The sequence below is a fragment of the Elaeis guineensis genome, chromosome 13 (assembly GCF_000442705.2).
Source record: "Elaeis guineensis isolate ETL-2024a chromosome 13, EG11, whole genome shotgun sequence".
NCBI lineage: Eukaryota > Viridiplantae > Streptophyta > Magnoliopsida > Arecales > Arecaceae > Elaeis > Elaeis guineensis.
This window is the reverse complement of record NC_026005.2, coordinates 14,684,229-14,755,493: the sequence shown is the minus strand read 5'-3', so window position 1 is coordinate 14,755,493 and position 71,265 is coordinate 14,684,229. Positions and strand designations below refer to the sequence as shown.

Sequence of the window (71,265 nt, the reverse complement as noted above, 5' to 3'; positions counted from 1 at the left end):
TTTTGGGAATCACGACCTCTCGAATGTACATGTTGTTAGCTATTCCTCCTACCTTAATCTCCTACCTCTCAAGAATTTGTAGATAGATTCCTGCCTTTTGTAGCCTATTTTCACTCAGATTTATGCCTTTAGTCTCTTTTATCAATAGTAGTTATCTTTCTCCCACTCTTAACAATCTCCCCAGGGGTTATTATAAGACTCTCAACTCATGATTATCATTCAATGTTGGAATGTACAAGAATTGGGTCGATCTTCAAAAAGATGCATCGTCAAATTTTTGATCCAACAATCAACATGCTTCCTTGTTTGCTTGCAAGAAATAAAGCTTTGAACTTTCAACGATAAGCTACTCAAATCAACGTATGGGCAAAAATTTGATCAATGGGATATTGAGGAAGCAGAGGTTCATGTGAAGGCATTATCACCTACTGGAAAAGCTCGATGATCTCTAGTACTCACTTTCACAAAGATGCATTCTTCTTAACATCTCAGTTCTGGAAGCCTAACTCTAATCTTCATTGGATGGTGACAAATATTTATGACCCTTGCGACAATCGAGATTGATTCCAATGCTTCTCCGAACTCAAGCATTTAAAATATTGTACTCAGATACCATGGATCATCCTGGGTGATTTTAATGCCACTTGTCAACCTAAAGACAGACTTGGTTGTGCAAGTAGTTTGTTATCTTCTCATCTTTTCAACATACTGTCGAACGAACTGAAAGTTATAGAAATCAACTTGATTCACAGAACATACACCTAGTCGAATGTCAGAGAAAAATTTTACTTGGCTAATCTTGACAGGCGATTAGAAATTTACTGTGGCATAATTTTTTTTCTCTAATAAAATGCTCCTCACTGATAAGAACCACATCTGATCATGTGCGTTTAAAGATCTCTCTCACTCCCTTAGCATCTTCATCAAGCAGAAGATTAAAATCTTTCCACTTTAAAGATTTTTGGTATGCCCACAAAATTGATGACTTGAGACATCTCAAGAAAATGCTTAGGATGTGGAGCCAAAGTATTGTGGTAGATATCTTTAGGAAGAAGAGCGAGCTAATCCATAAAATTGATGCCTTTGACAAGCAGGATGAAGACGTGAGACTCACAAATAAAAAAGGATTCCTAAGAACAAAACTCAGATCACATCTTGAAAAAATCTCAGTTCCAGAAAAATGCTATTAGAGATAGCATTCGATAGATCAATGGATTAAAAAAGATAGGAATACAAGATATTTTCATATAATTGATCGCAATTGAAAGAGGAAGAATGGGATCCAAGAGATACATGAGAATGGAAACTCCCTTTCAAATTAGGTTGACATTCATTAAGCCTTCTTCTCTTATTACTCTACCTTATTAGGTTCTTCTACTTCCAAAAATGTTGAAGTAGACTGAGAAAAGCTCTTCCCAGAGGGGCTGATGGATCTACAAATCTAGAGTCCAAATTCATTAAGGAAGAAATTAGAAATGCAGTCTTTTTCCTTGCTAAGGACAAAGCTCCCAGCTCGGAGGGTTTTCCTATTTCATTCTATTAATAGTACTAGGACATCATCAAGGATAATATTCTATAGCTCTTCAGAGATTTATTTACTGGGACAATAGATCTTTCGGGATTAAAGTTTACTTTCATCACTCTTATTCCTAAAAAAATTGATAGTCCATCAGTTAGAGACTTTAGACCTATTGCCTTGAAAATAGAATAATCAAAATTATTTTTAAGATTCTATCGATCAGATTAAGCAATGTTATTGACACCCTGATAAGCTACTCTCAATCCGCATATATCAAAGAAAGAAATATTTTTGACAACTATGCCTCGTCATCGAAAATTCTCAATCATTTCAGGACATCAAAAACTAAAGGCACTCTTATTAAAATTGACTTTGAAAAAGCTTTCAATAGTGTCTCATGGAGCTCTCTCTTTAAACTACTTCAAAAATGGAGATTTAGACCAAAATTCATCTCATGGATTTGCAAAATTCTCACAACTTCGAGATCGGCTATCATCCTCAACAGGAAACCAGGCAGATGGTTTTTAAGCAAGAAAGATCTCAAACAAGGCAACCCACTATCTCCTCTCTTGTTCATTTTGATAACTGACATTCTTCATCAGATGTTGGAACTAGCAAACACAAAGAAGCTCTTGAATTTTATCGGACTAAAGCACCTTCCAAGCAACTTGCACTCTATTCAATATGCTGATGATATCATAATTTTTTGTCATGCAGAAATATCTCAACTCAACACTATAAATTTCATCCTATATGCTTTCGAACTTTTATCAGGTCTAAAAATTAACTTCTACAAATCGCAGCTGGCTGGGTTTGGGATTGAACAAAAAGGAATCAAAGGGCTGTTCAACAATCTTGGGATGTAGAAAGTCTGAATTCCTAATTCAATACTTAGGAACACCTCTTCATTGTAAGTCGTTAACTGGAAAATTAATAGAATTTTATAGTGGAGAAGATCATACGAAAGCTCTCTAGCTGGAAAAAAAAGATAATGTCTACTATTGGTTGACTCGTCCTTATAAACTTAGTTTTAAAGATGATCCCAATATACTAGATGTCGATAGCTCACATGCCTACTGCTATCGTTAGAAAAATCGATATAATTTATCAAAATTTTCTATGGAACGGAAGGGAACAACAGTCTAACTTTAAGACCTTGGCAAAATGGTCTCAGATTTGTCGCCCTAAAGTATTAGGAGGTCTTAGAATAATAAACCTCAAAGTTTTCAACCAAGCTTTGCTTACCAAATGGTGGGATAAACTCTATTCGGATCACTGAGAAACTTGAAAATTAATGGTTAAGCACAACTACTATCCAAGGGATACGTTTATATCTCTAACTTCGTACCTCAGACAGAAAGCTTCTAGCTTCTGAAGATCTGTTATAGATGTTTGTAAAATCACAACTATACTTACTTTTGTATTGGTTGGAAATTGACAATATATATTATTTTGGGATGATGCATAAATTTTCAATCTTACTCTTAGATCCATCTTTCCTTCCTTTTATTGGCCTGCATTAGATAAAAACTGCACTGTCGCAGCCTCCTTAAACAATCAACGGTGGTCTGATAATTTCAGAAGCCCCATACATCTAGCAGCCCATTTAGAACTTCAACTGTTGACAAAAATTCTGAGAAATATCGAATTATCGAACCAAGAGGATAAAAGGCTTTGAAAATGTTTTCCAAAACAATGCTTCTCAGTCTCAACCTGTCATAAATTCTTGATGCATGGCAGCATGGTATCTCATTTCGAAAAAATCATATGGAAACTCCTAATCTCAAAAAAATACAAATTATTCAACCGGCCATGCTACAACTGGAAGATCCTCATGGCTGAGACATTGGAAAGAGAAGGGTTCAATGGACCTAGTAGATGCTCCTTATGTTATAACAACAATGAATCAATCGATCATATTATGCTTCGTTGCAACTACTCTACAGGAGTATGAAAAAGACTGCTACATAAGTACCAAATTTTTGACCTTGCACAGGATATAGAAGATCTATGGCACTGGTGGTGATAGAAGTATAGGAATATCACAAAATCCAAAGCCTTGGATATTCTCATTTCGGTGACATTAAGGTCCTTATGGAAAGAAAGAAATGGTAGGCTGTTTCATTCTGAGGTGAGAACCTATTTCAAGACTGCTCGATCGATGGTTTACTTAATGTGGGATTGGACAAAAAATGTGAAAGGAGAAGATCTTAATATCTTCCTCTCACAGCTTCTCTCCAACGGGCGCATAACCTAAGGAACTCTTACATCTTATCTTATTCACTTAAATCTATAGATATCAGACATGATGGCTGCATGGAGTACCTAACTCTGCATTTTTTTAAAGCAAACTCGCAAGTCCCATCGACCTGTACAATCTTCCTCTAGTTCTATTTCTTGCAAACTTAGAAGAATCTATACTCATTATGCTTACCATTGTGACTCTGAACTCTTACTATAAATAATATAATACTAACATGGGGAAAGTGGCTCACTAACCTCATTATGTTTCAAAAAAATAAAAATAAAAGAATGTTTTTTGGGAGCAAAATTCTGACCTATTCTGTGCTTTAAGCACTTATACTTTATAACTTAGAATATGAAGGTTACAGTTTAACCTCTCACTTAATCTCTGTGCCACCATCAAATTACATTGATGGTTGGGATGGATAGAATTATGCTTCAATTTTTCAAAAAAGGAAGCAATATATTCATGTGTAGATAAACATATCAAGGATTTCCCCAATGCCAATATTTTTCCCTCCCAATTATGAGTTTATTTTAGTGCATCTAGTGCAGTTGCACTAAAATTGCATATAGTGGTGGCAATCATATTGGATCGAATTGTATATAGGTTGACTCAGATACTGATCGTATCAAAAAAATTCTAAACTTGGACATATCATGTCTAATAAATAGATCAAGATTTGAATTCGAAATATGAACATATCATGTTTAATAAATATGTAATCCAACCTGATTTGTTTAACATGCTTGATAAATAGGTCATATTAGTTAACTTATATAACCTTCCAACCTACACAACCTGTTACCTGATAACTTGTGTAACCTACTTAGCATGTTTAACTTGTATAACTCATTTACATAAGACATTTTTAACCACAAAACTGGTTACCTATTTAACATAGATAATGATGATTCTTCACATCGATTTAAAACTACAAAAGTAAATATTTGCTTTAGTAAATAAAACTGAAATACATTATTCCCAAGCATAATCCTATGTCAACTATTCTCAGAATAGATTGCTGCAGCAGGAAATTGAGAACATTTGCCCTAATCCAATTAGGTTATGAAACCAAAAAAATACCAAGGAATCAATGCATTACAAACAAGTAGACAACTACTATTACGATATAATTGAACACTACTACGAAAAAGAGTTATGGCAGTACTTATATGGCAGCGATCATCAGTTTCTAAAACCGCTGCTATAGAATCTACGACAGCAGTTATTCATAACCGCTACTATAAGTCTAACCTACAGTAGCAGTTATTTATAACTACTACGGTAGGCATAACCTACGGTAGCAGTTACAGATAACCACTGTGGTAGGTCCGACCTACGACGTTGGTTAACCGCTGCCGTAGGTCGAACTGCTACCATAGATCCGACCTACTGCAGTGGTTATAGATAACCACCATTGTAGGTCGGATCTACTGTAGTGGTTAGGATAACCGCCATCATAGGTGCTATGATAGCGGTTACTGTAACCGTTGACGTAGATAAAAATTTTGTCATTCCATAACTTTTGATCTAGAGGTCAGATTTTAGTTTTCTTTTGATTTTATATAACTTTTCGAGATCTATATGACTGCGATGATGATTTTGTGAAAAAATATTATTTTATCCCTCAAGTTGAAGTTTTAAAAAAATTTAGTTGATACTTGCAAACAATTTTGGATGATTACGTGAACCTATAATAGTGAAATCGAATTTCAAGCACATCTTCACTGTTTATTATCTAAATAATTATTGTTAGAATATCTTCACAAAAGATCACCTCGATTCGATAGCCCTAGCTTTGTCGATCATTAAGATTCAATTTTGATGGCCACAAATGATCGTACGATGATCTGATAGATAGAGACTACCGATAGATCTAAAAATTTATGATAATAATTTTGATGATATTTGTAGCATACTATCAAAATTTCATTTCAACCGGACATCATTAGCATGGTCAATTTAGCATAGGATGATTTTGATCATTAAATAAAAAATGAGTGATCACAAAGCCAATCGACGTTTGATTGCAGTAATTTTTTGGAAAAATGATCTTTGTTAGTACTTTAATCATTTGTACGGTGACGATCATAAAATTCAAACCATACGTATATGTTGAAATTTATTTGAGTACATCTTACAAAAGCATAAATATAATTACTTAAGGAATTTAAGAATGAGTAGCAAGCGACATATAGTTTTAGATTGTTCATATGCGCATGATTTGAATTTTACGATCATTATCGTACAGACGATCAAAGTAGTAGCAAAGATCATTTATTTAAAAAATTATCTTATAATCGGATGCCATTTGGCCTTTTCATCACTTATTTTTCATTTAACAATCTAAATCATCTTGTACTAAATTGACCATGATAATGATATTCGATTAAAGTAAAATTTTGATAATGTAATACAAATATCACTGAAATCATCATTGTAAGTTTTTGAATCCATCAATGGTCTCTATCTATCAGATCATCACGGAGTCATTCGTGATCATCAAAATCAAATTTTATTGATCGACTAACTAGAGCTATCGGATCGAGGCGATCTTTTATGATGATACTCTAACGATAATTATTTAGATAATGAATGATGAAGATAAATTTTAAATTTTAAAATTATATCATATTTAGATAAAAATAAAAAAAAAATATATTCTGCCTCTATAGCAGCGGTTGCTAATAACCACTGCTATAGGTCTATGGCAGCTGTTTGCTAACCATTGCCATATCTACTTATGGCAGCGGTTAGGTATAACTACTACAATATCTCTATCTATGGCAGCGGTTATCACCAACTGCTATCATAGACTAGACCTACGACAGTAGTTACCACTGGCACCGACCGTCGCCGCTATCGCCCCCGACCATCGCCGTCTCCACCCCTAGCCACCTACTGTTGCCGCCGACCCATCGGCCACCCCCTCTCGTCGGTCGGCCACCGTCCGTTATCTACCGACCTTTTTAACCGGTGAAAGGTTACGGTAGTGATTTGCCAACTGTTGTCGTAGTATTTATGGTAGCAATTGGTATAATCGCTAAAGTAGCTTAGCTACGGCAGTAGTTGGACAATCACTGCCATAGGTGTACGGCAGCGGTTGGCAAATCACTGCCATAGCCTCTATGGTAACTGTTGATATAGCAGCAGTTACAAAACTACTGTCATACCTTTCTATGCAGTGGTTGACATAACTGCCTGCTGTATCCCAAAGAATCGCTATCATAGGCCCATGGCGATGGACACAGTGACAGCGGTTATCTAACCACTGTCATAGATTATGATAGTGATTTTTGAACTACGATAGTAGTTTTCAACCGCAATCGTTGTCCTATTTTGTAGCAGTGGAATATGAATGTAGAAACTCAAGATTCAAAAAAATTGTAACGATGTCTAACCAGAATGACTGTGAAACTCTTTTAATATTGTGAAAAAGCAAGGAGCAACAAAATAGAACCACATGGAGGCAAAAGTTTGGATTTCTTCTAAATTAACAAAATAAAAAAAACTTGGAGACAACTTGGAGGCAACAGGAAGTTAGCATTGCAAGTCCACCATTCTCTTCCAAGACTTTTGGGTGATATAAGTGAACTCTCAACAATGTCAAAAGGTGCCGGTCCACAAAGAAGGCAAAATGGAGGAAATAAATTTTACTAATTCTTAAACATATCTTCCTAAGAAAGGTTGTGAGTATCTTGTATATTGACTTCATAAAATATAACTAATTATGAGCGATCCACTAATCGTATCAGTCTCCATTGAAATTGTATCATTGCTTAGTCCCTTGATTTGTTTCAACCCATCCTAAAAATTCAAACTAATATTGGCAAAAGAGTAAATGCTCCTGAACAACTTAACATTATGCAAAATGTAAGATTCCTTACTGTGAAGATAAGCTGCTAAACATAGCAAAACAATAACTTTGAATTTATACATGGAAGGCACAAAAACCTTTCATCGAACAAACTAGACCTGAGAACAAAGCTAGTTGAAAGTTAGTGATAGAAATATATTTATAACCTACAAAAAAAATCATCTTTTTGATGTTGCTAGTAAAATTTCCAAGCAATTCTTCAATTTTGTAAATAAAGATTAAAAAAAGAATAAAGGGGATACCTTTGTGTGGAATAGAATTTTTGAAATATTTTCTTTAGATACTTAAGCCACTAGGAGCCCGATGACTAGGGTGGACAACAAAGCATAACTAAGTTACCACATGCCCTATAAACATCAAAACTACTCCCATCAACAGAATAATTCTCTCCCTCTCACAAAGTATAACCATTCAGGATTTTTAAAAAGGTTAGCTAGAAGATATTATTTGAATTTTTTGTCCCTGTATAGGTACTCAAGGTTTATTTAATATATAGCCAATATGGGACTACACACATACCCACATAAGTCTTTACATACTCCTTTTATTTGAGCCTTAATATCCTTATCAAGCTAAAGATTCAAATTCATGCAAATCTATTCACAAGTACTATAAATCTAAACATAAATACTATAATTGGCTCATGGTTGGCCCTAATGGGCTTGTGTTACAATGTCTCCTTATCTACATAGGTTATGTACTTAGTCTACTTTAATACTATTTATAATAATTCAGTCTCTAAAAAAGCTAGCAGAAGATATTATTTAGATTTTTCAGTCCTATATAAGTATCTAAGATCTATTTAATATATAGCTGATATGGGATTAAACACAGATCTTCACACAAAGAGATCCAAATATATTTTAAAATCTAAGAGCAATCAAGCTCAAACATACTAATTATGTGAAGCTCCGTCGATACTTAAATACCCATCCATTGATAGCATCATATTCAAACATATAATATGTGCAACAAGACCCTAGAAGAAACAAGCAAGAGCTAAGAAAAAAATGAATGGAAGAAAAATCACATCGTTGATAAATGAAGCAACTCAAAATAATATTTCTAAAACAAAACAATCTAACAAATGAGTGAATCATCACATTTAGTAACAAGAAACATGCAAGCAGAGATAAATCCTCTAAAATTGGAAGTGTTTTTGGAGCAAAACCTAGTAAAAATCAAGCATTGAAGATCACACCTTTATAGATGTTGATTCAAAAGGAAAATGCTACGATCTAAGGTTAAAGTGGGAAATACGTACACACAAACAACAAGAAAAGAAGGGAAATGCAAGCTCATTCTATTCGATTTCTAACATGACATTGAGCATTTTATAATAAAATATACCATTTCTAGATCATATAAATATAGATTTGGAGCCAAAAAAAATGATAGAAGGAAACAGGTTGGGGAGAGCTTGACTTCCTAAGAGGGTGGAGAAAGGCTGTAATCAAACCCTAACTTGGAGAGCCCGAGTATCTTAGGGAGAGCTTTTTCTTTTGTCAAGAGGAGGTGCTTTTCATTTTGTAAAGGACACTATTCCTTTCATCGAGAACCACAACCCTAATTACGAAGAGCAATAGAAAGGCTTGGTCTCGATTGCTCCAAAAGATTGAAACTTTCTAGAACTTGAAAGCCATGCTAGGGTAAAACTAGTGGTGTAGCGGGCACAAGCAAAGGACTTAATCGATCTATTTAGTTAGATAAATAGATTGGTTAACATGTATGATTAAACCTAACCTGATTAATTAAATAGTTTAAATGAGTTATGATTCTAGAACTCCAACCAGAACCATTTAATAAATAAGTCAAAATGAGTAAACTTATTTACGATTTTTCGAATCTATTTAGCCTAAACCCAAATTTGATTATTACATGTCAGATATGAGATGGATCAGAATTTGCTATCCTAATTGCAATTGATAATATTCCATGACTGATTTCTTACAGGCACCAACAACATGCACCTAGCAGGGAGGTGGGTGTAGCGTACTATGCCTCGGCAATATGGAACGTGCACTAGAAGCAAGAAGTCTTTTATTAGTTTTGAATTGTAAATAACATGCTTTTGGATTATGGCTATTATTTAGCTATCATCCTATTCTAAAATCAATGACTATTATCCAAATCAAGGCTAGCTCAAGGGTAAGACCATCAAAGCTCTTGCTTTAGACCCCCAGCCCCCCACTAGTAGCCTATAGCCATTCGTCTCTATCGCATCCACCCGCGAGAAGACGAACGACGCCCCAGAGGCCGAAATCTGAATCATAGCATAGGCCACGGGATTAGCGAAGGCGGCGTGTGAGGTGATGGAGAGACAACCTGATGATAGCCCTCCCTCACAACCTCAACCTTGATGAGGAAGTCCTTAAGCATCATCTTCTCGAGGGTGAGCTGGTGAGGGACTACGTCGTCGCTGGTCAGTCCCATGCTCCTGTGGATGGTCGACTTTCCAACTCCGATGGATCTCCATCCAAACCTCGCCACCATCTTCCTACACAGCAGTGCCGAAATGGTGATCGACCCTTGTCGCTGCAGAGGCACCGACGGCGGCACCCCTCCACCATTGGGCTGCACCTCCGATCCAACTGCATGGACGATCTGACCCTCTTTGACGTTCCAGATGTTGGCGAGGAACTCATCCATGTTCATGGATCCAAAGGTATTGTCGGGCTTGACGGCTAGCACATCGTGTTCTAGATCTCGTCCAGGGTCAACGAGTAGATGGATGACTGCCTCATCATAGGGACGTCCATGTCCTACTCCCTCTCCACCTTCTCTTCTCCCTTTTGCCAATCCTCTGACGTCATCTTTCTTCTCTCCGACATCGACGGCATTGATTCTTTTACTATTCTTCCACTCCAGAGCTGAAGATTAAAGAGAGACGGGAGAAAAAAAAGTAGTAGAAAGATGCGTTGGAAGAAATAAAGATGCTTTGTCATGGTTTTAGTAAAATATTTACATAAATTTTAATAAAAAAAAAATCTCATTATAATATTTAGCTTTAGGCCTCCATATACGTTGAGCCATCTTTGATCCAAATTGGATGATTATGTCGCCGAGGTTGCTATCCCACAAGCATGCGCAAACATCTCATGCCCTAGCAAGAGAAAATCCATACACAAAAATCATGAAGTCTATAAATTATGGGCATTTAGATCATAGTCATCATCCAGCTATTATCATATGATGACAATTAACAACTATTGTATAAATGGGATGGCAAGTGTTATTTTGCATTGTATAAAGTAATAGAATGATACTACTTTTCTGCTAGGTCGTTAAACCCACTCCTTTCTTGGTTTTGCATTTTACTGTTACATGTGTTTCATGGTGTCGTGCATTGACCAATGCAAGCTCATTGCACCGGTAATGTACTCTAATAATTCAAATTGACGTTGTGCATGCCATAATGAGATAGGAAATAATGCTTTAATCTATATTAAGAGTTGAAAGCTTTTTATTAATTTATAAGATCTATATGTAGAAAGCAAGCTTTAATGCAACCACAAGATTGTTGTATTATGACCTGTATGTTAGAGGTTTAAAACAGAAAAATAATCAATCCACATGCAAGGATAAGATTGTATACATTTAAAGTTTCGAGATTTTGTAACGGTGGGAGCTTCATGTCTATCTTATTGTAATGATTAATGGCCACTATATAAATGAATTGGTAATGGTAATTTTACAGATTTACTATTATTTTTAGTTTTATATATATAGCTTATGCATGCAACGGGATAAGGTTGTATATGCTTTAATTTTTTAGATCTCATAACAGTGGGAGTCTCGAGCCTATCTTATTGTAACGATTAATGACCAATGTATAAATGAATTGATAACTATAATTTTACATATTAATCATTTGGTCTTAGTCTATTTATGTATGAGGATAAAATCAAGCTTTTAAATTCTATACAGCAGAACATCCCGATTTTCTCATAAAACAATATGTGCTATAGGGGATGTTTTGATCGAGATGTTGAAATGATGACGGGATAGTCTTGTCTTGATATATAAAATGATATTCCATCTATTCTATGGAATATCTCATCGAGACTTGAATCCATAGTTAAGGTTGTATACATCTGAACTATCCACATCTAGTAAAAGCATATGTCGTATGTCTATCTTGTTATAAAGATCAACGGCTGCTATACAAAGTCAAATTTACTCTCCAACCATAGAAAAAAAATTCATATTATCCTTTTACTTGCCAATCATAGAAAAAGAAAATTCCTCTTCTGTTAGTGTCGGCAACCAACATAACACAAGAGCCATTATATTTCTAGAAATAATCCAAAGTCACACTTACACTTAACATGGCAATAAACAGTCGTTTCATCCCTTAAAACCTGACTCTAACGTTGCCGAAGTGTTCCACGTTGGGATGGAAATCGGCATTGCTTTTGGAACGTTGCTTCATGCCTTAAAAGTCGCGACCAAATTCCCCAAGTTACCAAATAAAAAGAAAAAAATTAAAAAAAATAAAAAACTCAAATTTGAATCATGCGGGGGGGATCCCGCCTGTTATGAGCCAACCCTTCGCCAAAACGCCAAAAGTCTGTCAGCCCGAAATGCCGGACTCCAACGTGAAAATTTAATTTCGTTAAACCCCGTCTAAAATTTCCGTTTTCCCGCCCATCCGATCCCTGTCGCTAACCCTTTCAAAAACCACCGACCCATCTCTGATCCCCCAATCCCCTCTCTCCAAATTTCAAAACCCTAGAAACCCTTCTTCCCCCTTCCCCTACCGCCTTTGCCCTCGCCAGAGGTCGCTCTCCCCCGCCGATCTCTACCTCTACCTTTCTCTACGCCCCCCTAAACCCCCGCCGGCGATGAGGACGGCCGCGGCGGAGAAGCGCGTGCGCCGCATCAAGCGGGCTGCGGAGCAGGAGGCGGAGCATACGGCCCCTGCCAAGGCGTCCATTTCCAAGAGAAAGCGAGCCCCCTCCTCCTCCTCCGCCGCCGCCGCCGTCGGATCTTCGTCGGACAAGCCTTTGCTATTAGATGACAGGGAGGCAGTCGAGGAGCAGGCGGAACAGGTCGGACGGAGCCGATCGGCTCAGAAGAAGCCGATCCTTGCTTTGGGAAACGACGAGACTGTTGGTGTTGATGAAGGAGAGGAGGATGCAGGAGGGAAGCAGAGCCTGTTGCCTCAGAAAAGGGCGGCGCCGGCTAAGAAATCCAAGAAAAAGGGGAATGAGAACGAGGTGGAGCACTGCTTTGTCGGCGAGCCGGTTCCTGATGATGAAGCTAAGAAGCGATGGCCTGAAAGATACCAGAGGAAGGTACGTTCGGAAAAAAAGAGAAGAGTTCGGAAAAAAAGAGTCTTCTCTTTTTTCAGCTTCTTTCCCTCCATTTCCATTTGGGTCTTAGTTGTAATAATGTTCAAGCACTTGTTGGACTAAAGATACGATCTTCTAATGTTTGCTGACTTCGTATTGCTGCCGTTTTTAAATTTGCATTGATAGAATGCCGGGAAGCGGGCACTGGCTTCTGCGAGCAGTAAAAAGTGAGTCTGTGAGATAACTGACTCAGATATTGCTAGTTGTATCTTCACATTTATATTATTTTCCATTATCTGCTGATTTTTGAAACCTTATACTGTTAATTTAGGAGTGATGAAGAGGAGGTACTGAAAGCAAGGCGCCACTACTGGCAAGCAATGGTAGACAATGTCATTTACAATCTAAATGATGACGCCTACATAAAAGTGAGTTTTGTTGCAGCACTGGATTTTTTTTTGTTCTGTTGCTTGTAGTTGATACCCCTTCCATATGAGTTCACTAGTTTTCTAGCAATATAATCACTCAAAAATTTTGATGTGTTATGAGTTGCAACTGACATATCTGTCAAGATCAGCATCTCTAACATCTGATGCTCAAATGGTGTCCCATTACAATCCCTCATGCTCTACCTATAGTTTCTGGACAATATCCATCTTCAAATTCACCAACAATGTTTTCTTAACATAAGTTTCAATACAAATTTAAAAATCCATTTACTGACAATAACGGAAAGCTGAATGTGGCTGGGTGTTCTTCCTTGGACTTGAAATGAATCACTTTTATGATTGGGTAGTCTAGGAAGAGCAGAAATGTTAACCCTCACGCTTGAATAATTTTAAAATCTTTACCTCATTGAATTTTTAATTGATTATAATATACTATTATCTATTCAACCAGAAAATACAGATCATATTCTATAACAATGGCAATTATATTTAACAATATCCTATGGAACTTGTTTGCATTTTTCGTTAATTATCGCTTCAATGCATTCAGAATAAAGGGCGCTGCCTATAGTGTAACTGTTACTTTGTTATAACTGTGACACTGTTGGAGTGTGGCACGTACGAATCATGCATCTTTTTTTGTTAAAAAAGAACAATAAATGAAAGGAAAAAGGCTTGGGCTTTCGTCCATAGGTTAATAGCTACATGCTTCAACTAACTAAGATGTGGGATCGAGGATCAGAAGGCACAAGAAGTGCATGTAAAGTGTGGAAACATGAGTTGCAAGAGTGGATTTGCATGGAAATGCAGGCATCATGCCTTGGCTCGTGTGTGGGCACATTAATGGAGTTGGCATTATATGTTAGGAAAAATCTATGTCAAGATTTAAAGTTTCTAGGAGAAATAGGAACTTTCACTTGTGTAGTTGATCAAATTTAGTTTGATCCATATTTGGTGGATTTAATTCAAATTGACAAACATCTCTCTTTGTACATATTTTGAAGTTTCCTAGAATAAATTTATGTCAAGATTTAAAGTTTTTTTGCAGAAATAGGAACTTTCACTTATGTAGTTACACATCTCTCTCTGACATATTTTGAAGTCTTTAAGTATTAAATTTGTGTGAACCCATCTAGACATTGCAATCTTTATCTCAAATGGATGGTGCAATGCATGAGACTCCTACCTTTGTGGGATTTCCGGTGGGTCAGATATATGCAACCTTCTCCATGTGGGTTGAGATATTGTGTTTTGAGCTTGTGATCTCTTTGTCACAATTGAGCAACCTCACCATTGCACCAAGGCTTACCCTCATTCTACATCTCATAAATAATTATCTATATTTCATAAATTATTGACATCATAAGTTATAAATTATAATATGTGTAATAATGTAATGTAAGAAAACTATAATCAAAGGTTGCCATCTTAGTACCAGACATTGTACAAGTATAATTTTATTACAATGTTGATATGCCCAATATGGGGGCTGGGTAGGCGTATCAAGTATTGGTGCACCTCTTGTTCCATGTATTGGTTCACTATTTGTACGGTACACTATGGTCGGTATGCACCAATATCGACCAATATGGTAAATCGTGCTATAATCCATCAGCATGATTGCACAAAATTAGTTCATGACAATAATATGAAATAAGAAGTATCCCATGACATAATTAATAGATGTAAACTAATTCTATGGGCCTCTTGTTATATGTTTGCAAACAACTTGTGGGATTTGTTGCCAAAAAAGGAGGAGATTGGTTGATTGTAGAGTTGTCTATGACCTAAAAAAGATTGTGGAGTTGCCATATCAGCTAATGGTCGGCCTGGTGAACTACTCCTGATCACATAGTAGGTGCTTCAATCCATTTTGCATAGATGCATAGCTATGTGACATGTGGTCATAGAAATTAGCTTCCCTATTGTACGAATGAAACATGTCCTTTATTATAATTTTGGATTTATGAACTATTTTGAATTTATGGCAGTTGATGTGACACATACATTATATGATGTTGTTTTCCCTTTTCCTTTTTAGTACTTTTATACTTCTTTAGATGCTTCTATGGGTTCAATTCACTGGATTTTTGTGTGTCATTTGGATTTATTCATTTTTCTCTAGGATTTGTTTATTTCATGAGCTTCTTTATGACAATGCTTGCTAGTGTCAAATATCAGTTTGTATTGGAGTATGTGATTTGGACTGTTGTAATGATAGTATTCTTGCTAAGGCAGATTCAATAATGTGAATATGGAATCTTTTTCTATATGTCTATCTTTTCTTTGCTTTTTATTTTCAGTGTAAATGTAGAAAATATTATCTACCCACATTTTGATACATTTATGCAGATGCTAGGTTTACTTCTTGCTACTTAATAGCAATTCTACTTATAGTTCTTATCAATTGATTGCCAACCATGAACTTGGTTTATAATGTATGCTCGGTTGAGGGTTGGATAAGAGGAATAGGCTATTGCATGTTGTATAGCCAAAATAATATTATGGGTTTAATTGTTGAAACAAAAGATCTTTAGTTGCATCTATTCTTGTCAGTTTTACCATCACATGCCTTCTTGCTAACTTAGTCAGCAATTGTTCAGGCTGGTGATGGGGAGCCGGATTACATTGGCCGAATTGTTGAATTTTTTGAAACAACTGATGGGCAATTATATTTTGCAGCTCAATGGTTTTTTAGGGCGGAAGATACTGTAAGTAATTTTGATATTTTTAATTCCTTACTATTTTAATTATTCAATATTATAAGAAATGCACATTAATTATTTCATTACATTTTTTTGGCTTTTAGGTTATTAAGGAGATTGCTCATGATCCTAAAACAGTTCATGACCCTAGAAGAGTTTTTCTGTCAGAGGAGAAAAATGACAATGTATTGGATTGCATTGTATCCAAGATTAGAATTGTTCGAGTGGAATCAAATGTAATTATAGAATGCTCATGATTTTCTTCTTGAAATAACTTCTCTCTCTCTCTCTCTCTCTCTCTCTCTCTCTCTCTCTCTCTTTTGTTTTTTGTTTTCAAGATTGACATACTAAGTGGTGTGTGATTTGAAATCGTCTTAGATTGATCTTAAGGCAAAAGAGGATAGCATCCCACCTTGTGATCTTTATTATGATATGTCTTATTCCCTATCCTATTCAACCTTTGGAAATTTACCACCAGGTAATGTTTAATATCTTTTACTTTCTGTTATTTCGTATGCTGGCTTTTTTGTTGTTTGCATTCTCATGGTGATCTGTGTTATTGTTTTTAGAAAGCTTAAGGGCTGGCAGTGAGACATCGTCAACGATATCTTCAGAAGATGCATCAAATGTGTGCAAAGGCAAATGTCAGTCTGATTCAGAGGCCTCATCCTCTGGGGAAAAGCGTGTACTGTCACTTCTGGACCTATATTCTGGTTGTGGTGCCATGTCAACAGGGTTATGTCTTGGTGCAAATCTCTCTGGTTTAAAACTTGAAACAGTGAGCATATTTGGTCTACATATAAGTATATTTTCTTGTGTTCTACTATTGCTTTGGTTATTCTTGTAGCTTATTTATGGTGGTTTCATGCAGCGCTGGGCTGTTGATATAAACCCATATGCATGTGAAAGTCTGAAATTAAATCATCCTCACACAGAGGTAATGCTGTACTTGTGACTTTTTCTTATTTTGTACCCGTACTTGAATTCAGATCTTGTGTTTGATTAGGTTATTGTTTGATTACTAAAATTTGATTTGATCCATTCTTTTGGTTTTCCCTTTATTGTTTGAATTCTCTAAATGCTTTATATAATATGCCATATTATATGTATGGAACCTCTTTAGGTAAGAAATGAGAAGGCGGAAGACTTTTTGGCTCTTCTAAGAGAGTGGGAGAAGTTGTGCGCAAAGTTCAATCTTATTGGGATGGAGAGTTCTTTTGCCCAAGGATCTGAATCCAGTGGTTCAGATGATGAAGACGAGTCTCGCATTTCTACAGAAGTTCCTAGAGGAGAATTTGAGGTTGGAAAACTAGTTGGGATATGCTATGGTGATCCCAGCAACATAGGCAAAGTTGGACTAAAGTTTAAGGTAATTAAGTGTTGAAGTTGGATAGTGCCGTCCTAGCTTATTTTCATGTCATGCCTATTCAAACTTGAATATGTCTGTATCTATTGCTATTTCAATGCCAACAAAAATTTCCTTTATTATGAAAGCAGATGGGGACATGGTCTGTTTAAAATAGCATCTTTAACTGCGGTATGTGCTAACATTAATTGATCCTTCTATTCTTTTGTTTAGGTTCGATGGAAGGGCTATGGTCCAAGTGAGGACACATGGGAACCTATAGATGGTTTAAGGTACTGATGTTGCATATGTGCTTCTGCCTAAGTTTTGCCAGTGCATTTCTAATTTCTAAAATTATTACGCTTCAGCAAGTGTCAAGAACGTATCAAAGACTTTGTGCAGAATGGATACAAGAAAAATATCTTACCTTTGCCTGTATGTATTGCTGTCTTTGTCCTGCTATTAACTCATAATCAGACATACCTTTTTTTGAATGTCCTGTCAATTCTTTTTCTGATAATAATTTGCTTCATTTTGCTTCTTCAATCCTTAGGGCAAGGTTGATGTGATATGTGGAGGGCCTCCTTGCCAAGGAATAAGCGGATTTAATCGGTTTAGAAATTACAATGCTCCACTAGAAGACCCAAAAAATCAACAGATGGTTGTTTTCATGGATATTGTTGATTTTCTTAAGCCAAAATATGTTCTTATGGAGAATGTTGTGGATATCCTCAAGTTTGCTCATGGCTTTTTGCTAAGATATGCTCTGAGTAGGCTTGTTGCAATGAATTACCAAGCCAGATTGGGAATGATGGTTGCAGGCTGCTATGGACTTCCACAATTTCGGATGCGGGTTTTTCTGTGGGGTGCTTGTCCCACTGAGGTTTGTTTTCTTTCAATGCTTCTTTTTCTCCAGGGTGCTCATACCACTGTGGTTGTGTTCTTCCAGTGAATGTCTTATTGTGTTAATTTTTTTTGGATTATCAGATCCTTCCCCAGTTTCCATTACCTACCCATGATGTTGTTGTGCGTGGTGGTGCTCCTAATGAGTTTGAGGTATGACTTGAAATTATTATGCCTTTTTCATAATGTGCTTGGGGTATGATTGCAAATGAAATGCCAATATCATTATGTTATAAACTCAATGAGTTTGAGGTATGAATACAGATCAAATGCCTTTTTCATCATGTTATATGCTCTCACCAACCTTCATTGTTCTTGTAGCAAAATATAGTTGCATATGATGAAAATCAACATCGGCAGCTTGAACGTGCTTTGTTACTTGAGGATGCCATATCTGACCTTCCTCAGGTAAAAAATGTCTATATTTAAGTGTTTGGCATTAAGCGTATTTATTTCTCTGTTTATTCATTTCCAGCTTTTTTACATGTTTAGGTTGGCAATAATGAAATGAGAGATGAAATGCCATATGGACGACCTCCAAGGACAGAATTTCAACACTTTATCCGGCTTACAAGAGAAGGTCGGTTGCTGACAACCAATGGGAAAATTTGTTAGTTTTGCTATTTAGTTTCTAACAATATGTTCATGTATATAGACTATAGATGTAATTGTTTCTTAACTATGCACTAATTCTAGAGTCTGCTATAGAATGTGAAGTTATAAAGCTATATCAATTGTACCTGTAAAATGTAGTTGTGAGACAACCATAATGAATGTGAGATGTTTGAAACTTTGAATGGTGCAGTTCTGGTTACTGCAGTTGTATATTATAGATTTTCATATTTTTTGCTGTGTTTGTCCTTAAGAAACTGCTTATCTGAGGAGAAAATGTTCTGGTTATAAACTTTTTTCTTTTAGGCATTCCTCCTATCTGCCTATATGATAAATCTATATGGTAACTGCAATTGAATACTACAGTTTAGTAGTTATTCCTCCGTGTGATACAATATCTCTACACTGTATCATAGCTTGAAGTTTTTGTCTGTTATTCTATGGCACCTGTGCCCTACATCTTTGTGATAGCTTTTTTGATATCACATGCAGAACTCGTCAATTCTGCTTCTGGTGCTGGTAGGCTTTCACAGAAGGCCATTCTTTTCGATCATAGGCCCCTTCAGTTGAATGAAGATGATTACTTACGAGTTTGCCGGATTCCCAAAAAAAAGGTCAGTTATCAAATATTGTGAATCAAGTATTGCAGCTGACATGTCTTATTTATGTTCAAGATACTCCTGTGTTGGGTCTGTTAATTGTTTGCCTCCCTTGCAGGGTGCGAACTTTAGGGATTTGCCTGGGGTTAAGGTTGGGCCTGACAATGTTGTTGAATGGGATCCAGAAATTGAGAGAGTATTATTACCCTCGGGGAAACCTTTGGTAACTTTCTTATTTTTTCATGTTATTGTTCTCAAATTTCTGCATTGTGGTGTCTGAAGAATTTTCAATGCCAGGTTCCTGACTATGCTATGAGTTTCATAAAAGGGAAATCTTTGAAGTAAGTTCTCACCCTATCTTTGATTCTCTTCTTTTGCTTTGGAACTAACTTTTGAATTATGCTATAGACCTTTTGGACGTCTATGGTGGGATGAAACTGTGCCTACAGTTGTAACAAGAGCCGAACCTCACAATCAGGTACCTTAAATGAAAATGTATGTTCTATTTTCTTGCTCATGAATTATCATGCTTCTTATGCTTGAATTGTAAGTAGGCCTTACTACATCCAGAGCAAGATAGAGTACTCTCAATTCGTGAGAATGCACGGCTTCAAGGTTTTCCTGATTTTTACAGACTTCGTGGCCCTGTTAAAGAGCGGTAATTACTTTTCCATTAGATGAGTTATTTTCAACTTGTTTGATCATGAGAACTATTCCTCCCTTGTTGCTGTGTTAAAATTTCGTTAACAAGTTGTGTATATTCATCTACCATGTAGCATTCCTAGGAGGTGCGTGAGAGGTCCTTTTGGATTAGGATAACCTAGGTGTCTTGATAACCTTTGATTGCTTGGAGGCTTTTGCATAGCTTTGAGATAGAAATAAGTTAACATTTTGTACATATATATGTGCGCATGCACACACACACACACACACACACACACACGTGTTTGTGTGAGAGAGAGAGAGGGAGAGAGAGGTTGGGTTACACTTGAGTTGATCTCAGTTCAGATCTGATTGGATCAGGATTGGATAAGTTCCACATCACTGATCCAATAGAGTTCAGGCTTCACTTGAGTGGATTTTTATTCATATTCAGTTGGATTTGGATTGGACATTAGAAGTTCCATATCAATGATCTGAGCTATCGGAGGTGATTTATTATCTTCAAACTATTTACACACAAAAAATTGTAACTTGGAGATGTTTAGCATATGCATCAAATGGTTCAAAGATGGATTCTCTCAATAATGCTATATATATACATACATACATGTATGTATGTATGTATGTATGTATGTAGATCACTATCACTTGATGCTCTTTAAATTATATGATTTTTGCTATATAAGCAGTTTAGAGATGGTATATTATATTTAATGGCTTGAATCTGCAATGTGAAACTCCCATTGACTAGGATAGATTTGATTGTATTCGAGTGGAGATCTGTTCTGAGTGTAGCCAAGACTCTCTCTCTCCCTCCCCCTCCCTCCTCTCCTCTCTGTATACTAAATCTTTTAGTGCTTGTGATTTTGTTCAGAATGGTTAATGTCCCAGTAATTTGTCTTGTTTTATTATTTCAGCTATATACAAGTTGGAAATGCTGTAGCTGTACCTGTTGCTCGTGCACTTGGATACTCTATGGGATTGGCGTTTCAGGGCAAATGCAGTGAGCAGCCTGTTTTTACTCTTCCTCAAAAGTTTCCTTGTTTGGATCAATCCTCATCAGAAAGAAGAGTGGAAGCTGATGAAGTTGTAGAATAATCCTGGATGGTGTATATGTGATTATTTCCAAATACTCTTCAGTCCATGGCAATAATTGTTTGCCATGCATTGTTTTAATTGTTTTGATACATTCATATGGCACTGCAACTAGTCTCACATTAGAGTGCCTTGTTGTATCTTGTTGATCTTGTGCTATTGCGTCTTTTTGATCTTGTGCTATTGTTCGCATATTTTGAGAACATTCTTGTCCTTTGTCATCTAGAAACACTTAAATGTTTGTTGCTTACGGTGTTTCGACAGATTGCCTTTTAGGAAACTATGTTTCATCAAAATGTCTCCTCGGAAACTCTTGATTGAACTATAGAGTAGTTTGTCAACTGAAATGCTGTGCATGTTTTGTGTAGCTGGACATATCTTGAAGTTAGCACTATCTCTATTTTTATGGTGGAAGGAGATCAGTCAATTTAATATTTCTGGCAAGCTTGACTAGCTCCTGTGATTGAAATTTTTTCAAAATAAAGAACTTGGTTCCCATAACAAAAGTAGGAATTAAATTCTTTGAGCAAAGAAAGATCTTGTTTGATAAAAGGATATTTTAGTTGAATTGTTGGTGTATTTGATGTTAAATAGGTATGATGATGTTGAAAATAGGAAAAAGGACTCTTCTTGGATTAATGGATTTATGTTGGTTTCTATTAAAAATTATATTTAATTTAATTTTTTTTCAACTGTTTAATTTTTGATCATGTATAGCTTGTAGATCGCTAAATTATATGATTTTATATGTTCAAAACTAGTTTTAAAATAGTATATCACATCCAATGATTTAAGTTATTTACGTAGAATTTTTATTAAAGAATTTTGAACTGATTGCATCTGAGTTCAAATTAAACCGATTTTATACATACCGGCAATGTCACATGTGCAAGAATATTAGGGGCGAGCAAAGCGATAACGTCCACTGAGACAGCAGCGGCAGCCGCGGAGTCAGGCGGCCTCACTCTTGAGCACCATTTCTGAGACTTCTTCTTCTCCACCGCCCAGGCCCACCGCATCGTTTACCAAACTTTAAACCTCGCCCGCCTCCACCACGACTCCACTCCGTTCAAATCTGTACAGCGTCAGATGCTCATATCTGAAGCTTTTGGCGGATAAGTTCACGGCATTAACAGATGCCATTCAATGCCCAATATCTCCAAGACGCGAGAGGAACGGACCCCCAATGTCCTCGTACATTCTGCGTCACACCGGTAACGATAGCGCAGCCGAGGAAGTGGAGTATAAAAGAAACTTGGGAGAGAATAAAAGAAAAGAGAAGGGCAATTTGGTTATTTTATAGACACAGAGCAGACGATGGCAAAGGATGATACGAACATTCTTAATTTGGTTATTTTCGGAGAATAAAAAGAAGGGCAAGGATAATATAATAAACATCAAACGTTCTGATTGGATCTGGTTTTTAGTGCCGGATAATTTAGTTATTTTATAAATATCTTTAGTAATGTTCGGATCTAATGCGTTATGCTAGCATAATTACAACAAATGTTTTTTTAACACTATTATATAGAGCAGATGAGGGAAAGGATGGTATTGGATCAAATTAAAAATTAGAAAGAATTTAATTGATTTTATTTTTTAAAAGAAGAGGAGTGCCTCTGCAAATGGCTAAAAAGTTGGGGAGTAATTTTTGCCGTCTGGAAAGTGCTTACATAGTTACATGTCGTTGGAATGTCCAAATCCGGGGCACCAGAACCCGGTGGTGTCCTCGCCCACGGGAATGGAATCAGACCCACAAATGGCATTCTCGTAATTTCACCAAAATGCTCTACCCATCGGTTAAATCCCCCCACCAAAATAAAAACCCCAGCCACAAACCCTATCCTTCTTGTTCTTCCAAGATAAGACCAGATCTTCTGTGGAGAGGGGAGGGAGAGAGAGATGGGAGTAGTGGTCTTGGATGGCTCTACGGTCCGGGCGTTCGTCGGCGACGAGGCGGCCTTCCAGAAGAGCGTCGACGAGCGGTTCGCCTCCCTGGACATCAACGGCGACGGCGTGCTCTCCCGGGCGGAGCTCCGCCGGGCTCTGGAGACGTTCCGGCTCCTGGAGACTCACTTCGGGGTGGACGTGGTGACCCCCCCAGGGGAGGTCGCCGCCCTCTACGACTCCATCTTCGAGCAATTCGACTGCGACCACAGCGGCACCGTCGACCTGGAGGAGTTCCGGCAGGAGATGCGTCGGATCATGCTCGCCATTGCCGACGGCCTCGGCTCGTCTCCGATCCAGATCGCCGTCGAAGACGACGGCCAGAGCTTCCTCCAGAAGGCCGCCGACCTCGAGGCCGCCAAGATCGCCGGGGTAGCGATGTAAGTCTGGTTGCTGCCGTCTTAAACCACCACCGCGGAGTACTGGATCTTTATGGAGAGTACTGTTATATATAGTCGGTGGGACCGGGAGGGTACGCGGATGAGTTTTTTTTGTACAGGGGGTGTTTGTAATGTTTATACGGGTTTATGTATAGTGGGTGTTTGTAATGTTTATACGGTGGTCGTGGTCGGTGGGACGTGTCATTCGCCCCACTTCGTTTGTCTACTCAATGGTGTGTATGTTTATCTATCTTACAAGTTTAATTATGTTCAAATAAATAAAACAAACTTTTCTCTATTCCTTCTCGTTCGTATCTAATGGGGTTCAAATTGATGCTTCAGTAGGTCCTCCTCTTAATTGAAGTTCCTTTAAGATGTGGCATGACAACTTGCAAATCTTCCTTACTAGAGTATTGGATCTAAGATGTCAATCTCGACATGCCTTTTGTATGAGGAGCAATTTGGAGGACTACACATGTACACTGAATATTCGGTTCTTTCTCCAACTTCGGTTGATATGGATTCACAATAATATTAAATTTTTTTTATACATATATTTATATGTTTGAATCATGATTAATCGTTTGATATGTTAATATGTATAAACATATAATAGATATATGCGGCCATAATTTCGATAGAGGGTCCATCAATCCAATAGAACAAAATTATGAAAATGTGTTTGCAGGGAATGTGCTTATGATCGATGAAGAGAAGTCGTTTAAGAAGATGGCTATCTTGGGTGAAGGAAAGTGGGAAAAGAAGAAAGCAACGCCTGATAAAATGTTTCTCTTTGGATGACACTTGTGCAGCAGTCACAAGGCCCCAGGAAATATTAGAACAAAATAGTATTTGGAGCCATGTAGAAATTATTTAGACTAATAACTTAAAGAGTAAATATTAGATTAATCTAAGTAAATAAGATAATAAAGTATTAAATGTAGAAGTGGTCTGAGATATGCAGGAATATATATCGATGCTATTCTTGAAATAGTTTGAGCATCTAATGTCACATAGCATTTTTGCGTCTATCTACTCTTGACGCGCGCGCGCGCATATATATATATATATATATATATATATATATATATATATATATATATATATATATATATATGACCTGCTTAATTTGTAGGAAGAGGAGAGAGAAAAGTATAATCAATAAAACAAATAGGGTGCATTTGGTTAGTCATGAAAAAATATATATTTTTTTATATTTTAATTTTTAAAAAATAAAAATCAAAATATTTGATAACATTATAAAAAGTAAAAAGCAAAAATCAAAATAATTACTTTATATGTAAAATAAAAATTTTTTATTTTTCAAAACTTACTTTTTTATTTTTTTTGCTTCCACACATCTAAAACGTCAAACCAAAAAGTAAAAAGCCCGAATCTCTCTTCCTCGTCGAGCTCTTCACTTCCCCACTCCCTTCTCCCTCCCTTTCTGAACCATTCTTTCTCGTCGAGCTCTTCATCTACCATTCTCAAATATTACTTTTTGCTTTATAGCAACAAAATTACCAAACATACTTTTTATTTTTTTGCTTTTACTCAATAACAAAAATAAAAAAAAATAAAAAATATTTTTTAAAAATTAAAAATCAAAAAGTGTAACCAAAGGCACCCTTACAAAATGACTCATATTTGATTAGTGATTTCTTAGGGAGATGAGAAGGTTTTTTTTTTTTCCACTTAGGGAATAAGTTTTTCAACTCCTATAGTAATAGACAGTTGTGTGGCACATGTCAAACCTACTTTCCCATTAGATTGAGAATCAAGATAAAATATAATTTTTAATTCTTTTAAAAAAATGCTTTTAATTCTAGTGGATTGTATCTTTTTTTCTCCTTATAGTAAATTTATTACCGACATACAAGATATTTTATACAACTTTTTTTTAGTAAAGTAGATGTTTAGCAAAATATAAGTCAAAATATATTTTCTATGCTATTTTTTTTTTTTTTTGGTAAAGCGGTTTATTCAAACAAGTCTAATATGAATACAAACAAGAGAATCAGAAAATAAAATATTTCAAAATTATCTAGGGATGACCCCTATCCCAGTTCAAAGAGTTTCTCCATGATGCTCAGCTATAAAGGCTGCCACTCAGTCAGCTGCGATATTTGCCTTATGGAAGACATGTCTGATATCTGTACAGTCCATCCTCTTAGCAAAATCGAGACATTATGCAGAAAGAGTTGAGTGGCATCACCATGGATGCTGCTCTGAAGCCAGGATACCACTGTGGTCAAGTCACCCTCCACAACAAGTTGACTCACCCCTAATGTCTGCCTGGCAAACACAATCGCCATCTAGGATGTGTGAAGCTCTGTCTCAGGATGTTCCCATAAGTGAGTCCCCCTAGTTGCCACAATTCTGGAGTCAGGCCCATGGATTACAAAACTAGCCCCGTCATGCTTACATCTAACACTTACATCAGAGTTGACCTTCAGATATAATGGAGGGGGGGCTCCCAAGAGATAAACACCCGACGGGTCACTACGTGAGCAGGATGGGAGTTCCAGATTTCTGAAGGCTTGGACGTCATATCGATAGTCTCTTTTGCCATGATAAAGGCTTTCTAAAAAATGAGCCTCGTTGTAGACCGTCTGAAATCAAACATTAGGTTATTTCTGGCCAGCCAAATGTAAAGAGCCATATAAGCCACATAGATGCCTACCGCCCTAGGAACATCTGTTAGAAAATCGGATAGGATGCATGTGTAGATTTCAAAATTTTTTAATCGCAGTGGAAAATAATTGGATTAAATCCTTTAACCCTACATGCATTAGATCTCATCTAATCCTACCCAAGCCCAAGAATAGAGACATACATATAATCTGAAAAATAAAATAAAGATGAGATCAAATCTCAATACTTTTGCACGGGTAGAAATTCACCGCTATCGATGATCTCAGGTTCTAAGGTCCTTGAGCCGCACACTAGTCCGATTTCTGTAGATATCCATCGAAATCAATCTTGAATCTTTTTTTTTGTGTTAGATCTTTCTTCTCTAAGAAAGATCTATACTTCTTTGAACCTTGATCAGCGAATAATCTTGACTGCAACTTCAACCTTTGAATAGCAGCCTCCTCCTCATTTCTTATTGTAGAAGAAGACCTCCTCACCTCTTGGCGTGTAGAAGGATGGGACACCCAACTCTTGGATGTTGGAAAGAGAAGAAAGAGAGGATGTGACGTGGAGAGGAGAGAGAGAGAGATCTGATTTTTAATCAATAAAAGTAACTCACTATAAAATCCTGGGAGACCTCTTTATATAAGTCTTTTTCTGATCAAATCATTATCCAATCAAGATAAAAAGGTTAGATCTTATCTTATAAGGTCTCTTATCTTTTAATCTAACTTTTTTTTCAAGAAAATCAGACCTAAATGAAAATGCTATCACCTCTTTGGGCAAGTAGATAGAGCATCCCAGTCAGATAAGATAGACTGAGTGGGCGCCCATCAGCAAGAAAAGCAGGTGGTTGGGGTGCCAACCCTTAGCGCCCCATTCTAGGGTTTTTCATGCAAGAGAGAGGGCATGGCCCCTCTCTCTCTCTCTCTCCTTCCATGCCTAGTCATAAGAGGGGCGGACCTCTCTTACATTACACCCCCTCTCTTTCTCTCCTTCCATGCCTAGCCATAAGAGGGGCGGGCCTCTCTTACATTATCTAGGGGGTTGGCGCCTCTTGGTCTTGCCAAAAATGGAAAAAGGTGCCACCACATCTTTCTAAAATTTTTACACTACATTAAGAGATAATGAGAAGATAATGAGGAGATAATTTAGCCAACTCATTGACTTAATCCAATTCTCTTGGACTCACAATTAGGCGCCTAACTAAATCCAAATGGATTTAGATTAGGTTCAATGCAATGGACTTGATCCAATCGAAGTCCCGAAAAAAATTAGGTTTAACCATGTGCTAGCATGGTTCTCTTAAATCCAATAAGATTTCAATAAATCCTAATCTAATTAGAACTTCGTAAGCCCAATTAGCAAATTTAAGATTAAATCTCTTAATATGTGACCCCATAGGTTTCATTTTATCTGGTAGAGAGATATATTATGATCTTCATCACGATAGCATCGAAACTCTTTTCAATGAATTGGAACAATTCTAACTCTATCCTTCGAGGGTCATCGATCATCAAGACGACGTCCGATGAGTCCCATAATCCATTAGTGACACCTAATAGTATGTAGTGGCAATCCAGTAGAATAAAAATATGAACCCTTAGGTACAGTTATCATATGATTCAGTCTTTCTAGCGTAAGTTCCGACTTGACGGAGGCCATAAAGAACTCGTCAAACTCCATCGTCAGTCATATGTAAGATTGGCTTAACTCGAGTTCATTTGTTAATCACGTGAAATTTTTTTTTCAGTATTCACACTTGCTTTGGCCAAAGATTTTTTGAACTCAATCTCGTGAATCGCATGAGACATCTCCTTTTCTACCAAGATCGATAGATTCCATCTAGGTGCATCTTACTCTAAACAGCGAACATGAATCTATTGAAGCCAACATACACAACAAGGATCCGAATGGCTAGGGATCAACAGAATATGTAGTCAAACTCAGTACTCTCATTGCGAATAGCCAATGACACCGTAGATCAAAAGACCACTCACACCACTGCAGCATCAAGAAGATCACTGATCAGTGAGTAGACATCCATATAGTTTCTCTTATTGGTCACGCTCAGTACAAGTTATTTTCTAACAATCACCGCCTCTGAAAATATTGCAGAATATCACTGACATTCAATACATGCTTTTGAGAGGACAAGCTAGTGAAGAAGTTATTATTTGAGTAGATAAAGAAGCCACATTGCTTGATTATTGGTTTAAAAAGTTATTGCATGCTGCTGTTATATTGTGGTAATAATAGCAATAGTTATTATGATATTTTATGACATTGACAAATCTATTATTGCTAGCGTGGACTTGACAATGAGAAAAATATTAAGATTCATTGTCAAGGCCTAATTTTATTATAATTTATTTAGTTAGTCGTTAGTTCTAATAATTTAGAATTTAGATACATATTAAGTTAAGTTGAGTCTCAAGCTCAACATAATTGAGTTTATTTTCCAGTTTGGAGTAGGATAGTGATATTTTTATATTTTAATATGAGAAAATAATATTTTTGTTATTTAATATATAGGAGAGAGACCGTGGTTCTATTAAAAGAGAGAGAGAGAGTACTTGAATTGTAAGTGAGGGAAACTGCATCTGTGAAAGAGGAAAAGAAGATACACAAGAAGATATTAAGGCTTTCTTAGTAGCTTCAGAGGCGGTGATGTACTCGACTTCTATGGTCAAATATTAAGGATCGGCTGCTTGAAACTCTTCTAGCTAGCCGCACCATCATTACACAAGAAGATACACTCTGTTGTACACTTTCTATCATCGACATCAGTCATAAAGTCTGAATTGGTATATCCCTCAACTTTCAGCTTTGATCCTCCATCAAAGACAACAATAAATCTTTAATCCTTCTTAAATACTTAAAGATATTTTTAACAGCAATCCAGTATTCTTCACCTGAATTTACTTGATATCTGCTCGTGACACTCACAACAAGGACTATATCAGGACGTATACATAACATGGTGTATATGGGACTTCCTATTGCTGAAGCATAAGAGATCTTGCTCATGTGTCGAATCTCCTCAGGTGTGTCAGGACACATCTTCTTGGAGAGATAAATGCTATGTCTAAGGGGCAAAAGATCCTTCTTGAAGTTTTTCATGCTAAACTTCTTCAGTACCTTCCTATGTACATTTGCTGTGAGAGTCCTATCATCCTCTTAGATCTATCCCTATAGATCTTTATACCAAGAATGTAGGAGGCTTTTCCTAGGTCTTTCATAGCAAACTCTTTTGACAACCATACTTTGATCGATGTCAGCATGAAAATATCATTTCCAATCAGGAAGATGTCATCTACATACAATACGAGGAATGTGACAGTGCTCCCACTGATTTTTTTGTATATATAAGATTTTTTTTTTATTTTTTATGAAATCGAATATTTTGATCACATCATTAAAGTGAGTGTTCCAACTCCGAGATGCTTGCTTGAGTCCATATATAGATCTTTGCAGTTTGCAGACCTTGTGATCACTATCACTGGATGTAAAATTCAAAGGCTGCTCCATATAGATATCTTTCTCAAGATATCCATTTAGGAAGGTAGTTTTTATATCCATCTGTCAAATTTCATAATCATATAAGACTGCTATGGCAAGCAGAGTATGGATGGATTTCAGCATGACCACGGACGAAAAAGTTTCATGACTGTAACCTTTTGTAATTAGCCTTGCCTTATAGGTCTCTACCTTACCATCCGATCTAATTTTCTTTTTATAAATTCATTTACACCCAATAGGTGCAATACCTTCAGGTGGATCTACTAAAGACCAAATCTTGTTGGAATACATGGAGTCAATTTCTGATTTTATCACTTCCATTCATTTCTCGGAGTCTTTATCTAACATTGCTTTATCATAGGTCTTGGGATCATTCCTAATGTCCCTATCTTCCATAAGAAATATTTCTTCTAAATCCTCTATAAGAATATCTAAGTACCTTTCAGGAGAATGGGAGATCATACTTGATCGATGAGGTGGAGGAGGTATCACATCTATTGGCTTATTATTGGATTCAGGTTTTTGGACTCGATGCTCTTCAGAGACTTTCTCTTTGAGCTCAATCTTCTTCCCGCTGCCTCCATCTTGGATCAACTCTTTTTCTAAGAAAACGACATGACGGCTCACAATTATATTGTGATCCTCAAGAAGATAGAAGTAGTATCCCATGATTTTCTTAGGATACCCTATAAAGCGAGTCCTAAAGGACCTAGCTTTTAGCTTGTTCGCCTGTTGTCGCTTGATATGGGCCAGATATTCCCAAGTCTTGAGATACCTAAGAGTTGGCTTCTTACCATACCATAACTCAAATGGTGTAGTAGAAACGAATTTAGAAGGAACTCGATTCAAAAGATGAATCGCAGAAAGCAATGCATATCCCTAGAGAAAGATAGGATGGTCTGTGAAGCTCATCATGAATCGGACTATATCTAATAGGATCTGATTCTTCCTTTCGGATATCCTGTTGAGCTGAGGCATCTTTGGAGATGTCCATTAGGAGACTGCCATTATCCTTTAAATAGATCTAAAATTTTTTACTGAGATATTTTCCTTCTCGATCTGATCGAAAAATTTTTATGGATTTTTCAATCTATGTTGCCCAGCTATGCAACCCAAGAGGGGGGGGGGTGAATTGGGTTTCTAAAAATTTTAAGCCCAACTGATTACTTATGAAGAACAAAACAAAGACTTTAATTCAATATTAATTATCTAAAGCAGGAATGCAAGAATATAATAAAGAAATAAAGTGAAGCGATAAAGTACACCACAAACACAAGAATTTATAGTGGTTCGGTGCTAACCTTGCACCTACATCCACTCCCCAAGATCCTACTTGAGAATTTCAATCCACTATGCTTGTATTCAACCTGAATACAAAACGTCGGAAACTCCGACACTAGCTATCCCAAGCTAGATCACTTATTTTTCGGGTACAAGTAAACCCAAAATACTCCGATTTCAGGTTCGGATCAACCTTTTCTTGTTTTGAAAATCCTCCAAAAATAAGAACAATTACTTACAAGAGTAAGATAATTTAGAGCACAGATTAATACAATAACAGCTCCTTAAATGAGCGAATATAACAATAAAAACTTTACTCAAATGAAGAAACCCTTTTTGAATTTTCTCAAGATGGATGAACGCTTGAATGAACACTTGAGAAGAGGATGATCGTTAATTGAAGATCTCTTGAAAGCTTTGAACGATCTCTAGATCAAAGTTGAGACAATAGGCGTGACAAATCCTCTCTTTGAAAGCTCTTGAATCTCTTTCACAATCTCACGTGTGGATTTTTGGATCCTCTTTTCTTTTTCTCTCAAATATCTCATTGATCTCAGGCTTTTTCGTGCAGATTTTGGATCCTCTCTCTTCTTTTTCTCTCAAATATCTCGCGTTTGATCTGCTATTTAATCTACAATTTTTTTCACCATTTGAAGCATTTTATTGCATTAGAAGCAAGAGAAAATAATTTAGGCAGATAAAGAGCCGTTAGAGGATTTTTAGGAAGCATAAAAGGCAATTAAAATGGGCAAAAAAATAGCCGTTGCTGATATTTTCCGTCGCAGGGGTCGACTCATGCATCAGGAGTCGACTCATGAGTCGACTTCTGTTGCATTTACCAGAGAATGCGTTTCTAAAAATTCTTGGCTCAAATCAGCAGGGGTCGACTCATGAGTCGACTCATGCCTTGTGGGTCGACTCATGAGTCGACTCACAGGTCGTGCCAAGCCAGAAAACTAGCGTGTCAAAGAGAATTTTTGCGTGCCAATCAGCTCACAGTGCCATGAGTTGACTCATGAGTCGACTCATGCACTTCAAACCTTCATAACTTCAAAAATATAAGTCCAAACACAATGAAATTTTCACCAATAGATTTCAAATCATTTGTTCTACCAAATGGTACTATCAAATCAAGATTTTAGTGAAATTATGATTTTGCCCTTGAAGAGCATAAGGACTTTTTCATTTTAAAATTATTTGTATCCCTTCAATCTGCTTTGTAATCATCAAAATCAATCTAGGAGCAACAATCTCCCCCTTTTTGATGATGACAAAATATTTGAACAAAAAAATATTTATGTGAATCACTAATTTCAAAAGAATGCATTATAGGTGTATATGCTTGAAAAGAGTATGATTCTTTTGGCATGTGATATAAATGGTCATATGCAAAAATAGTTTGTCCATTTTCATGAAGATTTGAAAAGAGTATTAGATCATTTTGAGTTTAAGATATATCAGAGCAAGAGAAAAGAAATAAATTTTGCAATGTATCAGAGCAAGAACAATAATTTTTACAATGTTATCAGAAAAGATTTTACAATGTATCAGAGCAAATGTTATAATATATCAGAGAAAATTTCATACTGTATCAGAGCAAATATCAGAGAAACTTTCACACTGTATCAGATTAAATTTTATCATGTATCAGAGCAAGTTAAAAGAAATTTTAAGGTGTATCAGAGTAAATCAAATTTCTTAAGATGTATCAAGGTAAATTTCAAAAGATATATCAGAGCAAGTTTGAATTTTGAAATATATCAGAGCATATAAAAAATTACTTATTTGCATTGTACTTATGATTGTACTTTTGGTATTGTTCTTTAAATTCTTCAATTAATTTCTCATAATTTGTAATTTTGCTTTTGATGGGTTGCTTTTTGTTTAATTTCTCAATAATTGAATTGCTTTTTGTTTAATTTCTCCTCCTTTTTCTTTCATAATTTAGGGTTTTGCTTTTAATGAGTTGCTTGTTTTTTGTTTAATTGTTTACTTTCTCTCCCTTTTTGACATCATCAGACATGGTTAACTTTTCTTTTTTCAGAAATATTCTTTAATTTCTCCCCTTTTAGAGTATATCACAGATGTTTGCTCCCCCTTAATATAACAATTATCAATAGCAAACAACAACAAAGAGAAGATAATATTTCAACAAGGAGAATATATATAACCAAAATATGATCAATATCATTACAAAAGGTAGAAATATAGGTAAAAGATGATTCCATTAATATCATAATTGTTTCAATACATAGTTCATATTATAAAAATCAACCAGCTAATTGTCAAGACATGGCCCCAAGGTACAGATCCTAGAACAAGATACTAACACCTAGGATCTAGTAATGATCAAGATAAGTCATGGATCGGAGTCATCAGATATGGTATGAGAAGCTGATGGATCAGAAGTGCGTCCTCTACCCCGTCTGCCTCTGGCACGAGCAGGAGAACGAGATGAACTGGGAGGCTGAGAACGCTGAGATGCTAGGGCTGATACCATGAGTCTGATAGAATCAAGTACGTTCAGTGCTCTGGAAACAGATTGAAGTAGAGCAGTGAACTGAGTGGTAGCATGCTCACTCGATCCTCGAATCTCTTTCCTCAGTAATTCATATCCACCCTCTAGTGCTCCTCTGAGCCTTCCAGCCTCTGCAGTGAGGTCTGTGACCTCAATAGTAGACTCCTGTGGCTGGGGATGGGCCAAAGCAAGGACTTGCCCCTGCAAGTCTAGAACTCTGCCAGTCAATCTCCAGACTGTGTCTTCAAGTTGCTGTATCCTGATGGACTGATCTGAAATCATCTGAAATACAGTGGAGATGTGGGGAGTAATGGTCTGATCAGAAGAGGTAGCTCCAGGTGCAAAAGAAGTACTACTCCACTGGCTAGACAGCAAAGAAGCCACACGCTGTGAAATATGCTCGATCTGATCATCAGCCAGTCTGAACTCTGAATGAGGTGCTCTGCTCTCTGGCTGATACACTGGTGTGGGCATCCTAGTAAGCTCAGAAGGGCCAGCCTCTGTATCAGGAATGAACTGGGTATCTGGTGATGCTGCCCTGAAATCATGTACAGGAGAAGATGGACCTTCTTCTTCTACTCTGCCTTCAGTTCTGTCTTCAGCTCTTGTTTCAGCTCTATCCTCAGTTCTTTCTTCAGAGCCCTTAATCCAACCACCATCAGTCTTTATAATTCCCATTCTGTGCAGACTGTGTTGGTTGAAATTGTCCACATGAGATAGCTTGGTAGGTGCCTCCCCCTCACAGCTAACTCCAAACCTCCTAAATACTCTAGTAAGGGCCATACCATAAGGCAAGTGTGCCTTGGATCTGTTCAAAGTTTCTCTCATGGCCTCTATCATAAGTGCAGGGAGGTTCAGGGGGGTCTGAGTGATGACATGAAACATGACACATACATCTCTGCTGGAAAGTAAGTCATGTCTACCACTCCTAGGAAAGAAAAGCTTTGTTACTATCTGATGCAGCACCCTCATCTCAATGGACAAAATCTTTGCTTCTAACTTGTTTAAACTTCCTGAATAAGTTTCTCCTAAAATAATTCTGATCCCTTCTTCTTTAATTGGGAGTTTCATATATGAGTATCCTTCACTAGGCAACTGAAGTATTTCTCCCAATATCCTAGAATCCAAGCAGATATCAATTCTCTTTACAGTTGAAGTCACTGACCCACTTCCATAAAGTAGGTTTTGGTAGAATTCTCTAACAAGATCAACATAGGTGACTTCCTTAAGAGAGCAATAGAGTTTCCATCCTTGGTTTTTAATTTTGGTAGCAAAAGTAAAGCCCTCATCTTCAAAGAACCAAAAATCTATATTTTTCCCGGTTTCTACTTTTCTATCAGAAAGAGGATTCATACTGAGGCTCATGGAGGATTGAGAGGGACCTTGAGCAGGTACTGAAACTGGAGTGGGAGCACTGGAAGACTGACCAGCTTGCCTTTTCTTTCTGACAATTTCTTCAGGCTCACGGATTGACTTTCTTCTTTGGGGAAGCTTCATCTTTGGAGCCATATCCACTATAGTAGCAGGCAAGGAGACTTGAATTGAGTGGAGGAGGGATCACAAGAGAGTGAAGAAGGATTTTGGTGGAGAAAAGAAGTGGATTTTGGAAGTTCGGTGAAGTGCTAGGGCACGTTCCAACCGCGCCAAGCAATGCGAGAAAGCACAGAAAATCTTTTTCAAGGAGGCGATTTTTGGTGGAGAGGAGGAGGGAGAATTGCCACGAAATAAATCCTTGGATTTGGAGCAAGAAAGAGTTGGAGAAGACGGCTTTTAGAAGGAGAAGATGAGTCGTCTCACGAACAGGGTTTCCCGTTTAAAAACAATGAACCCGATGAAGTTGGTGGGATTTACAAGTTTGCCATTGAGTCGACTCATGGGGGTCGACTCATGAAGTTCAGAAAATCAGAAAAAATGTGAATAAATTCCAGAAAAATTTAAAATTTTGAGTGAAAGAATTTTGCTCAAAGATAAGTTTTTAGAATGATAAATTTGAGCTTTTGGGACCAAGATAGATGTTGAAAATTGAGCTCTAATCAATTCTTTGAAAATTGAGAAATTTTAGGCAAATGGATCTAGAATTCCTAGATTTCTCCTAATTTCACAGAATCTATCCTCACTAAGGGCCTTTGTAAAGATATCAGCTAATTGATTTTCAGTGCAAACATATTCAAGAATTATATTTTTATTTTGAACATGTTCTCTTATAAAATGATGTCTTATTTCAATATGTTTAGATCTTGAGTGTTGAATTGGATTTTTAGATAGATTTATGGCACTTGTGTTGTCACATCTTATTGGTGTTTCATTAAGTTTGATTCCAAAATCTTCGAGTTGTTGCTTAATCCATAAGATTTGAGCACAACAACTTCCAGCTGCAATGTATTCGGCCTCAGCCGTAGACAATGCTACCGAATTTTGTTTCTTGCTAAACCATGAGATTAGGTTAACTCCAAGAAATTGGCAAGTTTCACTTGTGCTTTTTCTATCTAATTTACATCCAGCAAAATCAGCATCTGAATATCCTAATAAATTAATTTATGAGTCCTTAGAGTACCATAACCCTATAGTTTGTGTACCATTTAAGTATCTAAGGATTCTTTTAACAGCATTCAAATGAGATTCTTTAGGATTAGATTGATATCTAGCACATAAGCAAATACTAAACATGATATCAGGCCTACTTGCAGTTAAATATAATAATGAGCCAATTATACCTCTGTAGTATTTTAAGTCTACACATTTACCTTCATCATCCTTGTCAAGCTTACATAAGGGACTCATTGGTTTGCCAATTGGTTTGCAGTTCTCCATTCCAAATCTTTTGAGTAGTTCCTTGGTGTACTTGCTTTGGGTGATGGAGATTCCCTCTTTTGATTGTTTGATTTGGAGTCCGAGGAAGAAGGTGAGTTCTCCCATCATGCTCATCTCGAACTCCCCCTGCATAAGCTTAGCAAAGTCTTGACAAAGGGATTCATTAGTAGACCCAAAAATTATGTCATCAACATAAATTTGTATAATTAGCATATCATTTTGATTTCTTTTAATAAATAGGGTTGTATCTATATTACCTCTTGAAAAACCATTATTCATTAGAAATTTGTTTAGCCTTTCATATCATGCTCTAGGTGCTTGTTTTAATCCATATAATGCTTTATTTAATCTAAAGACATGATTAGGAAATGCATGATTTTCAAATCCAGGGGGTTATTCTACATATACTTCTTCAGAGATATATCCATTTAAAAATGCACTTTTAACATCCATTTGAAATAATTTGAATTTCATAAAGCAAGCATATGCAAGTAGAAGTCTAATAGCTTCTAATCTAGCAACAGGTGCAAAGGTTTCATCAAAATCAATTCCTTCTTCTTGATTATATCCCTTAGCAATCAGTCTGGCTTTATTTCTAATTACATTTCCATGCTCATCTAATTTGTTTATAAAGATCCATTTTGTGCCAATTATTGAATAGTCTTTAGGTCTTGATACTAAGGTCCAAACATTATTTCTTTCAAATTGATTAAGTTCCTCTTGCATAGCATTAATCCAATTATGATCATTTTCAGCTTCTTCAAAAGTTTTAGGTTCAAGTTAAGATACAAAAGCACAATGATTAAGTATATCTCTAAGTGAAGAACGTGTTTTTACCCCATGCTTAGGATCATCAATAATTAACTCCTTAGGGTGGTTGTGAACATACCTCCATTCCTTGGGTAGGTCATTTGTACCTTGAGGTTGTTCTTGAATTTCTTCACTTCTCTCATCTTGTTTATCTTCTTGATCCTTGTCTTTTGGAGTTGCTGAATCTTTCAGAGTGATCTCCTTCATACCTTCTATTAGTGGCTCTGCATCATCAACACCCTCATTCTATCCCGATGATCTTTCCTTTGCCATTATCTCCAAAGGTGACCATCCCTCCATCCTTAGCATCAAGCGTGATGAATTGTGATTCATCACCAGTCATGTGTCTCGAGCATCCACTGTCAAGATACCATTTTCTGTTTCCTTCTTGGGATGCTAGACACACCTGCAAGCAAAGGTCAAGTTTCTGTCTTAGGTACCCAAGCTTTCTTGGGTCCTTTTGGGTTAGTCAAAATGGTTCCTTTTGGAACCCATATTTTCTTTATAGTTGTATTTGTAGATTTGAGGCATGTGTATGATTTATGTCCTATTCTACCACATTTGAAACAAGTAATATTTGTAGACTTGTTGCTTGAATAATTTACATAAATATCCTTCAGAAACTTTTGTTTCTTCAGAGGTTTATACCCAAGTCCAGCCTTATCATATATAGCTTTCTGATTTTCAAGGATCATATTTAGTTTGTTTGAACTTAAGGTGAACTTATCTACTATAGATTTCAGCTTGTTAATTTCATCCTTTAAGTTTTGATTTTCTTGACTCAAGGTGAATTTTTCAATTGAAAGAATTTCAGCTTGTTTCACTAAGGACTGATTTTTCAATTTCAGTTCTTTATTTTTTTTCCTAGTTTCTTTAATTCATCAATTGAATCATAGAATACTTCATGCAATTCTTCAAAAGTAAATTCACTAGTGGATTCAGAAGTTACCTCATTTTCATGTGCCATCAGGCACAGATTGGCTTGTTCTGTTGAGGTTTCCTCGTCGGAGCTTGAGTCATCACTCGCACTCCAAGTCGCCATCATTGCCTTCTTTTTGAACTTTTTGGGACCTTTCTTCAGTTGTGGATATTCGGATCTGAAATGTCCTGGCTTCTTGCACTCGTAGCATGTAAGGGGTTGATCTTTCTCTTTTTCTTTGCTTTGTTCCCCTTTTGTGAATTTCTTTCTCATCCCCTGTTTCCTTTTTCTTAGAAACTTCTTAAATTTCCGGGTGATGAGTGCCATCTCTTCATCCTGTTCTTCATCTTCAGAGTCATCCGTTTCATAATCAGGCGAAGTTGTGGATTTGAGGGCAATGGTTCTTTTCTTTTTGACTTCATCCTCTTGATGTTGCTTCATGCTAAGTTCATGAGTCATCAAGGATCCAAGAAGCTCTTCCAGAGGTAGAGTGTTCAAGTCCTTTGCTTCTTGGATGGCAGTCACCTTGGCTTCTCAAGTTCTTGGCAGTGACCTGAGAATCTTCCTTACAAGTTCACTGTTAGTATAAGATTTGCCAAGACTCTTTAAACCATTGATTATATCAGTAAAATGAGTAAACATAGCAGTTATGGACTCATCATGCTCTATTTTGAACAATTCATATTTATGTACAAGCATGTTTATTTTAGACTCTTTTACTTGATTTGTTTCCTCATGGGTTACTTCTAACCTATCCCATATTTCTTTAGCAGATGCACAAGTAGAAATGCGATTAAATTCACTTGCATCTAGTGCACAATAAAGAACATTCATGGCTTTGGTATTTAATTGTGCCAATTTCTTGTCAACCTCATCCCATTCTTTTTCGGGTTTGGTTGACTCCTCACCATCTATAATCTTGGTGGGTGTGTGAGGACCGTTCACTATGATACTCCACATATCATAGTCGAGTGCTTGTATGAATATCTTCATCCGAGCTTTCCAATAGGTGTAATTAGACCCATTGAAAAGTGAAGGTCGGTTTGTTGATTGCCCCTCGGCTAGAGAAGTACCAACATGGGTTGCCATAGATCTTTGACTCTTTGATTGTTAGATCAAAGAAGGGCTAGAGCACCGGACTCTGATACCACTTGTTGCCCAGCTATGCAACCCAAGAGGGGGGGTGAATTGGGTTTCTAAAAATTTTAAGCCCAACTGATTACTTATGAAGAACAAAACAAAGACTTTAATTCAATATTAATTATCTAAAGCAGGAATGCAAGAATATAATAAAGAAATAAAGTGAAGCGATAAAGCACACCACAAACACAATGATTTATAGTGGTTCGGTGCTAACCTTGCACCTACATCCACTCCCCAAGATCCTACTTGGAAATTTCAATCCACTATGCTTGTATTCAACCTGAATACAAAACGTCGGAAACTCCGACACTAGCTATCCCAAGCTAGATCACTTGTTTCCCGGGTACAAGTAAACCCAAAACACTCCGATTTCAGGTTCGGATCAACCTTTCCTTGTTTTGGAAATCCTCCAAAAACAAGAACAATTACTTACAAGAGTAAGATAATTTAGAGCACAGATTAATACAATAACAGCTCCTTAAATGAGCGAATATAACAATAAAAACTTTACTCAAATGAAGAAACCCTTTTTGAATTTTCTCAAGGTGGATGAACGCTTGAATGAACACTTGAGAAGAGGATGATCGTTGATTGAAGATCTCTTGAAAGCTTTGAACGATCTCTAGATCAAAGTTGAAACAATAGGCGTGACAAATCCTCTCTTTGAAAGCTCTTGAATCTCTTTCACAATCTCACGTGTGGATTTTTGGATCCTCTTTTCTTTTTCTCTCAAATATCTCGTTGATCTCAGGCTTTTTCGTGCAGATTTCGGATCCTCTCTCTTCTTTTTCTCTCAAATATCTCGCGTTTGATCTGCTATTTAATCTGCAATTTCTTTCACCATTTGAAGTATTTTATTGCATTAGAAGCAAGAAAAAACAATTTAGGCAGATAAAGAGCCGTTAGAGGATTTTTAGGAAGCATAAAAGGCAATTAAAACGGGCAAAAAAATAGCCGTTGCTGACATTTTCCGTCGCAGGGGTCGACTCATGCATCAGGAGTCGACTCATGAGTCGACTTCTGTTGCATTTACCAGAGAATGCGTTTCTGGAAATTCTTGGCTCAAATCAGCAGGGGTCGACTCATGAGTCGACTCATGCCTTGTGGGTCGACTCATGAGTCGACTCACAGGTCGTGCCAAGCCAGAAAACTAGCATGCCAAGGAGAATTTTTGCGTGCCAATCAGCTCACAGTGCCATGAGTGGACTCATGAGTCGACTCATGCACTTCAAACCTTCATAACTTCAAAAATATAAGTCCAAACACAATGAAATTTTCACCAATAGATTTCAAATCATTTGTTCTACCAAATGATACTATCAAATCAGAATTTTAGTGAAATTACGATTTTGCCCTTGAAGAGCATAAGGACTTTTTCATTTTAAAATTATTTGTATCCCTTCAATCTGCTTTGTAATCATCAAAATCAATCTTGGAGCAACAATCTATTTTTCTACTTCATGTTTGAATTTTATGAACTTTTCAAAGACTTCAGACTTTCGATGCATCAAATACATAAATCCATACTATGAATAATCATCGATAAAAATTATGAAGTAGACATAGCCATCCCTGCCTTGTACATCGAATGGACCACACACGTCAGTGTGTACTAGAGCTAATATCTCAGTGGCCCTTTCCTCTTGTCCCATAAAGGACAGTTTGGTCATTTTTTTTAAAGACATGATTCACAAACCGGATAAGACTCGAAAGTCAATGGTCCAAGAAGACTATCTTTCTTCAGTTTGTTGAGTTTGTCCTCTCCAATATGGCCTAGCCTAAGGTGCCATAGATACTTTTGGCTAATCCTATCTCTAAGTCTCTTAAATCTTATGGCATTTACAATTTGCTCGTTAATATTTACACTCGCATCTATATGCAAATGATAAAGATCGTTAATCAAGAAAGCACGTACGATAATTTTATTTTCGAAATAAATCAAACATATATCTTTATTGAAATAAAAATTATAATTATCCTGTGCCAGCACAAATATGAAAAATAAATTTCTACTGGCTACAGGTACATAATAACAGTCTTTAAGAATTAAATTAACTCCTAATAGTAATCGTAGAGGATAGGTCCCGACGGCTACAGCAGTAACCCTTGCTCCATTGCTGATCCGAAGAGTGATTTTGCCTTCCCTCAGCCCTCTCACTTCTTCAAGACCTTGCATAGAAATGCACAAATGAGCACTTGATCCAGATTCTAGAACCCAACTAGAAAAAAAAATCGTTAGATTAGTTTCAATAGCGAGCATTTCAGATGTACCTTCAGAAGGCCCATCCTTCTTCCTGCTCATGACAGTCGCCAGATAGGCTGGACAGTTCTTTCTCCAGTGGCCTTCGATATTGTAATGAAAATACTTTCCCTTGTCGTCTGCCTTCTTTGGAACCTGCTTCTTGGACTTGACCTCATTCTTTTGCTTGTTTATAGACTTCTTCTTCTTCTTGAAAGAAGACTTTCTTTTGGAGGAAGTCTGCTCCACAGCTAGAACTATACCTCTTAAACTCTTCAAGGTGCCCTCTGCTGTTACCAGCATATTCAGTAACTCAGACAAAGTGCTATCAATTTTATTCATATGATAGTTCATGATGAACTGCCCATACGAATCAGGAAGAGACTGAAAGATCAGATTCATCTGTAATTCCTCATCCATATTCATGCCGAGCTTCTGAAGCTTCTCGATGTCCTTGATTATTATCGAACAATGATCATTGACGGACTATCCATCATATATTTTTGCTCTGAATAGTCTTCAAGAGATCTCAAAGCGAGCTGTGTGACTTTGCTCATCGTACAACTCTTGTAGGTGAGTCAGCATCCCTTTGGCAGTCCTCATGTCTTCATGCTGTTGCTGAAGATCATTAGACATGGATGCTAAAATATAACACTTTATCTTGTTATCTTTATCCATTCACTTCTCAAGTGTGGCTTGTTGATCAGGGGATGGACAAGCAGGTAACACAGACGCATCTTGATCAAGAACATGGATAAGTTTCTCAAAATTGAGAACAATTCTCAAATTTTAGAGCCAGTCTTTATAGTTCAACCTATTGGTATTGAAGATATGAGCTAAGGGGTTAGAACTCGATATAGTTATTTGCAGAGAGAATATTTTCTAATTAGATATTTGTACCTATAAAAATATTTGTTCTAGAAACTTTAAAAATAAGCAAAAGCTCCCATATTTTTTCGAATCTTTCGCACTCCTCGGATGGAGAAACGGAAATCTATATACGATCGATTTCAAGTGGGTACTGCAGTCCCATTAGTCTATACACACCTCATCTAACAGTTATTGATGAGCACAAACTAATGAGTAGATAATACTTTGTCCATTGCTTTACTAAGCAAGATGCAGTGGGCTTAGTCTTTAAGCCCTATGGCCTCACCTAATAGTTATTGGCATATTTTTTAGTTAAGTCAGACCTATCGTTCATCAGCGAGCGCAAAGTCGTCATTGAGACCCTCACCTAATAGTTATTGGGCCCAACCTTATCTCTACCCTAGGATATCAAATATCAATAGAGTGGTTATATCTTCTCGATGCAACCGAATCACTATAACCAGCCGAGAACGATCAACACCAGTAAGGCACCCGCATTTTTACAATGATGGAAGACCTCTAGACTTAATATTTAGTGAGAAGATTTAGGTTTAAGTCTCTTTTAAATCAGCAGATTTGACATCCGACTGATCAAATTCAGGTCAGCACATCAACAAGTCTAACCAATTTAGTCGACATGGGTGAACTCGAGTCAATAAGTAACCTAACATGAAACTGAATCTCCCAAGATGGCCAGATAAGTTAAGATGAGTGAGGGTCTCCCCGTTGCTTTTCTTATACACCAATCAAAATTGATCAGGTTAGGCAACGGAACCAATAAAATAACCGCCATCTAAATACTTACCTTAGACGCTAAATTGGTCGATTAGAATCGATCAGGTTAACCTATTGAAACAGACTCGAACCACTGAGCCAAATTTGATCTTGAGTCAATTAACTCATATCAAAATATGAATCGATGAAATCAACTACAAATAAATTTGACTTTGAGCTCTTTTGACCTAATCCTAATCAACCATTGATTAGGTTCAATCAACTGCTCAAAATCGATAATGGGTTCTAGCCTGATCTAATCAATTTGATCCTAATTGTAGTTTGATCACTAGACCTAATTTGTTCAATCCATACCCATATACAATAATATAATTTTAGATCTAAAAAAAATTTAGATTATATTTCATTGCATCCATTAGTGATTTATAATCTTGAAACTGTTTTAGATCTAAAGTTAATGTCATATATCACATATATATGTAGTTTCAGATCTAAACTAAGACATGTATCACATATACATCAAATTTCAGATCTAAAATTAAAAATATATATATCAAATACGTGTATAATTAGATCTAAAATAATGATTAAAATATTTTAAAAATATTTTTTAAAAAATTGATTCACATCAAACTAAGACAATCTTTTCAATATAGGGGTAAATCCTATATCAGGCAAACCTTATACCAGTTTGATGTAAATATTTAATCATTCTAACTTCAGATCTAAACATGAAATAAGACATATCACATATGTTAATTTTTAGATCTAAAAGATTGATTTAATTACTTTAAAAATAATTTTCAAAATTGATCAATCTTGTGTTAGGATTATCTTTTTAATATAGGAGATAAATCCTATACCAGGACAATCTTATACCAGCACAAGATCAATTTTAAATCATTAAAATTTTAAAATCTAAAATAAAAAATCAGATCATATATATCTTTAAAAATCAGTAGCTCTGATACCACTGTTAGAAAATCAGATAGGATTCATGTGTAGATTTCAAAACTTTTAATCGTCGTAGAAAAATAATCGGATTAAACTCTTTAAACCCACATACATTAAATCTCATCGAATCCTATCCAAGCCTAGGAGTAGGACATACATATAATCTAAAAAATAAAATAAGGATGAGATCAAATCTCAATACCTTTGTACGGATAGAAATTCACTGCTACCGATGATCTCAGGTTCTAAGGTCCTTGAGCCGCACACTTATCCGATCTCTATAGGTATCTATCAGGATCAATCTTGAATCTTTCTTCTCATGTTAGATCCTTCTTCTCCAAGATAAATCTATGCTTTTTTGAATCTTGATCAGCGAATAATCTCGACTGTAACTTCAACCTTTGAACTGCAGCCTCCTTCTCCTCATTTCTTACTGTAGAAGAAGACCTCCTCACCTCTTGGCGTGTAGAAGGATGGGATGCCCAACTCTTGGATATTGAAAAGAGAAGAGAGAGAGGGTGTGGCATGGAGAGAAGAGAGGGAGAAAGATCTGATTTTTAGTCAATAAAAATAACTCACTATAAAATCCTAGGAGACCTTCTCTTTATATAGGCTTTTTCCTGATTCAAATCATTATTCAATCAGACAAAAAAGGTTAGATCTTATCTTATAAGGTCTCTTATCTTTTAATCTAATTTTCTTTCTAAGAAAATCAGACCTAAATGGAAAGGCTATCACCTCTTTTGGGAAGTAGATGGGGCACCCCAGTCAGATAAGGCAGACTGAGTGGGTGCCCATCAGCAAGAAAAGCAAGTGGTTGGGGCACCAACCCTTGATGCCCCATTCTAGAATTTTTCATGCAAGAGAGGGGGCATGGCTCCTCTCTCTCTCTCCTTCCATGCCTAGCCACAAAAGGGGTGGGCCCCTCTTACATTATTCAGGAGATTGGCGCCCCTTGGTCTTGCCAAAAATAGAGGAAGGTGCCACCACATCTTTCCAAAATTTTCATACTATATTAGGAGATAATGAGAAGATAATTTAGCCAATTCATTGACTTAATCCAATCCTCTTTGGCTCATAATTAGGTGCCTAACTAAACCTAAATGGATTTAGGTTAGGTTCAATACAATGGACTTGATCCAATCGAAGTTCCGAGAAGAATTAGGTTTAACCATGTGCTAGCATGATTCTCTTAAATCTAATAGGATTTCAATAAACTCTAACCCAATTAAAACTTCATAAGCCCAATTGGCAAATTCAAGATTAAATCCCTTAATGTGTGATCCCATAGGTTCCATTCTATCTGATAGTGAGATATATTGTGATCTCCATCATGATATCATCAAAATTTTTTTTAATAGATTGAAACAATTCCAACTCTACCCTTCAAGGATCATTGATCATTAAGACGACGTCCGATGAGTTCCACAATCCACCAGTGACACCTAACAGTATGTAGTGGCAACCCAATAGAATGAAAGTATGAACTTCTAGGTACAGTTATCGTATGATTCAGTCCTTCTATTGTAAATCCCGACTTGACGGAGGTCATGGAGAACTCGTTAGACTCCATCGTCAGTTATATGAAAGATTGGCTCGACTCGAGTTCATTTATGAATCCCGTAAATTTTTTTTCAGTATGCACACTTGCTTTGGCCAAAGACTTTCTGAACTCAGTATCACGAATCACATAGGAATTCTTCTTTTCTACAAAGATTGATAGATTCAATCTAAGTGTATCCCACTTCAAACAGTGAATCTGAATCTATTGAAGCCAACATACACAATATACCACTCCGAGCGCACACTGAGCGCCGCCTTCTTCCTTCTTCTTTCGTGGTTTGGGTTCGGGGCTGTGAAACAGGGAAAGGTCAGCCCTTCCCTATTTAGCTGTTTCTTTTTTAGCTATTTTCTTTTTTTTCTTTCTTAAAAAAAATCAAAAAAAAACAAAAAAAAGGGAGATGAAAATCATCCAGTAGTTTTCATCGAGTAGTTTTTTTTTTGAGCATATTTGAAAGTGCCAGGTGGTGTTATTGAAGCCAATCAGTGAGATGGTCCGCACTTCTGACTCTTAGTCCGTGATGGACAATCCTTCTCTCTTGATTAGCTCTGTTCGACTCGACGGACCTCTCACTTATCTTATGTGGCCTCAGAATATTCGGCTATATATCAAAGCTCACGAATTTGAAGGATTTCTCACTGAAACTGTTGTTAAGCAGCAATCCAAAGATACAAAAATTTTAAAATGAGAATTGAAGAATTCTCTTGTAATGGCTTGGCTTCTCAACTCTTTGGTGCCTTCTGTTGCTCAAGTTATATCATTTTTTGAAATCATTCGAGAAATTTGGGAGGCTGCTACCCAAACCTATTCACAACAGGGTAATACTGCTCAAGCTTTTGAGCTCAAACATAAGGTGCGTGCTCTTCGACAATGGGATCTCTGTATCACACTTATATGGCAGAACTCCAGCGTATATGGTCTGAGCTGGATTTTTATCACCCTTTCAAAGCTTGTTGTTCTGAAGATTTTATTATGTTCAAGAAATTCATCGATGAAGAGCGAATCTTTGATTTTCTTAGTGGACTCAATGATGAATTTGACCTAATCAGGGTTCAGATTCTGGATCGGAGTACAGATCTGCCTCCCCTTGAGCAAGTCTTCTCTCTGATTCTGAGTGAAGAGACTCACCGTCGTGTGATGGTTGTTCTGGATACTATCTGCTCTACAATGGTTGTCCAACCCCAGTTACAATCTCAACAATCTCGTGGATGTGGAGATATGCGGATATGCTCCTATTGCAATAAAATGAGACATGTTTGTGATACTTGCTGGCAGCTACATGGCCGTCCCTCTGGTTATAGTAGAGGTGGTCATCAAGGAAGAGGACGTTCTGGTGCAACTATTAATAATCATCAGGCCAACCTTTCTGAGCACACAGAGAAAGATGTTTCATCTACAAAGGCATCAACTCCCCCTCCTCCACCCATTAATACTAGAACTTCATTATCTACTGATGAGATGCTCCGATGAATTATGGATAGATTTAATATTCTTTCTGGCAGTGCTCTTTCCACTAACAATTTGCCTAGCAAATCCTCCAGTTCTTCTTCAATTTTTTTCTCTCATTTCGCACAATCCAATCTTTCTCATATTAAATCTAGTGCATTAACTCTTGATATTTTTACCTCTTCCATTAATACTGATAAGATGTGTGTTATAGACTCTGGTGCCACTATGTATATGATTAGTAATTCTGATAACTTTACGTCTTACTCATTCTGTTATAATAAAGTTAGTATAGCTGATGGTTCTTTTCAACCTGTGTCTGGAAAAAGATTCATCACCTGTACACCAACCATAAAACTATCTTCTGCTTTGCATGTCCCTAGTTTTTTCACTAATTTATTGTCTATCCATTCTATTACAAATGATTTGAATTGCAAAGTTACATTCTTCCCTACTTATTGTATTTTTCAGAAGCTGATAATGGGGCAGATGATTGGGCATGATAAAATGCACAATGGGCTCTACTACCTGGATGACTGAAAGTTACAAAACTATCAGGAAGCTGATATGGTTGTTTCATCATCTATTGATACCATGAATGAACTTCGGTTACAACACCATCGACTTGGACATATCTCTTTTTCTGTGTTATCAAAACTATTTTTCAGTTTATATAATTCTTGTGCTAAAGAACAATTAGTTTGTGATACATATGAATATGCTAAGCACAGTCAAAATACCTATCTGCCCTCAGGAACTCATAGTACTTAACCATTTGATGTTATTCACTCAGATGTGTGGGGACCTTGTAGTACTGTCTCTACTTCTGGATATCGTTATTTTGTGACTTTTATTGACTGCTACAGTAGAGTAACTTGGGTATATCTTCTAAAGGCTAAAGATGAGGTTATACGCTGTTTCAAAGAATTTCATAAATTAGTTGATATCCAGTTTAGTGCCAAAATTAAAGTATTGAGATATGATAATGGCACAGAATATATGAATAAGAAATTTCATACGTATCTAACTACTCATAGAATTATCCATCAAACTACTTGTGTTGACACATCAGTCCAGAATGATGTTGCTGAATGGAAGAATCAACATCTTTTGAAGATTTCTCGATCCTTGTTATTTGCTATGCGGGTTTTTAAAATCTTATGGGGTGGGGCAGTTCTCACTGCAGCTTATCTGATTAACCAGATGCCTCTTTGTACTCTGGAATACAAGGCACCACTTGAATACCTACAGGGGGGTCTTCTTTTATTGTACCTCCTCGAATATTTGGGTGGTGTGCTTTGTTCGAAATCATTGTCCTACAGTCGGTAAGCTTGATGCAAAAGCTCTGAAGTGTGTCTTTGTAGGATATCCTGCTACTCAAAAGGATTATAAGTGCTATTATCCTCCTGAAAGATGAGTATTTATCAGCATGGACATCATTTTTCGAGAGACTGAAGCCTTCTTTGATTGTGTTTCAATAATACAGTCAGCTACTTAACTATCTTTAGTCCAACAGTTCATTTGCTCTCCTAGTATCCCTTCTAGAGCTACTGGTCGAGGGAGAGATTATAATAACAGAAGAGACTGAGCAGGAGCAAACTGATGAACAGCTAGATAGTGACTTTAATCGACAGGGGGAGTCTTCAACTGAGCCCATTATGCATTCTATCGCTACTCAATAATCTTCCTTTGACTCAGCTCCAGCATACTGATATTTCTCCTCCTGATCCTACTTTGAATCTACCTATTGCTCATAGAAAAGCTTCTCGTTCTCATATTATTCCTTCTCGATATCGTTATAATATTGCTAATTTTATTTTCTATGAGTCTATATCACTTACATATAGGTCATTTATTGCATCATTAGAAGTTATCTCTATACCAACGCACTGGAAGGATGCTATGATAAATCCTAAGTGGAGGGAAGCAATGCTTGAAGAAATGCGAGCCTTGAAAACAAATCAGACTTGGGAATTGGTTCCCTTACCTGCTGGAAAACAACCAGTAGGTTGCAAATGGGTTTATACTGTGAAACAAATTTCTGAGGATAAAGTTGATCGCTACAAAGCTCGTTTAGTTGCGAAAAGGTATACACAGACATACGGCATTGATTACGAGGAGACTTTTGCCTCTGTAGCCAAGATCAACATAGTTTGGACCCTCATTTCTTGTGCAACAAATCTCAGATGGAGTTTATGCCAACTAGATGTAAAAAATACCTTTTTACATGATGATCTTCAAGAGGAGATGTATATGGAGATTCCTCCTGGATTTACTAGTATAGAAACTGCTAGCAAGATTTGCCGACTACGTCGATCACTCTATGGACTAAAGCAGTCACCCAAAGCATGGTTTGATCGCTTCCGTCGTGCCATGCTTGAAATTGGTTACCACCAGAGTAATGCAGATCATACTATGTTCTTCTGTCATAATAAAGGGAAGGTTGCTATCCTAATTGTTTGTGTTGATGATATTATTCTTACTGGTGATGATCTCTCAGAATTGATCCATTTGAAGACTCAATTGGCACAATCTTTTGAAGTTAAAGATCTGAGTAACTTGCGGTACTTCTTTGGAATTGAAGTAACCAGATCGTTTCATGGCATTTTTCCTTCTCAACGAAAATACATCCTGGATTTATTGACTGAAACAGGAATGTTGGGATGTCGACCTGCTGTCACACCTATCGAGCAGAATCATCGTCTTACTACTGATAGTAGTGAGCCAGTTGATCGTGAGCGATATCAGCGTCTTGTTGGCAGATTGATCTATCTATCTCACACAAGACCTGACATAGCCTTTGTAGTCAGTGTTGTGAGTCAGTACATACATGATCCCCGTGAACGCCATCAGGAAGCTGTATATAGAATTCTTCGATATCTTAAGAGTTGTCCAGGGTGTGGTCTTCTTTTCTCTCATCATAAACATCTCAAAGTTGAAGTCTATTCTGATGCTGATTGGGCAGGCTCCATAGATGATCGTCGATCAACCTCAGGCTATTGTACTTTTGTTGGTGGTAATCTTGTGACTTGGCATAGTAAGAAACAAGATGTTGTTGCTCGATTTAGTGCGGAGGCTGAGTACCAAGCTAGGGCTCAAGGTATCTGTGAGGTCTTATGGTTGAAAAACTATTTACCGAGTTACGTCTTTTTCAGTCATCTTCTCTATTTCTATACTATGATAATAAGACGGCCATTAACATTGCCAACAATCCTATTCAACATGACAGAACTAAGCATATAGAAATTGATCTCCATTTCATCAAAGTGAAGCTCGATCAGAAAGTTATCATTTATCATTTATTAAATCTTCAGAACAATTGGTAGACATTCTAACGAAGGGTCTCAGTGGTTATATGTTTTTTCGATTTGCAGCAAGATGAGACTTCGTGATATCTTCACCTCATCTTGAGGGGGAGTGTTGACAGCCTTGCATACTCTGTATTTCCATCCATGGCATTTCTCTGATTAGGTAATAGTTGTGAATGATTTCCTTGTTTAAGGGATAACCAAAAATAGGTTATCACCTTCCGTTAAAAAGAATGGAAATTCTTGTATAAAATGGGGAGAACCCTTAAGGCCGTAAGATGAAGAAAAATAATAAAAAAAAAGAAATTCCTCCTTTCTCAAGAATTCTTCCTCCTCTCCCATCTCTTGTTTTTTCATCAAATATGCTACTTTCATTTGGTCAACTAAATATGTTAAAACTACTTTCCCAAGTTTTATATATCTAGACACTAGCTTCTCAGGAAATGCAGTCTAGTGCAGTAATTTTTTCTCTACGAACCAAATGAGTTCATAGTTATATTAATTATCAACCAGTAGAACACTGAATTTTTGAACTGATAATTTCTTGTCACTTTGACTCTTATAGAAGTATAAAGTACAAAAGAAAATGATGTAACCATGAATGAGAGATGGAAGAAGCTATGAACCTCAAGAGAGGTAGCAAAAATTATTTTAATTGATGTTTCAGCCGAAAGAGAAAAAGAAAAAGATGCTCCATTTCCGGTGATTGAAATGGAGGACCAAGTCAGAATAGGCTGGATTAGAACTTCTTATTACAGCAATACACTGTATGTGCATGTAACTCAGCATTTTTTTATTTTTGTTCGGTGGATACGTAACAGCCATAGTTATTAAGAAATTGATTTCTCACTCTGTTGAAAGTGTTTACGGAATTGATGTTAAAAAATCATGATTTTTTTTTTTTTTTTTTTGAGAAACTTTATGTTTGATGTATGAAAGAAAGTAAACTTTAAAAAATTGTTCTCTTAACTGACGAGGAGAGGAACATGGAGGGGGGTTGACGTAAATAGCAGATTCTTTTTTTGACAACCTCGAATATGATATGACCTACCTTTCTTTAGATAAGACTGACCTTACATTACATCCTTTTATTTGACTTCCCCTGGAGGGAACTTTTTTTATAATTATATATAAATGAAAGAGGAGGAGACAGAGTATGGTTTTATAAAGAGGAGAGAATGTATGCTTTTATAAAAGGAGTAACGAAGAATTTTTTTAATATGTGAGCGTCTTTGTAAGGGAAAGTCAAATTCTTTGTTTCAATTTTTTTTGAATAATTTTTTTTCTTCTATTTTTTCTATATTTTTATTCTATTTAATTGATATTTCTTCTATATCCTAGACCGTTACGTTTGATATATTCTGAGTAGCATCCGTTCTACACTTGACTGGGACCACTCATCTCTTGATATACATGAAAAGCATCCAAATTTTGGCAAGAGGTTTTGAAACCTATAAAAACAACCTGTATATATTGAATAATTCAGCAAGAATTAAGAAATTCGAGAAACTAATAATGTCTTCAAATTATATTTGGGAAGCAATTCTGTCAAAAATATTTAAATTATCTAGCATCATTCTTGGAACTGGCAAGCATTTAGATCTTCTTCCTTAGATATCAACCCAATTTGACTAGGAATTGCACCCCTTTTTTAGGCTTAAACCAAAAGCTACAAGCTGGGTTTATTCACAGCAAAGAAAAGGTTGGATCGTGTTGGAATCCTCTATACTAATAGTAAAAAAAAAAAAAAAAAAACAAAAGAAAAAAAGAAGCAAGAATCTTCCACTCTAGAAGAAAACAGCAACAACCAATCTAGTAGCAAACCATAATGGAAGAAAACAAGATTAAAGAAGCAAGCTTTGTTAGAGATTATTAACGACAAGACTCCTACATTTTACCTTCATATATAATTACATTAAGAAGAAAAAGCAGCAGCAGCAGCAACAACCAATCTTGTAGCAAACCATAATAGAAGAAAACAAGAAGAAGCAAGCTTTGTTACAGATTATAATTAAAACGACCCAGCTACACTCTTCTTCCTTCAAACATCATCACTCTCATCATCATCCTCATCAACGGCTATGAAACGGGAACCAACGGTCATGGAAGTAGGACTGGTGGGAGATCATGAAGACGAGGACCACCAGAAGGAGCCCGACGCCCCACGGTGAGCCACCAGCTCGATGGAATGACTCCCTCTCCGGAAGCTGGATCAAGAAAGGGACCCACCTCGTATCACTGCTCGATAGCCAGTGGACGGCAAGCAGCAGAACAAGCGGCAGCACCATGATGGCGAGCCTGAGCTGGTCCACCAAGCTCTCCAAGACCGACTCATACCTCATATACCATGAGAAGCCAAGGGAGATGAATACTATGAAGAGAAAGAGCCAGAGGTGGAGTGACATGGGAGGGGCTTGGGTATGAGCATAAGGATTGTAGTGAGTGCTGGACATGGGTGCTTTAATATTAGGAGGAGGTGGGGTGGTCTTGGAGAGGCTGGAGAAGTGGCAGGGTTCTCTCTGGTTTCTAGAGGGTGGGGGAAAGTTCATGTGAGGGAGGAGGCGAGTGCACTGAGCTTTATATAGTGAGAGGTTTGTGCTTTACTTTAAGGGTAGTAACCTACATTTAGAACAAAGCTCGATCTTATTTTTAAAACAAATTCTGGTGTGGTTCAAGTCAGAATTGCAAAAGGATCTTGGAATCTTGAACCTAATAACTTTCTTCATTTGAATTGCGTATGAGTCATTTATCACTTAGGTGTGTAGCTGAGTTGTGGTTGATCAAGCTTAGCTTCAAATTTAGTAACCGGTTTGGAATTAGAGATGGGTTTACTTTTTTAAATCATGTTAGATACAAGTCTACTTTGATTGGCTTGATGATCTTAAATTGATCCAAAGTGAATTCAATTTTGTATTAAGCTGGGTCTAATTTGAATTCAGTTTTCTTTACCCTTTTTTTTTCTTGGATATATTCGCTCTTTTGATTTTATGATTTTGGTGGCCGATAACTATTAGGATAGACTTCTATTTTTTTTTTTTTTTTGTTGGCGGTGGGGAGGGCTGCTTTCTTGCCTCTATGGTTTTGTTGCCTATCACACAGCTTGCTTTATGACAGGTTTTTCCTATTCAGCATTTTGGATTTCTAGCTCCACTATTCTCCTGTAATGCCTTAGGGCCATGTTTGTGCTTTTCATATCCAATCTCTTGAGAAATTTTACTGCTGAGGTTGTGCTTATCATTTCTCTCAACATCTGTGTGCTTTCATGAAGAAAAAAAAAAAAAGAGGAAGTATAATGGTGCAAGAATCAGTTAGCATATTGATATTTCCAATTCACTTTTATTGCTCATGGATTTCTGGTTTACAAACCTAATTGCTTCTAAAAATATTTAGTACATATAATTAGAAATTTGGAATCAGGCATCTCACTGCCTGCCTTCGAGTCTCCTGTATATATCCAGGAAGGCTAACCAACCCTGGTTCGCTGGTCAAAACATGCTAGTTAATTGCACTTAGGATGATTGTTTTCAAATCCTTTAAAATTGCTTGTTGATGATCATAATCAGGTATAAATTTTTGCAAGGATTCGACTCCTTGCTTACGTCCGAAAAGCAGAAGAATACTGAAGATATTGGATTACATTAACTTGTTTTAAATGGTGGCATCTTCATGATCACAAAACATAGAAGTGATGAGGAGCATTTTGTAACACTTGTCAATAAAGATTAAAAGAATGGTAGATTTAACTACCTAAATGCTTCATGCCTTTTCAAGAACCAAAGAGCCGAAGATGCGAAAAACATTTGAGGCTACATATGTCATCCTTTGGAAGAAGTTGTGGTAGCTTTTCTTGTGCTCGGAGAAATCCTTCCAATTCCACACAGTCCATGGCCCACAGTGTTTCCATGGCTGCGATTCAAGGAATAAAAGCGACCAACCAATGACATGGTGCCACGTGCCACCGACCATGATCTTGGATGAGGAATAAAGGAGGAACAAACATATAATGTAAAGAATTTGTTGCGTAGGACTCAATGAGAAAAGTGTGATGGTTCATGTTGGGAGCTCAGTTTTAGTGCACGTCTTGGTTCCAAGTGTTGCCTTCAAATAGGCTTGGATGTGTGACATCCAATGGTTCACAAGGTCTGAATATATTGGAAAAGTATCTTATGCAAACAAACTGTTTACAAGTAAGTTTTTCTCATGCATGTATGCATGTCCAACCATTGGAAGGGCTTTTTTTCTAAACAACATTGCAGCAGATCCAGGAGAGGATTCACCAATTGGAGGAACCAAAATTCCCTGAAAGTGACTCTGGGTTACCCTAGTTGCCTGACAGTGGCTAGGTGCCAAAACCCTAGGTGATTCTAGTAGCTTTAAGAAAGCCATAGTGGAAACTAGCGCAGAATGGCAGATAACTACGTCGCCTGTTCAGCTCCATCATGAATGAGTCATGTGCTTTGTAGAAATGACATCATGATGCAAAATTTCTGGGTTTCTTAATCTATCTTGGTTGAATGACTCCTTGTAACCCAAGTCTTCTTGAATTCTGAAAGTCTTGCAAGACAATTACATGGTGAAATTTTCTCTGAGTGATGGCGCCAGTGAAGATGTTTTTTTTTTTTTTTTTTTCTTTTTCTCATTATGACTTATATTAAAAGTTCTAGATGATTCTATGAAAATTTTGAATCGACATTTTTAGGTTTCAATATTCAAGATGACAATTGATGGACACTGCTATTTCTCTTCAGAGATATCTAAATGCTGACATATCTACTGCAATTAACATAGGACATGTAACTTCTATAGCAAATCTAGATGCTAACAATTTGTTGGATTTTGGTAGTTTCTTAACAAGCCAGTCTGCTGGCCAGCAACTCTCTTTTGCGTACCTGAAAATAGCCTCAACCTTGATCTAGATATCCAAAATACGCCTTCCTTTTTTAGTGTCCAAAATAGTTGCGTTGGGTTTGATACCTTGTTCTTCTTGTTTGGGGACTCCTGGGGACTTCGCTATAAATTTCACATTTTTTATTTCAGTTTTTCTTCTTTTTTTTTGGTTCGAGCTTTATTTATTTTCCAACCAAATCTTTCGGTTCATCCATGTTGTTTCTATCCCTCTCAGCGATAAGATTCCTGCAATAATTCTTGTAGTGGCAGGAAATCAGAAAGAAATATTAAAAAAAAATAAAAAAAAAATCCCTCTATCTTATCTTATCAACAGCTTGTGCCATGTCAGATACCGCCGGTAAGAGATTCAATAGAAAAGTTACATGATCATCATGCTTTCTTTTTTTTTCTTTTCCCTTTTGTTGTTGCTACTGTCATCAGCTGGACAGTTGATTGTTGAGCCACGTCCAAGCCACTAATCACTTTTTCGTTTATAAACATTTTAATTAAACTAATTCATAACCTGGCTCTAACATCTCGTTTGTCTCTTAAGCTTGAGATGTCCCCCCATAGGTGAATATTAAGCTTGAATAAGCCAGCCAATGGAACGAACCCAAGATGTTATTCAAATTCTTAATTCGTTTTAATTTGAATAAATTCTCGTACAGCAATCAAAGATTTCTTCCAATGGATCAATGATATCATACCAAACCAGAGGTTTTGCGATTTTCCTGTAAGATTTTACGCGACGAAACAAAATAACGCAAACAACGCTACAGTTTTTGCATGCTGGCACGATAGTTTTGCATGGTAGGCCTTGCTTTAAATTCTGTGATGTTTCTGCCGCTTACCAGGTTTCCACCTCTGAATTCAAAGATGATAAGGCTCTAAGTTTCCTCGAATCACCTGCCTCAAAAGTCCTCAACCTTTTTCCCCTCGAACATTCTTCATAGAATATTAAGTAAATGGAGGTGGGCAAAAACAATAACAAGCATCAGATAACTCAGGTGATCTAGATAAAATGTTCCGTCCAGGAAGTTTTCTGAGGCTCAAGCATAGGCCAAACAGTTACTAATTGCTAAAGAATCACTTGTGTATATTTTTTTTCCTGTACATTGGTTTATATAGAACTATTATCTGATATATAGAAGGCTAGACATGATATTACAAGACACTGGCCGAGATGATCATGGGCGGGGCTTGGGCATACGAAATATCAAACTTTAAATAAGCCACCCTGGAATCCGGCTAAAAAATGAAGATGGTTCAGACCCGAGGCCTGGCCCATGATCAGGTCATCACCCCGGACATCCACATCACCTCATATACTTGAGAGGGAAGGTGTAGAAAAAGAGGTGCCCCTTCAGGAAGTTCATATTTTCACCTCACGGACATCACTTTGTCCAAATGGGGTGCCACACCCAGGACATTTGCGATGACGAATCTCCAGGTTCCTCTGGATGCATGGATAGCAGAATAGGTGGAAGCACTTCGTAATTACAACCTGCAAACAAAAAAAATCAAGCAACGAATTTAAGACCAATGAGAAAGAAATGGGACACACTGCAGTCTAAAAATTGAAAACCCATCACATGCACTGGAACTTTATTCCATCTCCACGATTTTCTTGCAAAAGAATACTGTCTACCATCCAAAGCAGCAATAATGATTGTCTGAAATTTAACTTGTGGAGTGAAAAATGAATGAGATTGGATACATGTTTTGTATAGTTTGATTAGTGCATCAACAAGATCATAACTGCATTTGCATAAAATAGAAAAGCACATCTACCAATAAACAATCGTTTACATCTAACGACAAGTATTCTCTCATATTACCTCCTTTGGACGGTCGAAACATACACCGCATTTAAGAATTGCCTTGCACTCCTTGATTTCATCCTGAAGTTTCTGGATTGTAGTTTCTTCACTCTCACCGCTCATCTCCATAACTTCACTTTTCACTTCTTCAAGCTCTTCCTCAAGCCTTTTCCTCTCATTTCTGAGTTTACGATTAGTTGGGTTAAAGATAGGCATGGAAAATAGATGGATAAAGAACGGAATGCAAGTTAATTATGAGTTTAAACCATGTTAACTGAAACAGGCAAAAGCACCTTTCCCGCTCTAACTCCAACCTCAAGTCAGCAATCCTTTTCTGGTTTTGCTCATATTCCTTCTGAGAAGCATCATAAGCAGATTGGAGCCACATCAGCTCTTTCTCTGAATCAGCCAACTCCACTTTAGCTTTGTTCAGATTAATGGTGATATGCCTATTTTCCAGGGAAGCTTTACAAGCTTGGGCAACATATGCCTTCATCTGCAAAAAAAAGTCAGACATCTGCATGAGGAGAGAGTAAAATTTCAAGAAAAGAGAGGTAAGCAAAAAATAGCACCTGCTCTTCACCATGAGCAACTTTCATTTTGTAAAACTCGAGCGAGCCATTTATTTGTTGGAGTTGCTTTGCCTTGGCTTGCTTTTCGGAGAGAAGCGAGCTGTAGGTTTGCTTCATTTTCACACTATCGGATACCAGCTGGCATACATCAAAGCATAAAGCACAGCCAGGGCACTGGTGAATGGCTTAAACATTGGACTTAAAAGAAAAAACTGAAAAATATGTCAATCCTCAATACTATATGCTAATTTCAAAGAGGGAGATGCTGATTGTCATTGAACAACTTCAACATCACCAGGAAGAAGGAAGCAAAATAAGTGCATACTAGCTTGCAACTAGAAAAGGCTGAAATCACCTCCACCAAAGGCTTTACATCATCCCATGATTGCTATAATAAACCATGGTAGGCCATTGGTACGTGATCTACGATCTTTTTGTAAGCATATAATGTATGATTTGATCCTATGTGATACAATAATACAAAGGATGTGCCACTTGCATTGTGCCAACTCTTCACTGGGACAAGTCTTACAGTATGATGCAATATCAAATAGATCAGTTACAAAAACTTGGCGATGACAGACTGACATCATCACATTAATCACAAAGGACAAAGTTTGCTAATTATTAAATAGCTGTAATTCAATGGTATATATCAAACTTCAGATATCTTGAGGACATAAACATTACTAGATGCAACTCATGAAGTGATTGCTTTGAGCAAATTGGACTAGTAAACAATGAAACGAGTTGAGAATCAATACAAGCCACAAACCTTGATATTATAATCATCTCTATCAGCAACCTGTTGAAGCAAATGTTGGTTCTGTGTCTGCATATCCTCATATGCTTGACCAATTGTCTGCAAATTGGGAATTTTTTCAAAATAAAAGCATACATAACAACATGAAGCGATGTAATTGCAAAGGGAACAAAGTATTAAAACAGCCTAACCTCGATTTCAGAAATATAAGCCTTTCCTTCTGCATCTTTGATTTTTATAGCCTCTTTAAGCTCCCAGACATCTCTGTAAAGATGATGTTAATCACTATGAAAGAGCTCAGAGCATATTGTCTGCTCATTTCACTGGAAACTTAATAATCCTATGCATTAAAAAATGCATGGCTACTATTACGTTCAAAGGAACTTTTCAGTCCAATGAAAATTAGCCATAAAAAGTTAAAAATCCATGAATTCTTTTTCAACTTCTAGGCCTAGAAACCACAAATCGGCAAACCCATCAACTAAATAAATTTGAATTACTGTATTTGGTCATTGGTACCATTAAAAAGTTAACGCTAAAGTAACTGATCTAGCATAAAAGTTCCAGTTAGGAAGAAAGCTACAATAGTTATGGTGGTCCAGAGTATTTGCAGTATTGTACAGAAATAAGCTTAACAGTGAAAATGCAGTAAGCAAATAAAATCAGACATCCAAGTATCCAACCTTTCAGAAGCATCTAGTTTTGCCTGTAATTCTGCTATTTCAGCTTCGGCGGTAGAAAGTCTTTGCTGGCAAGCTGCCTCAGCCTCATTTGCTGCTTTCACTCGCAATTCAAGACTGTGTTCATCTAGAACAGTTTTCAAGATTTCGGCTTGAGCACGAGCTCTATGTTCTGATTCTTTGATTTCCATAATGGTTCTATATACAATCAGAAGGATTCGAATCAGTTGCACTGATAATTTTATACAGTCAAAACAATTCTTAACTTGGAAACATAATCAATCTATATAGAAGTAGTGAATTTGAAATGAACATGTAGCACCACAAAAGTATACTATCTGCAAGCACTCACATAACAACATAAAGAAAAATATTGTTTTTTCTTTAAAAAATAACAATATGCATTATTCTAACAGAATAAAAGTTTCAGCTGATCCATTGCTTTTTGCTATCAGAACATGGAGAGACAACATATATAGATTATCACATTTTATTGGGTAATAGACTGGTATTGAGTTGTGATAACATATTCAAATAAATATGTGTGTGTGTGTGTGTGTGGTCTTCATGTCAACTTCTTATATTTATTTGTCTAGTAAATTCATTATATTTTTATTAAGGTCAAAAAAGGATGAAACTATTTTTACATCAGAGGTGGAACTCGAGGATTCACAACGTGGATCACAAATGCATAACAGTTTATGGTTTTGATTAGCAATTATATGCAGGAAGCAATGGATTATGCAGCTCAAAATGGCTGCACAACAATGAATATTTAGTCATTGCAGGTGATAAAAGTCACATAATTTCAATTTTTAAATTTCAAACACTATATGAGTATCATACAGATGCGATGCATAACAGTTTACAGTTGGTTACTTTCCAAAATAAACTTCACATGGCTGTTTTCATCTACGAAACATCAATACACCATTCACATTTCTAAATGTTATCACCGTTCAACCTGTAAAGCCAATTCCAATCAAAAACACTTGCAAATTTAGATTCATTGCCCTTGATTATTTTGACTCCAAGGAGATTCCACCTCAACAGATTCCTGGGATATATGTTGGTTTGATAACCATGCCAAGCTTTTTAGTTCCAGTGAGCCTTTTAACAAATAAAATTCATATTTCAATATCTTCCTGAGCTATTTAAATGTGTATTCCTTGTTTTTCCTTTTTTCCTTTTTCAGAAAAAAGCAGACAAAATGATGTGTCTTCATCTCTAATTCTCTACCATATATTATGAGAACAACCAGAGTGTGTAAGGCCATGTATCTCTCCTCTTTTCAACCAAATTCTTCTTTTAATATATGCACCCCTTGGTGCTCATTCTGATACATGACTAAGAATGAGAAAAGCACATAACTGAAAAGGGTATATCTATCAAAGCTACTCCAAACAGTTATAACTTATGGGATTAAAGTCATCCATCAAATGCTCTATCCTTTTGTAAACCACATAAATAATGATAACACTATAACAAATACTTATCATCAATTAATACAAAAGAACACCATTGTTTTGCACAAACACCTGATATTCTTTCTTAATAGACTGCAATACCCACATTTCTTGATACTAGACTATGGCTTTTCATTCTCATATGTTTATATTCGAACTTTTCACATGTGTTCCAGATAAATCTAAATGTTTACACATATCACACTAGAATTCTGTTTTTGTACAGCTCTCTAGGCTAGAGACATTAACATATGACTCTGAGATAAACCACCATTAAGCTACGAAGCATAAACTCAAAATTTTTCAATTCAAAAGACATTGACCATTTTAACCTTATAAAATTCCAATATTCCAAAATTCCACTAGTTTCATGTTCCTGCAGCTCTCTCCCCCCACCCCACAAAAAAAAAAAAAGAAAAAGAAAAAAAGAAACCATCCCTTTGTTCTCCCACAATTCCATCAAGATCCTCATTTCCTTCATTGTCACCTTCAATTTCCTATGCCACTGCCCCATGAATAGAACTTCCGAGTTTTTTCCCCTTATTTTGCCACCACCAGATCATCCTTCCCCTTCCATCAGCAATGCCATCTTAACCAAGACCTACTTGCCCCATGCTCCTTTACAGGACCTGATAAAATACCCTGTTGTGCACCCACTTCCACCACAAGAAATCCTCATAAATGGCCGCCATGATTGAACCCTTCCTATCCTCTTCAATCAATGAGGTAACTCGTTTGAGCTTGTGGCTTTACAAAAAGGGAAAAGACAAAAAAGATACCAGCATGCCATCATATTTTGGGTTATGTACAGACAACAGTACAAACCCATGAGCAGAAATATAAGCTTGAAAAGCTGTGCAAACATAAATCGTGTTTTAGAGATCCCCTTTTGCTAAAGCCAACACCAACTACCATACTGTGCATTGATATGTTACTGGGATCACACCATACTGGTTCTAGGCACCATGGGTACTGATAATGGCACTTCACCCTTGAGAGGGAACTTGGCAACACACTTTTAGTTATGGATTTACTAGATCTTATATGATCCACAATATTAATGATCGCCTTGCTCAAATTGCAGAAATGGTGTTCACCATACACTTTATGGTTGTAACATTGGTTTTTGGTCGATTACATACCATTAGTCCACTAGTCATATGCCAAATTACGTGAAACTATTTAAAATTTAACAAAATGCATGAATAGAGAATCCAATGGCTTAAACCACAATTTCCTTGAGGTGTGTGGTCTTGCTATTTGCTCTCTTAGAGACCGGTGATTGGAGTACACAATGAGAAATGCACACTATTCAAACTTTGAAAGCCATGCCCTACCCTTCCTACTTCTACAAAGAAGAATGAGGATCTTGCATTGCCCTCCTCTCTATTTTTGTCGAGGTTGGCGATCTCATCATTGAACCTCGTACTGGAACCATGTTGGTACAGTGCCCATACTTTCCAGTATGGGTGTCAATTCGGCATACCAATACTTGGTACACCTTCTGCACTCAGTATCAGTTCAGTACTAGTATGATATGGTATGCTTGATAAGGCATGGTATGCATTGATAATTTGATATTGTGAATTTTGATTCTTGTTATCCAAATTAATCAGTTGTATGCATGCGTGACCTAGTGTAATTTGCCTTGGAACTTATTACATGTTGTGTATGCATACTTTGCCCTTTCTACTATCAAAGGAAACCCTAGACTAATATCACGTTATCCTCGAATACATGGATATTATTGGCATTTATAGTTTCCTCTTTTTTAGCCAACATGAGCCTATCTTCATCTAAAGTCAACCTCCTGAAAATCATACAATAAGTGCTTTTGATGATCATTTTCACCTAATCTTTCAGCAAAGCTCAGTATACTCCTGCTATACTTACCTTGATATCCTGCTCCTTATCACAGGCAATAGCCAGCTTCACCTTGCTCTTCTCCTTTTCCTTGGATTAAAGCATGGTTATCCTCACTAAATGGTGTATCCAATGTGATTATGAATATCTGTAGTATAGCTTTGCTGTTCACCATTTTAGCCTCTTAACTAATCAACAACCCTATTTAGCAAAAGCTTTTGGGGAGCCAAAAATCACTTTTTGGCCCTCCAAAAGCACTTTTGGATGGTATGGTGGTGTTTGATAAAAATCTGAAAACTATTTTGGCTTCACCAAAATGCTGAGATCTACTTGGGAGAAGCACCATTTTGAAGCTTTTCCACAACAATGCTTTTTAGCAGCTGTCAAGAAGTTGTTTTAGCTTCAATAAAATTTTCGTGGTGACCAAAATGTCTACAAACAATTCTTATAAATATGATACATTGTATTATATCATATCATATTATTAAAATATGATGTAATATAATATATTATATTATTATATTATTTTACAATAATATGTTACATTATATTACATTATAATAATATTGTACTATGTAATAATATTTTAATAATAATGATGCATTATTATATTACACAACATTATATTATATAATATCTTATCATAGTATATTATTATACTATACTATATTATATTATATTAAACTATATTATAATACTATTATATTACATTATAGTAATATTATACTATATAATAATATTTTAATATGTAATATTCCATTGTATTATACTCTATTGTACAACACTATGCAATATCCTTTATTGTTATTTTGTCATGCCCAGAGAACTTTATCAGTTTGGTTACGAAACATGTTAAAGTTCCACAATATTTTAGAAATGTAGTTACCAAATAATTTTTTTTTTGTAAAAGCTCTACTTCCAAAAGCTTCAAAAGCTTTACCATCAATAGCAATCTCAAACAAGGCCTTAAACTACCATATAGTGATTCTATGTTTAATATATTAACTCATGGTTGCTTTACCAACCATAGGAAATTAGCAAGCACCAATCAAAACAACATGATCTTGGAAAATTTGAGGAACCATTTAAAATAGAATGAAATGTACATGGTGCAGCAGCAAGTGGCAATGGCCATGAAGGAATTAAGTTAAATAACATAGTATGCACATGTAAAAACGTGGAGTAAGCAACTCCCAGAACCCACAAAGGAAAGAATTACAAGGATCATATAACTGGAGAACTTGACCATTATTATTAAGCTATGATTTAACTTGACAATATCATATTAGATGAAATAAAATTCTAGAGCTTTTACCAATAGCTAACTACAGTGCTGTTCTAAAGGTTCAAACTAAAAGTGTTGATCTTTCTGCATCATTAAGTGGATCCAAATATTTGTGAAGCCAGCTATTGTAAGTAGGGAAGAGATTCAACAAAACACTAGCATGTCTGAAAGAGGGGAAGGAAGGCAAGAAGTGAGAAGATAAATGAGGTCAATGAATAGGAATAAGGTACGGGATCAACTACTAACGTACCTAGTGTCAAAACATTCTTGTGCATACATATCCAAGAAAATTTGCAACTCCTGTTTTTCCTTTTCCAATTTCTCAATCTGCAATTTCATTCACTTTAGTGAAAAGACCCAAGCATATATGATATATTCTGTATTCAAAAGTCTATTAAATAGAAGAAGAACAAAGAGATAAAATTAACATCTAGTGGACAGAAAACAACCAAGAAAAAATGATATGCAAGACAGGGCATACCTGTGCTTTATGGGACTTGATCTCAACCATTTGTTCTGCACATTTATCTGATAAGATTTTGTGTTCACTAATCTAGGAACATAGAGGAGATTCTTTCATCAGGCAAGCAGTTATTGTAGGATAAATAATTACCATGCTTGTAACTGAAAGATCAAAGTGAAACTCAAACAGCCAATCGTAATTCATGAATAAAATAGAAGTATGAAAATAATGAAGTGAACATTTAAATATGCGTAAATAATGTCAATGAACCAATATATATATTTGAATATATAGATAAGTCGCAAGGAGTATATCTTTCACAAAGTCTAGTTTGCACTTTCAGAATGTTACCTAAACATTTGGCATAGGTCACAACTGTCCAAATGTCCTCAGTGTGCACTTGGCATGCACGCATGCATTCACACATACATGTATGCACATGTCCGTGCATGCATATATGTATATGTGTTGGCTGTAGGTGCATGTTTAAATGCTAGAACCTTCCAATATCTGAGAATCTCTTCTCACAAACACATACCCAAGTGCACCACGGTGCAGGTACTTATAGGGAAATCAAAGGATACAGGTAACATAGCTAAAACAATTTAGCAGGTGTGCATTCCTGAAATTGTGGGTTTCAAATACCGAACATACCATATAAGAACATTTAGCATTCATTTCATGGTTAAGTAAATGAAGTTAAAAGATCAAGATACCATGTGAATAGGGGCTTGTCCTAATGGTCACACCCCTCTGCTCAACAACCAGAGGTTCTGAATTTGAATCGTAGGTGGTACATCCCCAAGTATTTGGACCTACGTAATTAAAGTGCGAGTGGGAGCATCTCCCTTTTTCTCAAAAATATCAAGATTGTACAATGGGTGTGCATGGCTTATCCTTGGCTTATGTCTAGACAAAATTGAATCAATTAATAGAATATACAGTTTTGATTGTCATACAGTTAAGTTGGCAAAACATGACCATGGTTACGCATGACGCTCATGCACCTGTAAGCTCATTTGGAGTGAGCCCAAAGTTCAAGAGGCTGTAATGGACATGTCATGGCTCATCTACAGCTAATGTGTGGACAAACACAATTGAATGTTTGAAACTGCATAAGATGAAACAATTTTGATTCATGCACAGTCAAGGGTTGGCATAAATGTGATTATGGTTATACAAAAGGCTATGCACCTACAAGCTCATTTGGTGCACAAGCTGTTCTCTCCATGTTACCCCTTGTTGCTTAGAGAACAGATGCTTAAGAAATGAGTGTTGCTACCTGATGTATAGCTTAATATATATACACAAGATACAATAATGGCATAGTTCATAATAAAAGAAATCTACAATATGTCAAAGCATACATACAATAAGATAAGACATGCACACACACAAATTCAACATGGATTATACACAAAATTTGCAAAGGAGAAGTGATGTCGTTAGTCACCTTCAGAAAAGTTAAGAAGCTATTTAAATGGAGGATGTATGATTACAGTTACAGGTGTCCCATCATGATGACATGTTAAAAAAAGGCCATTGCATATTATTCCTCTGTTCATGAGACATTGAGTTTTTAGTAATCTAAATGACACTTCAACTGTTGCAACAAGGTAATAACATAAAAATAACCATGTTAACATGAACATATTAAAGTTTAACATGAGGTGGAAAAAATATCAAATTTACTGGACTTCAAGGAGAACTCTCCAAGAAAGACTAAGAAGCCAGATGAATCACCAAGCTAAAGAGAAGAGAACATATTCAGAGGACATGTTATATCTTGCAAAAAGCAATGAAATATGGCCTACAACATCATAAGCCAGTGTAAAGATAATATCTGAATAAAAGCTTAACACGCATGCCAATAGGAAAATTTGGCCTAGATACCGAGCATTCCTTGATAAACTTAAACATGTGAAGAATCAACTTTTAGTGATAACTTCAGTGTCCATTTAGTTGTACCTCAACATCAATAAGCATACCTTGAGATTTATGGACCTGCAATAATTAAAAACTTTAGCTGCATTGCTTATTGCGTATAGCTAATTGCCTTAAGAAGAACTCAACCAATGGGGAAACTTGCATCTGTGGTTAAACTATATCAATATCTTATTAACCAGATATAAGACCTCTTTGCATGATAGATTAATCATGTACAGCAACAACTGACGTCAAAATTGTAGCAAAGCTAGCTGATGGTAGGCTTTCACCTATAATTTCTATCATAGGTTGGCTCATGATAGCTGGAGTAAATACCTTTATATTTTCTTGATATATGCTTAATTGGAAGATTATTATCTTGTTTTTTCCTGTGTTATTTAAATTCTTTTCAGGAGGTTTGTGAGACCGGAAAACATTATTCCTCCCAGCCTGTTTTCATCTTGCTGCATTGATACGAAACTTAAAGGATTCCGAATAAATATGTTAAGATTGCAGATGCTCTTTCTTTTCAGGCATGAAATCTAAACATCCTATCTATTTCCTCATCAAGAACTTTAAATTTAATCATATTAAAAAAATATTCATCCTCTGAGTACAAGTGATGACCGTAATCAAGGTCTCAAGTTGCAAGGAAAGTTATCTTAAATGGTTGGCAAGGAGGTTGCATTAACAGAAACAAATAGCCATGTACAGAAAGCAGAAGTGTATTGTAATACCCATGAAATTCTAAAAGGATATCACAAAGATAACAAACCAAAAGATATTGACAGAAAGCACAATGAGAATAGTAAAGATGTCTGTTAAAATTCAGAACAGGTTTGGTTATCTAAAAGATCTAAACAAACTAAGGCCAAACCAATATGCATACTAGGAAGCAAAGGAGGTATGAGAAAGAAACCCAAGCATGACTTGTATAACAAATTTAATGCTCAGGCACAGGACCAGCTTGACAAGCCCCTATTGTATGGCTTTGATCAGCAACAAGCAATTGAACTTTCAATCTTATCCTGCTTTCAACAAGCCTATCTGTCATTCTAGAATAAAACAAAAACCAATTCCAAATTCTAGTCAGCAATTAATATTCTTAAGAAACCTTCAAATATCTGTTTTCTTGAGGACATATTGAAAGAAGAAATACTTCAAGAATTTAGAAATAGAAAGGAGAAAGAAACTAACAATTTTTATCACATTATACAACTTTCTGTCACACATTTGGTGCTGAGAATCACTTCTAGTTAAGTCAGAGCTCTCAATATTAGAGATTCATATAATTACACACACACACACACACACACACATATATATATATATATATATATATATATATCACCTCTAGAATAGTGTGAAGATTATAACCCTACAAAACATAACACTAGAGCACACAGAGCAAATATTTGTAAATACCTTCCTATCTAATATAGCTCTCAATGAATCCGCATCTTCACGTGATTTAAGTGCATCACGAGCAGCAATTTTAGACCTATTTAGCTGGGTCTCCAACATTTCCATTTCTTTATATAGTGCTGATGCCATGACATGAATCTCATCCTTGATATCTTTCCTCCCTGGAAAAGTAAAAGATTCAGAATCTGCTTGAAGATATGCACAAGCTAGTCCCAAAAAAATGGGGATCAATTATCACCTGAATCCTGGATAGCTTCTTCCAATTTAATTTCGAGATCATTTCTTTCAGCAATAAACTTCTGAATCTGCAGCTCCAGCTCCTCAATCTTGGCCTCATATGTGCTAAGAGAAATCTTTGCAGCATCAGCTGACTCTGCCTTTGCATTCAATTCTTTCTCTCTTCGCAGTATATGATTCCTCTCTGCCTGACTTTATCTAGTTATAATTAGAATCCAAGACCAACTAAGCAACTTTTTCCTTTTTCTTTCTTTTTTTTTTTTTTTTAAAGGTGAGAAACACAATGTTACCTGCAAGGATTCCATCAATCCCTTGTACTGCTCAAGTTCCATATTAAGTTGCTGGAGTTTATCACTTAATAGAGAGTAAGGTTTTGACGTGACTATGTATTTATCATCCTTCAATTTGTTCTATATACATGAAGAAAGAACAGAAAAGAAGTGAAATTTTAAGTCATAAACTTCATAAATAATAAAACTATTCAATAACAAGAATTTTGAGATAAAAGCAAATTAGAGTATCCCAAGAGATCCTAACTTGAAGATCTTCCACTTGCTTTGACATATTTAAGTTTTCTTCTTGGGCCTCTTGAAGTTCAAAAAGACGGCTTGCTGCCAGTGTCTGTCGTTCATTCGCAAAAGAAATAAGAAGTCAAAGACACCAATTATTAATGTAGATAACAAAGTAACTTTGATAAAATAATAATTAAAGCTAGGTTTAATTCGGAAACTATACTTAAAGACTAAAGAAATATTTGTGATACCTTAGCCTCCTCAACTGAAATTTTCAACTCCCGCAAACCCACAGTCCTATCTGCAGGTTTATCTGGTGAATTGCTTCCATTTACAGCACTGGCAACTGAAGCATTCATTACAGATGTTCCATGTTTCTGCATTTGTAGAATAGCCAACTTGCGTCGGCTTTCCTCAAGCTCAGCCATGCTTTCTTCCAACTCACCTTCATCACCCGGATATTAACAAGCGATATGTTTAGCATAACAAAGAGACAGGAACAACATCAAGCGTAATGAATATTCTAGATGCCATACATATACGTTCCCTAAGATTGGTAAGCAGCACAATCAAGTTTACTTCACTGTTTCTGCCCCCACCAAGTGATGCTCAACTAACCAGCTTTTGAAGCCTCCAATAAATTTCCATTTTAGTCAGAATTTTGCATATTGACAGAATAAAACGGGTGGAAAGATCTCAGCTTGGTGGCTTTCTTCTTAAATTTCCAAAACTAAGCTGTTACGGGAACATTATAACCCTCTGACTTTTCAGGACTAGGTGTTTAGCATAGAAATTTTTAGATAGATTGGATAAGTTGGATGGTAGAACTTCTTACATAGGCAATTAAACCAATTAGTTTGCAGCATTGTCAACAAATTGTGAAGTCATGATCACAGAAGTAAATTGATGGAATTGTCATTAAGACAGTAAGCTGATAAACAGAGATGGAAAAAAAAACAGAAATAGAGGAAGAATGTGTTTCAGTACCTGACAGACGTTTTATTTCAGATTGTTTGCTTGAATGTCTCTCAAGATACTTGTTTATTTCATCTGCATACTGTTTATGCTTCTGATGGATAATGTCAATAGCCTGATGCATATTGTTAGCTACCTCTCTCATGTAATCATTAAGTTTCTGGACTTGCATAATAGCATCTACAAGAACATTATAACCAAGGCAGCCATTGATTTAATGACCAAGCTGATAATCAGTAATGGTTTGCTAGGGATCTGAATAATTAGGAGCATGCTTAAAGATTTTTCGGACCTTCAGATGATAACTGCCCATGTAAAACCATTGCCAAGCAATCATTTTTAGCCCGTCGAGCAGCAATAGTCTCTTGGACATGTTTCATCAGATCCAGCGTGGCTGAATGGCGACGAGCAAGGGCTTCTTGAACATATTTAATGCTTCCGTCTCCTTCATTCTTTTCAATGGGGCCAGCTCTTAAGAGTCTATAGAGAAATGTCTCCTCTGGAGGACATGATGCAAGTGCCTCTGCAAAAAGAGAAAAAGAAGCCATCAACAATAAGCACCTTAAGTTTATAGAGCAAAAGATCATCCTCATGAAAACTAATTTTTGGTAAAGATTAGTAAGCATAGAATTTCAAAAAAAACCTGTGCACAGATCTTCATGGTCCAATGCTTGTAAATAACGTAAATCACCACCAGCTCGTACTCCAAGCAGGACTAAATCATCAACCAACTATAATTTTGAGAAGAATTCAAATTCCAATAAGAAATCTTGCATCAGAAAAATAGAGGAGAAGAAATAAAATGAAACAAGCAAAACAGTTCCCAGAGGACCTGATTCCACATTTTATTTACAGTAATCAAAGTCTTGTCATAAGAATCTTGTTCTTCTCTCAATTCTTTGAACTTCCCTTCTAGTGTATGCATTTCTGCTTTCTGGGCCTCTAACTGTTGAACAAGCCTTTGATTCTGGTGATGTAGAACTGCAGCATCCACCTGCAACAACAATGCCTTATATTTCAAATGACAAATGTTAAATATTTAATAGTCAAATTAAGTAATACTATTATAGATAAACTTGTAAAAAAGAAATAGTAGTTTATTGGTTGAGATCAATAAGATATGTATAAGCAGCCAAAGAGTATGATGAGTTCTCCAGGGGAGAAAGAACATCCAAACTCACTAGCACATAGAAATTACCAGTCCCACTAGGAGATTTTATTTTTGCTACAGCTTTATATCACGTGCCCAAGCCAACAAAGTGTTAAGAAGTGAATATAGCGGAAAATGACAATAGATACTTCCCAAGCAATCGGTGGTTTTTCAATCCCACTTACCTCAATATCTACAATACCAAAAAATGCCAATTTCCACTTCTTATCTCTACTTTTCAGGTCTCCCAACTTTCAACTAGCCCTTAAGATGGCTTAGAAGAATACAAACAATGCCATGGAGCATCAAAGAGGTGGAACCAAAACTTCCAAAAAAGATGATCCAAATAACACAGAAAGCAGAAGCCTGCTCCAATGAAGCGGCATCTGATGAAATGCACTCATTGTTAGAGCATATGTGAGAAATAGACCTACTTAAAACTGAGAATTTAGCTTTAGCTATATGAAACTTTAGAAAGGCCTTCTGAGAAAGAGCATGCATAATTTCTTTCTCCAAAATAAACCACCCCCAAAATGAATAACTACCACATCGTAACCAAGTAATTCTCTGGTCATTTTGATATGTAGAAAATTAGCACCTCTATTTAAGACAGCCAAAATCAGATCTGACTAACATTCTTTATAACCATATCACCTATCCATTAAGAATCTAGTCTTAAGACTCTTACAATCCTAAACTTCAACCTCAGAAATAAAATTACTGAATCATAATTCATCTGCGCAATGTCTGGAAACAATTACTATCACCCTAAGAATTACATTTGACATTTTGGAGTTTATATCTGATTTCTGCTCATGCTCCTCAATTCTTGTTGATTTTGGCTAAAAATTGCT

General features: G+C 36.4%; 3 protein-coding genes across 4 annotated transcripts in view; 2 read left to right on the top strand and 1 right to left on the bottom strand.

Annotated features, from left to right (window-relative positions):
- The first annotated feature begins 12,348 nt into the window (after positions 1-12,348).
- On the top strand, positions 12,349-21,559 carry LOC105056476 (DNA (cytosine-5)-methyltransferase CMT3). The gene is given in 21 exon segments (NM_001303604.1): positions 12,349-12,941; positions 13,125-13,165; positions 13,270-13,366; positions 15,991-16,098; positions 16,197-16,328; positions 16,471-16,570; positions 16,662-16,870; positions 16,964-17,029; positions 17,216-17,461; positions 17,672-17,730; positions 17,806-17,872; positions 17,991-18,320; positions 18,425-18,493; positions 18,662-18,748; positions 18,833-18,920; positions 19,445-19,566; positions 19,670-19,774; positions 19,849-19,892; positions 19,960-20,029; positions 20,106-20,209; positions 21,132-21,559. Coding segments are annotated over 21 exon segments (2,778 nt in total). The 5' UTR covers positions 12,349-12,488; the 3' UTR covers positions 21,313-21,559.
- Positions 21,560-23,143: 1,584 nt separating this feature from the next.
- On the top strand, positions 23,144-23,934 carry LOC105056475 (uncharacterized). The gene has a single exon (XM_010938689.4). It carries the CDS (start codon positions 23,212-23,214, stop codon positions 23,638-23,640), a length of 429 nt encoding a protein of 142 aa, XP_010936991.1. The 5' UTR covers positions 23,144-23,211; the 3' UTR covers positions 23,641-23,934.
- Positions 23,935-56,330: 32,396 nt separating this feature from the next.
- LOC105056472 (E3 ubiquitin-protein ligase BRE1-like 2) overlaps positions 56,331-71,265 on the bottom strand; it is a 17,204-nt gene continuing 2,269 nt past the window's right edge. Inside the window, exons 2-19 of one of the 2 annotated variants that reach the window (XM_010938686.4) lie at positions 70,094-70,255; positions 69,905-69,992; positions 69,554-69,784; positions 69,274-69,441; positions 68,538-68,731; positions 68,312-68,395; positions 68,065-68,184; positions 67,776-67,962; positions 67,538-67,698; positions 64,205-64,276; positions 63,974-64,050; positions 59,113-59,307; positions 58,621-58,693; positions 58,442-58,528; positions 57,667-57,804; positions 57,388-57,590; positions 57,113-57,275; positions 56,331-56,778 (exon numbers count right to left, since the gene is read on the bottom strand). In XM_010938686.4, coding sequence (XP_010936988.1) covers positions 56,647-56,778; positions 57,113-57,275; positions 57,388-57,590; positions 57,667-57,804; positions 58,442-58,528; positions 58,621-58,693; positions 59,113-59,307; positions 63,974-64,050; positions 64,205-64,276; positions 67,538-67,698; positions 67,776-67,962; positions 68,065-68,184; positions 68,312-68,395; positions 68,538-68,731; positions 69,274-69,441; positions 69,554-69,784; positions 69,905-69,992; positions 70,094-70,255 — 2,535 coding nt within the window. In that variant the 3' untranslated portion in view covers positions 56,331-56,646. Of the gene's footprint in view, positions 56,779-57,112; positions 57,276-57,387; positions 57,591-57,666; positions 57,805-58,441; positions 58,529-58,620; positions 58,694-59,112; positions 59,308-63,973; positions 64,051-64,204; positions 64,277-67,537; positions 67,699-67,775; positions 67,963-68,064; positions 68,185-68,311; positions 68,396-68,537; positions 68,732-69,273; positions 69,442-69,553; positions 69,785-69,904; positions 69,993-70,093; positions 70,271-71,265 lie in introns of both variants that reach the window. The other variant, XM_010938685.4, reaches the window with a different exon arrangement.

Bases quoted from the DNA above. Each gene is read 5' to 3' on its own strand.
- LOC105056475 (XM_010938689.4), top strand. From the start codon at position 23,212: ATGGGAGTAGTGGTCTTGGATGGCTCTACGGTCCGGGCGTTCGTCGGC.